At 39.3% G+C, this 72,089-nt stretch overlaps 1 protein-coding gene and 1 long non-coding RNA gene across 2 annotated transcripts; one reads left to right on the top strand and one right to left on the bottom strand.

Moving 5' to 3' along the window:
- Positions 1-15,578: 15,578 nt before the first annotated feature.
- LOC124236097 (uncharacterized) lies at positions 15,579-19,637 on the bottom strand. The gene is made up of 4 exons (XR_006887644.1): positions 19,553-19,637; positions 17,592-17,702; positions 16,482-16,819; positions 15,579-15,956 (listed from the first exon to the last, which is right to left on the bottom strand). It is a non-coding gene; the product is annotated as an uncharacterized LOC124236097 (long non-coding RNA).
- A 158-nt stretch (positions 19,638-19,795) lies between these two features.
- NIPA1 (NIPA magnesium transporter 1) lies at positions 19,796-70,147 on the top strand. Its single transcript, XM_046654777.1, has 5 exons — positions 19,796-19,958; positions 38,946-38,993; positions 39,964-40,054; positions 60,755-60,915; positions 64,415-70,147. Exons 1-5 carry the CDS (start codon positions 19,796-19,798, stop codon positions 64,924-64,926), a joined length of 975 nt encoding a protein of 324 aa, XP_046510733.1. The 3' UTR covers positions 64,927-70,147.
- Positions 70,148-72,089: the final 1,942 nt, after the last annotated feature.

Genomic DNA, 72,089 nt, shown 5'->3' with positions numbered 1-72,089 from the left:
TGGCTTATTTCGCTTAACATAATACCCTCAAGGTCTATCCATGGTGTTGTGAATGGGACAATTTTACCGTTTTTTATGGCTGAGTAGTATTCCATTGTATATATGTACACCATATCTTCTTTCTCCAATCATCTTTTGATGGGCACTTAGGTTGCTTCCACATCTTGGCTATTGTAAATGATGCTGCAATGAACATAGGGGTGCATGGGACTTTTGGAATTGCTGATTTCAAGTTCTTAGGATAGATACCCAGTAGTGGTGTGGCTGGGTCATATGGTATTTCTATTTTTAATTTTTTGAGAAATCTCCACACTGTTTTCCATAGTGGCTGCACCAATTTGCATTCCTGCCAACAGTGTATGAGGGTTCCTTTTTCTCCACAACCTCTCCAACATTTGTCACTTTTTGTTTTGGTTATTTTTGCCATTCTAACGGGTGTAAGGTGATAGTGTAGCTTTGATTTGCATTTCCCTGATGGTTAGTGGTGATGAACATCTTTTCATGTGTCTATTGGCCATCCATATATCTTCTTTGGAGAAATGTCTGTTCATGTCCCCTGCCCATTTTTTTATTGGGTTGTTTGATTTTTTTGTTGTTGAGCTGTGTGAGTTGTTTATATATTATGGAGATTAACCCTTTGTCAGATATATAACTTGTAAATATTTTTTCCCAATTAGTGGGTTGTTCTTTTGTTTCAATTCTGTTTTCCCTTGCCTTGAAGAAGATTTTTAGTCTGATGAAGTCCCATTTGTTTATTTTTTATATTGTTTCCCTTGTCTGAGAAGACATGGTGTCCGAAAAGATCCTTTTGATACTGATGTCAAAGAGTGTACTGCCTGTATTTTCTTCTAGAAGCCTTATGGTTTCAGGTCTAATCTTTGGGTCTATGATCCACTTTGAGTTTATTTTTGTGAATGGTGAAAAAGAATGGTCAATTTTCATTCTTTTACATGTGGCTGTTCAGTTTTCCCAGCACCATTTGTTGAAGAGACTTTCTTTTCTCCATTGTATGCCCTCAGCTCCTTTATTGAAGATTAGCTGTCCATAGATGTGTGGTTTTATTTCTGGGCTTTCAATTTTGTTCCATTGATCTGTGCACCTGTTTTTGTACCAGTACCATGCTGTTTTGATTACTGTAGCTTTGTAGTATGTTTTGAAGTCAGGGATTGTGATGCCTCCAGCTTTGCTCTTTTTTCTCAGGATTGCTTTAGCAATTCAGGGTCTTTTGTAGCCCCATCTGAATTTTAGGATTCTTTGTTCTATTTCTGTAAAGAATGTCATTGGGATTCTGATTGGGATAGCACTGAATCTGTAGATTGCTTTAGGTAGTATGGACATTTTAACTATGTTTATTCTTCCAATCCATGTACATGGAATGTCTTTCCATCTCTTTATGTCGTCATCAATTTCTTTCAGACAAGCCTTGTCGTTTTCGTTGTATAGGTCTTCCACTTTCTTGGTTAAATTTACCCAAGGTATTTTATTCCTTTTGTTGTGATTGTGAATGGGATTGTGTTCTTGAGTTCTTTTTCTGTTAGTTCGTTGTCAGAGTATAGAAATGCTACTGATTTATGTAAATTGATTTTATACCCTGCAACTTTGCTGTAGTTGTTGATTATTTCTAATAGTTTTCCATTGGATTCTTTGGGGTTTTCTACATATAAGATCATTTCAACTGCAAACAGCAAGAGTTTCACTTCTTCATTGCCTAGTTGGATCCCTTTTATTTCTTTTTCCTGCCGAATTGCTCTGGCCAAAACCTCCAGTACTATGTTGAATAAGAGTGGTTAGAGTGGACACCCTTGTCTTGTTCCTATTCTCAGAGGGATGGCTTTCAGTTTTTGCCCATTGAGTATGATGTTGGCTGTGGGTTTGTCATATATGGCCTTTATTATGTTGAGGTACTTTCCTTCTATACCCATTTTATTGAGAGTTTTATCATAAATTGCTGTTGGATCTTGTCAAATGCTTTCTCTGCATCTATTGAGATGATCATGTGGTTTTTGTTTCTCATTTTGTTAATGTAGTATATCATGTTGATTGACTTGCGGATGTTGAACCATCCCTGTGTCCCTGCTATAAATCCCACTTGATCATGGTGTATAATCTTTTTAATGTATTGCTCTATTTGGTTTCCCAAAATTTTGTTGAGGATTCTGGCATCTATTTTCATCAGTGATATTGGCCTGTAGTTTTCCTTCTTCGTGTTGTCCTTGTCTGGTTTGAGGATCAGGGTGATGTTGGCTTCACAGAATGTGTTAGGGAGTGCTCCATCTTACTCAATCTTTTGGAATAGTTTGAGAAATATAGGTATTAAATCTTCTTTGAATGTTTGGTAGAATTCTCCAGAGAAGCCGTCTGATCCTGGACTTTTATTTTTGGGGAGATTTTTGATTACTGCTTCAATTTCTTTACTAGTGATTGGTCTATTCAGATTCCCTATTTCTTCCTGCTTCAGTTTATGGAGGTTGTAAGAGTCTAAGAATTTATCCATTTCTTCTAGGTTGTCCAATTTGTTGGTATATAGTTTTTCATAGTATTCTCTTATGATCTTTTGTATTTCTGTGGTATCCGTTGTGATTTCTCCTCTCTCATTTCTAATTTTATTTATTTGAGTCTTCTCTCTTTTTTTCTTAGTGAGCCTGGCTAAGGGTTTGTCAATTTTATTTATTTTTTCAAAGAACCAACTCTTTGTTTCATTGATCCTTTCTACTCTTTTTTTTGTTTCAATTTCATTTATTTCTGCTCTAATTTTTATTATTTCCTTCCTTCTACTGACTTTGGGCTTTGTTTGTTCTTCTTTTTCTAATTCTGTTAGGTGTCGTTTGAGATTGCTTATCTAAGACTTTTCTTGTTTATTGAGGTGAGCCTGTATTGCAGTGAATTTCTCTCTTAGGACAGCTTTTGCTGCATCCCAAATGAGTTGGTATGGCGTGTTTTCATTTTCATTTGTCTCCAGGTAATATTTGATTTCTTCTTTAATTTTTTCAATGATCCATTGTTTATTCAGTAGCATATTGTTTAGTCTCCAAATTTTTGCCCCTTTCCCAGTTTTATTCTTGTAGTTGATTTCTAGTTTCATAGCGTTATGGTTGGAAAAGATGCTTGCTATTATTTCAACCCTCTTGAATTTGATGAGGCTTGCTTTGTTTCCCAAGATATGGTCTGTCCTTGAGAATGTTCCATGCGAACTTGAGAAGAATGTGTAACCTGCTGTTTTTGGATGGAGTGTTCTATATGTATCCATTAAGTCCATCTGGTCTAGTTTTTCATTTAATTCTATAATTTCCTTGTTGACTTTCTGTCTGGATGATCTATCCATTGGTGTTAGTGGGGTGTTTAGGTCCCCTACTATTATTGTATTGTTGTTGATGTCTCCTTTTAATTTTGTTAATAGTTGCTTTACATACTTTGGTGCTCCTGTGTTTGGTGTGTATATATTTATAAGTGTTATGTCTTCTTGGTGGAGTGTCCCTTTTATCATTATAAACTGCCCCTTTTTGTCTCTCTTTATCTGTTTTGCTTTGAAGTCTACTTTGTCTGATATAAGTATGGTAACACCAGCTTTCTTATGTTCATTATTAGCTTGGAGTATCATCTTCCATCCCTTCACTCTGAGTCTGTGTTTGTCTTTGGGGCTGAGGTGTGTTTCCTGGAGGCAGCATATTGTTGGGTCTTGTTCTGTAGCCCATCCTGCCACTCTGTGTCTTTTGATTGGAGAGTTCAATCCATTTACATTTAGAGTGATTATTGAAATGTGGGGGCCTAATGTTGCCATCTTATCGCTTGTTTCCAGTTCTCTTGCATTTCGTTTGTTTCTTGTCCCACGATTTTTGGACTACCAATTCAGGTAGGTAGTTTGCTATATTGGCTTTCTTCTTCTTTGTAATTTGTGTCTTTATTCTTGTTATTTGTGTAGTGGTTACCATGTGGTTTGTGTAAAACATTTCGTAGATGAGATAGTCCATTTTCTGATAGCCTCTTATTTCCTTAGATTAAGCCGTTCCATTGCTTTCCTCTTCCCCTTCTAGGTTGTTGTTGTCAGATTTTTTTTTCTTCCTTCTTATGTTGTGAGCTTGTGGTTAAAATGACAAGACTATATTTATTCTTGGTGTTTCCCTTCCTTTTATCTTTAGTGTTATGCTTAGCCTTTGCTAACCTGTGCTGATGGAGACCTGCAACTTTCTGATTTTGTCTTTCTACTTATCTCCTTTGCTGTGGGTTTTGTAACCATTTTCCTTTTTTTTTTTTTTTTCTTCCAGGTATGAGGGTCTTCCTGAGCATTTCTTGTAGGGGAGGTCCTGTGATGATGAACTCCCTTAACTTTTGCTTATGTGGGAAAGTTTTTATTTCTCCATCATATTTGAAGGATATTTTCGCTGGATAGAGTATTCTTGGCTGCAAGTTTTTGTCCTTCAGAGTTTTTGAATATATCATTCCACTCTCTTGTAGCCTGTAAGGCATCTGCTGACAACCTTATGGGGGTTCCTTTGTAGTTTATTTTCTTCTGCCTTGCTGCCCTTAGTATTTTCTCTTTGTCATTGACTTTTGCAAGCTTCACTACTATATCCCTTGGGGTTGGTCTTTTTACATTGATAAAGTTTGGAAATCTATTAGCTTCTGTCACATGGAATTCCATCTCTCTCCCCAGGTTTAGGAAGTTCTCAGTCATTATTTCTTTGAACAGGCTTTCTGCCCCCTTCTCCTTCTCTTCTCCCTCTGGGTTACCTATAATCCTTATGTTGCATTTCCTAATTGAGTCAGATATTTCTTGGAGAGTTTCTTCATTTCTTTTTAGTCTTAGTTCTCTCTCCTCCTCTATTTGCAGCATTTCTATATTCCTATGGTCCAAATTGCTAATTCTGTTTTCCATATTATCAACCCTACTGTTCAGAGAGTCCAGATTTTTCTTAATCTTCTCTATTGTGTTCTTCACCTGCAACATATCTGATGGGTTCTTCTTTATAGTATCAATCTCTGTTGTGACATAGATCCTATACTCATTGAGTTGTCTATCTGTATTCTCTTTTAACTCATTGAGTTTTTTAATGATGGCTATTTCGAATTCATTGTCATTTAGGTTATAGATTTCAGTGTCTTTGGGATTGTTTTCTGGGTACTTGTCATTTTCCTTCTGTTCTTGAGATTTAATATATTTTTTCATACTGCTTGATGGTGTGGATTTGTGCCTCTGCATATAGAGTTTAGTTACTGCTTCCACTTGCTTCTACTGGGGGGCGGGGGGGGGGGGGTTGGGGTTTGCAGCAGCTGTGTAATCTGTACTGACCAGGATCCCTATCAGCTGTTGCTGACCTGACCTGGGCCCCTCCTCATGATCACAGTGGCCCTGTGGGGTCTCTCATCAGCTGGGGGGACAATCGCAAGGGGGCCTTTGGGTTGCTGGTACCTGCTGTCACAGACTGCCTAGACATGCTCCCTCCTTAGGGTCTGCAGCAGTGTTATGGGCTTTCACAGCAGCCGGTATCAGGTTCACCAAGACTCACAGCTCTGCCACTGTCAGGACCTGCAAGATCTCACTTGTCCACTATGGGCTGCAGCAGAGCTATGGGTATCTACTGCAGTCTGTGGTTAGCTCACCCAGCTGTGCTATTTCTGCCCCAGGGCCTTCCAGCCTTGTGACTGCCAGGCAGAGCCTCTCCACTAACGCTGCACAGAGGCTTTCCCTGTGGCTGTTGTGGGACCATGGATTTTCCCCCTGGACCAAGGAGCAGTCTTGCTGGGGCTCCAACTTGCTACCACCCACTCACATGGTCTCTCTGGGTCTCATTTGCCCCCTCTGGGCCACAGCAGGAGTTTGTGTGTTAGAGGTGGCTGGGGGGTTGCTGCTGTGGGCTGAGCTTCTTTTGCCCAAGGGCCTCCCAGTGTTCTGAATGCTAGGTGAAGCCTCTCTGCTAATGCCGAGTAGAGGCTTTCCCTTTGGCTGCTGTGGGACCATGGATTTTCCCCCTGGACCATGGAGCAGTCTCACTGGAACTGCAACCTGCCACTGCCCACTCACATGGTCCCTCTGGGTAGGGATACCTTGTTTTAATAAATAAATATACCAAAGACCTATGAATTTCATAATTTCTGATAGAGTTGTCAAGAGGCTGGTCCCTCACACTAGGAGTCAGAGTCTCCCTCTCTCTCTTTCTCAGGAGGAGGCCCAAGGAGAAAAACCAGAGGAGACCAGCATGCCCAGAAGGAACTTTCTTCACCTCTTTTCTTCCTCCGTGGACTTGAGTGTATGAGATGCACAGCCTGCCAGAAGGAGAGATGCCTCACTGGGAAGGTTCTGACAGGCTTCCTTCCCTGACCCGGCTGAATTATGGTTTTTAGTACCAGAATTAGATGAACAAAATCAGTACATTACTGAGTGTTCCTCAGGAACGTACATACTACTTTGGATCTTTCCATTATTTTATCTCTGTTAAAAGTTAAATGCTGTGTTATAGTGAGTATTGGTGAAGATGTGGTGGTGCAGAACTGTCAAACAATGCTGGTGGGAGCATAGAGTGGTATAATCACATTGGAAAATTTTTTTGTGGTTTCTACTAAAGCTAAATATATGCCTACCCTCAGAAATTCCACTACTAGGTATGCAGACAAGAGAAACAAGTGCATATGTCCAAAAACAGACTTGTATAAGAATGTTCATAACCATTTTTATTCATAATAGCCTCCAAGTGGATACAACTTAAATGTACACCAACAAGAGAATAGATAAATTGTATTATATTCACTTAGTGGAATACTACACAGCAAAAAAAAAATAATAATAATGAGGTAGTGGAACATTCAAAAACATGGGTGAATCTCACAGACATTATGTTAAGTGAAAGAAACTAGATACAAGAGAGAACACACTGTATGATATAACTTATATGAAATTCAAGAAGGCAAAACTAAATGATAATGATTGAAGTCAGAATAGTGGTTTTCTTGGGGAAGGGTATAGATCAGGAAGGAACTTTCTGGGGTCCTAGAAACCCTCTATATCTTGATCTGGGTAGGAGGATGAGAGAGAGCGAAAGTGAGAGAGAGACCAAGCTGTACACTAAGAAAGATCACAGTTAGTAAAGGTAGAAAAACTGATTGAATTATAAAATTGCCATTTTACCATATTAAATTAATTTATTTATTCAGGCCGAGATCATCAACGGATGAAACAATTAATTGAAAGGATGATGGAGAAGTTTACAGTGGAGGGGTCAGGTTCTCACCACTTGAACCCACTAACCTTATCAGGCATTGAGTGCCTCCAGAATTGATGCAATAGAAATCACTAACACCATCTATCTCATATTTTTAATATTAAAAAGTAGAACTGGAATCTAATCAAACATCTAGAAGTAACATCCAGTTTATAGAATATGGAGGATAGAGGAAGTTGTTACATTATACCATGAAGAAACTAACAAATTGCATTAGTTATCTATTGCTGCATAACAAACTACTACAAACTTAGAGGCTTAAAAAATATTTATGATCTCAGTTTCTGTGGGTAACAAGTCAGCATAGCTTAGCTGGGTCCTCTGCTTAGTGTCCTATAAGGCTGTAATCAATATTTTAACTGAGGCTCTTTTTAACCTTTAAAAAACTCAACTACTTGGAATTTACCTGGCTATAAGTTATGATAAATGGGTCCAATTTAATTTTTTCTACATAGTTACCCAGTTGTCCACAGCTTATCTATTAATATTTTTCACCAGACAATAGTTTAGGAAGTTCTAATCCAGTTTAAAGTTTGGTAGTTTTGTGTATAAAATAAGAGTAAATAGTCTTTTCTGAGTGAGACTTGAGTTCCTCCTGCTTTTAAAATTAATAGAATCAATCTATTGGCTTTGTGATATCTAGTTTATCTACTCAAATATCTTTTTTGGGCATACTTCCTTGACTTTTGTTGATTTATGAATTCAGGAGGCTATTACTGCAAACATACAACATCAACAACAGCAGACAAAACAGAAGAAGAAAAGAAAGATATACAGACATAGATAAACAGGTAGACAGATAGACAGACAGATGGAGAAACCAGCCTGGAAGATAACATTACCCAAGGAACAAGAGAAAACTCCATGATGATAAGAATTTTACTCTAGGATGCTGTTCAGAAAAGAGTTAGAATAGCAGGCCTGAGACTACTGTCCTCAGAGAGGCCTGCTTGCAAAGTTTGCCCTTGGCTAGCATCTGGGAACTTAGATTTAGAGAGGCCTCTCACTACTCCATTATTATCTATTTCCTTAACTGATAAGAGTGGCTTGCTGTGCCTAAACTGTTCATGCAAACAATGTGGTTTATGCTGAACACTTGCTCTCCTTTAGGAAGTCTTGAATTTTGATGCAGGACTGACCACTGATAAAATCCCAGGATTCTGAGGCTCAGGCAAGCTTCCCTGACAGAAAGAATTCCACACATATTGTTCATTGCTGGAGGAATTAAACACATGCTTTGTGACTTCTTTGGAAGAGGACTCTTGGGAGCTCACTGCTGGTTTCCTCCAGATCTCGTCCCATGGACCTTTGCCCCTTGCTGATTTTGCTTTGCTTCCTTTCATTTCATTGTAAGAAGTCATAATTATGAGTATGACTATATGTTGAGTCCTGTGAGTCTTCCTAGTGAATCATCAAACCTCTAAGTGGTCTTGGGAACTCCTGACAGATGCTTAATAAGAACATAAAATCAATAAAGGAAGAACTCAAAGATTGGACAATAAGATACAGGATTGAATGAAAAAGAAAACTTCAGCACTAAGGAAACAGAACATCATCATTATTCTATTAGTGGTTATAGACATAGAGGATAAATATTGAGATAATTAAGAGGAAGATAAGAGATATAACATAAAAGAATATCCAACATAAGGATAATTATTGTTCTTAAAACAGAGAACTCATCTGATGAAACCTAAGAAAGGGGGGTAGTTTGGTAATATTTGAAAACACAGTAGTAGAAAATTGCCTTGAAAGGTGGTTCAAGATGGCAGCATAGGAAGATCCTCAGCTCACTTCCTCCCACGGACACAGCTACATATAAAACAATTGTTTCTGAAAAAGTCCTGAAAACTAGCAGAATGGCTCTTCCACAACAAGGATAAAAAGGCCATATTGAGATGAATAAGAGAAGCAGAGATGCAGTCTTGCCAAACTCTCACCCTTTGTGCAGTGACCAACAAGTGGGAGGGATATCACAAACATAGAGCTTCTTCCTGAGGAGTTAGGTGTTTGAGCTCCACATCAGGCACCCCAACCCTTAGGACCTGCTCTGGAAAGACAAGCCCCCAAAATGTCTGGCTTTGAAAACCAATGGGGCCTACAACCAGGAGATCCAAAGGGCTTTAGGAAACTGAGACTCTGCTATCAAAGGGTTTACATAGAGACTCACTTGCCGCAGGACTCAGTGCAAAGGCAGCAGTTTTGAAAGTACCTAGATCATATGTGAAGGAGATTCATTAACTAATCAAAGAGTCTGCTGAAGGAGCAGAGGTCTGTTGGAACTCTCTCTGGGGACTGAGGCATTGGAAGGTGCCATTTTTGGCACTCTTCTTCTACCTTGCTACTGCTGCATGCCCCTCACTGGTGTTCCACCACAGCCTTCCACCACCAAACTTGGTGGGTGGACTTACCCTGGCTCAGTGCTCTACCATGCCCCTGCCGCACCAAACCTAGTGGGTGCACATAGTGCACATAGGCGACTCCCTTTGAACACTTAGTGCTGGTGGCCAGGGGGGCTTGCATTTCTGGGCCCCACAAGACTGAAACAATTGGAGAGACAGTTTTTGGCAGGCCACCTCTCCCAGGGCACTGCACAGATAACAGACTGAAACACATTCTCAGTCTACCTGTGACCAGTCGTTCAAGACTGGGCGAGATAGCTGTTTCATCTAACACATAGAAACAAACACAGAGAGGCAAGCAAAATGAGGAAACAGAGGAATATGTTCCAAACTAAAAAGCAAGATAAAAATCACAGGAAAAAAACCTGAATGAAACAGAGATAAGTAATTTACCTGAAAAAGAGTTCAAAGTAATGGTCATAAAGATGCTTACCAATCTCAGAAGAAGAATGGATGAACACAGAGAGAATTTCAACAACAGACAGAATGTATAAGCAAGTACCAAAAAGAAGTCACAGAGCTGAAAGAATACAATAACTGAACTGAAAAATACACTAGAGGGGTTCAACAGCAGACTAGAGGAAGCAAAGATCTGTGACCTGGAATACAGGGCAGAGGAACTCAAACAAACAGAGCAGCAAAAAGAAAAAAAAGAAAAGAATTTAAAAATGTGAAAATAGATTAAATGACCTATGAGACAGCATCAAGCAAAACAACATACATGTTATAGGTGTCCCAGAAGGAGAAGAGAAAGAGAAAGGGACAGAAAACTTATTTGAAGAAATAATGGCTGAAAACTTTCCTAATCTTGAGAAGGAAACAGACATCCAGATCCAGGAAGCCCATAGATATCTAAACAAGATGAACTCAAAGAGATCCACACCAAAATACATTATAATTAAAATGTCAAAAGTTAAAGATAAAGAGAGAATCTTAAAAGCAGGAAGAGAAAACTAACTTGTTATGAACAAGGGAACTCCCATAAGTCTATAAGCAGATTTTTCAGAAGAAACTTTGCAGGCCAGAAGGGAGTGGCATGATATATTCAAAATGCTGAAAGCAAAAAACTTCCTGCCAAGAATACTCTACCTGGTGAGATTATCATTCAGAATCGAAGGAGAGATAAAGATTTTTCCAGACAAGCAAAAACTAAAGGAGTTCATCACCACTAAACCAGTCTTACAAAAAATGTTAAAAGGGCTTTTTTTTAAGATGAAAAGAAAGGGCACTAATTATTGACAAGAAAGCATAACAAATTAAAAATCTCACTGGTAAAGATAAATGTATAGTAAAGGTAGTGGATTAATCAATTATAAAGCTAATGTGAAGCCTAAAAGACATAAGTAGTAAAAATAACTATTATAACTACAACAATTGGTTAAGGGATATACAAAATAAAATGTGATATTAAAAACATGTAATGTGTAGGGGTAAAAATGTAGAGTTTTAGAATGTGTTCAAACTTAACTTGCTATCAGTTTAAAATAAACTGATATATATATATAGAATTTATATGCTGAAATATGCGAGCCTCATGATATCCACAAAGTAAAAATCTATAGTAGATACACAAAAGATAATGAGAATGAAATCTAAACATAACTCTAAAGAAAGTCATCAAATCACAAGAGAGAAAAGCAGAAGAAAGGACTAGAGAGGAAATATGAAATAGCCAGAAAACAATTAACAAAATGGCAGTAAGTACATACCTACCTACAATTACTTTAAATGTAAACGGACAAATTCTCCAATCAAAAGACATAGAATGGCTGAATGGATAAAAAAAACCAAGACCCATCTATATGCTGCCTACAAGAGACTCATTTCAGATGTAAGGACACACACAGACTAAAAGTGAAGGGATGGAAAAAGATGTCTTATGCAAATGGAAACCAAAACAAAGCTGGAGTAGCTATACTTATATCAGACAAAATAAGACTTTAAAACAAAGACTGTAATAAGAGACAAAGAAGGGCATTACATAATGATAAAGGGGTCAATCCAACAAGAAGATATAATATTAATAAAGATCTATGCACTCAGCATAGAGGTACCTGGGTATATAAAGCAAATATTAACAGACCTGAAGGGAGAAATAGAGAGAACTACAATAATAGTAAGGGATTTTAATACCCTACTTACATCAGTGGATAGATCATCTAGACAGAAAATCAATGAGGAAACATAGGCCTTAAACAACAAATCAGACCAGAGGGACTTGATACATATACAGAACATTCCATCCAAAATCAGCAGACTACACATTCTTCTCAGGTACACATGGAACATTCTACAGGATAGATTACATGTTAGGCCACAAAACAAGTCTCAATAAATTTAAGAAGATGGAAATTATATAAAGTATCTTTTCAGACCACAATGGTATGAAACCAGAAATCAATCACGAAAAGAAAACTGGAAAAACACAAATATGTGAAGACCAAACAACATGCTAGTGAACAACCAATGGGTCAATGAAGAGATCAAAGGGGAAATCAAATAATACCCTGAGAAAAATGAAAATGGAATTCCAAAATTCCAAAATTTATGGATGTAGCAAAAGCAGTTATAAGAGGGAAATTCATAGTGATACAGGCCCACCTCAAGAAACAAGAAAAATCTCAAATAAACAATTTAACTCTACACCAAAAGGAACTAGAAAAAGAAGAACAAACAAAGGTCGAAGTTAGTGGAAGGAAAGAAGTAATAAAGATCAGAGTGGAAATAAATGAAATGGAGACTTAAAAAAAAAGAAAAAAGGAAAGATCAATGAAAGGAAGAGCTGGTTCTTTGAAAAGAGAAACAAAATTGACAAACTTTTAGCCAGACTCACCAAGATAAAAAGTGAGAGGACTCAAAATCAGAAATGAAAGAGGAGATGTTACAATTGATACTACAAAAACACAAAAGATCATGAGACTACTATGAACAATTATATCCCAACAAATTGGACATCCTAGAAGAAATGAATAAATTCCTAGAAACATATAATCTTCTAAGACTGAACCAGAAAGAAATAGAAAATCTGAACAGACTGATCACTAGAGACTGAACCAGTAATAACAAACTTCCCAACAAACAAAAGTCCAGGACCAGATGGTTTCACTTCTACCAAACATTCAAAGAAGATTTAAAACCTATCCTTCTAAAACTCTTCCAAAAGGAGGGAATGCTTCCAGACTCATTTTATAAGGCCATCATTACTCTTGTATCAAAATCAAAGACACCACAAGAAAAGAAAATTACAGGCCAATATTCCTGGTGAACATAGATGCAAAATCCTGAACAAAATACTACCAAGCTAAATTCGACAACACATTAAAAGGGTCATACACCATGATCAAGTGGGATTTTTCTAGGGATGCAAGAATGGTTCAACATCTGCAAATCAATCAATGTGATACACCACATTAACAAAACGAAGGATAGAAATCATATGATCATGTCAACAGATGCAGAAAAAGCATTTGACAAAATTCAATTCCATTCATGATAAAAACTCTCAATGAAGTGGGTGTAGAGGGAATGGACCTCAACATAGGAGACCATATATGACAAACCTAGAGCTAACATCATACACAACCATGAAAAGTTGAAAGGTTTTCCTTTAGGATCAGGAACAAGACAAAGATGCCCACTCTCACCACTTTTACTCCACACAGTATTGCAAATCCTACCCAGAGCAATTAGGCAAGAAAAAGAAATAAAAGGCACCCAAAAAAGAAAGGAAGAAGTAAAATTGTCACTATTTGCAGATGACATGATACCATATATAGAAAACCCTAAATACTCTACCAAAAAACTGTTAGAACTAGCAAATATATTGAGTGAAGTTGCAAGATACAAAATCAATGTACAAAAATCAGTTGTGTTTCTCTACACTAAGAACAAACTATCATAAAGAGAAATTAAGAAAACAATCTCATTTACACCTGGACAAAAAAGAATAAAATACCTAGGAATAAATTTAACCAAGGAGGTGAAAGATCTATAAACTGAAAATTATAAGACATTGATGAAAGAAGTTGATGAAGACACAAATAAATGGAATGATATTCCATACTCATTGGTTTGAAGAATTAATATTGTTAACATGTCCACACTACCCAAAGCAATCTATATTCAATATATTCAATGCAATCCCTATCAAAACTCTAATGGCATTTTTCACAGAACTAGAACAAACAATCCTAAAATTTGTATGGAATCACAGAAGACCCCAAATAGCCAAAGCAATCTTGAGAAAGAAGAACAAAGCTGGAGCTATCATGCTCCCTGATTTCAAACTATACTACAAAGTTATAGTAATCAAAACAGCATGGTGCTGGCACAAAAACAGACACCTAGATCAATGGAACAGAATAGAGAGCCTAGAAATAAACCTACACATGTATGGACACTTAATTTACAAGAAAGGAGCCAAGAATATTCAATGGAAAAAGACCAGGCTCTTCAATAAATGGTACTGGGAAAACTGGACAGCCACATGCAAAAGACTGAAGGTAGACCATTATCTCACACCATACACAAAATTTAACTCAAAATGGATTAAATACTTGAATGTAAGACCTGAAACTATAAAATTCCTAGAAGAAAACATAAGCAGTAAGCTCTTTGACATAGGTCCTAGTAATTTTTTTTGGATCTGACTCAAAAGGCAAGGGAAACAAAAGCAAAACTAAACAAGTGGGCCTACATCAAACTAAAAAGTTTCTGCATAGTGAAGGAAACCATCTACAAAACAAAAAGACAACCTACTAAATAGGAGAAAATATTTGCAAATGATATATTTGATAAGGAGTTAATACCCAAAATTAATACAACTCAACAACAACGAAAACCAAACAATCCAATGAAAAAATGACCAGAGGATCTAAACAGACATTTTTTCAACAGGCACATGAAAAGATGCTCAACATCACTAATCATCACGGAAATGCAAATCAAAACCACAGTGAGGTATCACCTCACATGGATCAGAATGGCTATTATCAAAAAGACAAGAAATGACAAGTGTTGGAGAGGATGTGGAGAAAAGGGAACCCTCATGTACTGCTGGTGGGAATGTAAATTTATGCAGTCACTATGAAAAATAGTATGGAGATTCCTCAAAAAATTAAAAATAGAACCACCATATGATCCAGCTGTTCCACTTCTGGATATTTATCCAAAGAACGTGAAAATACTAATTCAAAAATATATTTGCACCCTATGTTCATTGCAGCATTATTCACAATAGCCAAGATATGGAAGCAACCTAAGTGTCCATCAATGGATGAATGGATAAAGAAAATGTATATATATAAAATAGAAAACTACTCAGCCATAAAAAAGAATGAAGTCTTGCCATTTGCAACAATGAGTGTATTATGCTAAGTGAAATGTCAGACACAAATATCATACTGATATCAAATATCATGAATTCACTTATATGTGGATTGTAAAAAAAAAAACGAACAAACAAAACAAAACAAAAACAAATTTATAGATATAGAGAACAGATTGGTGGTTACCAGAGAATGGATTGGGGAGTGGGTGAAATGGGTGAAGGGGGTCAACTGTATGGTGATGGATGGTAACTAGACTTTTGACAGCGATCACTGTGTAGTGTATACAAATATCAAATTATAATGCTGTACACCTGAAACTTATATCATGCTATATACCAATTTGACTTCAATTAAAAAAAAAGTAGGGGCTGGCCCCGTGGCCGAGTGGTTAAGTTCGCGTGCTCCGCTGCAGGCGGCCCAGTGTTTCGTTGGTTCAAATCCTGGGTGCTGACATGGCACTGCTCATCAAACCACGCTGAGGCAGCGTCCCACATGCCACAACCAGAAGGACCCACAACGAAGAATATACAACTATGTACTGGGGGGCTTTGGGAAGAACAAGGAAAAAAATAAAAAATCTTAAAAAAAAAAGTAAATCATCTGCAAACCCCCCCAAAAAAAGAAAAGAAAATTGCCCGAAAGAAGGAAAACAATCTACAAAGGAAAGGATATACCGTGTACCAGGAAAAATGACACTTGATGGATCAATACTGTGATATAACCTGACTGAGATATTGAGCTTCAAGGATAACCAATTCTGTGGGCACCAGGAAGAGGAAAGAGATGTGGAATAAAAGACAGCCTCCACTATTACCTATTTCCTTAAAAAATTGGAAGGAAATATAGCAAAATATTAGGATTAGATAGATTTGGAGGGATGAGTATATGGGTTTTTAAAAATGTTATTCTCTGCACTTTGATATACATTTTAAATATTTTATAATCAGGAAAAAAACCCAGATTCTTCAATCTTTCTTGATTTCTCATTTGCGTTTAAACTCTTCTTAAGCCTAGAAATAAAGAAATTAAAAAGAAATCAGGTTGGCTTCAGCGTTAAAAAAACAAACTACAAATACTTCAATTATGAATGTTTTCAAACACATAGATAAAAAATAGAGAATAGTATACTGTTTGCATATACTTTATACTCATCACTCAACTTAATCACATAGCAACTTTCTGCTGTTCTTTTTATTTTTTAATCTTGATGGGAAAGACAGTCACATGCATGCAGACTTTTGACCCTTGCTCAGTTGCATGAGAACGGGCCGTGGGCCTAGAACACTTTTTTACCAAGAAATAAAGAGCCTATACAGCCTGTGCTGGGCTATCGCCTTGTGTGGGAATATCATTCCCTGTTTCAGACTCAATGTGTGCTCCTTTGTTCTGTTTAAGCATGTGATCATATGGCACTGGGCCAACCCCATTACTATATCCATTCCTGGCAGGGAGGGAAAGGGGTCCTTTGCTTGCAGTACAAGAAGGGTGCATGCAGATTATTGCTCTGCATTAGCTGCAGGCTGGGACTTGCTTACCATGGGGGACCAATGCCCACTACTGAAGCTGATCTTGCTGTTTCTTCCCTATGTGAGTAAAGTGTTGTTCCATCCAGTGCCTACGTGAGTTGTGTCTCTCTTGGCAACCCTGGCATGTACAAACCAAGGAGTAGACATTCTGGGATTGCTGCTCTTGGTGGCAGGCATTCTTCAGCTATTTGCTATCCTCCATGCAGTAGGACTCCTCCCCTGGAGTTGGTAACAGGTGTCATTTGCTTGACAAATCCATTTCCATGCTCACTCACTTTTTCCTTGTGAAATTTTAAAAAACAAATCCCCAAAATAATCACTTCACTTTTAAATACTTCAGTAGTTGTCTGTAAAGATATTAATATAACCACAATTTCATTAGCATACCCAACAAAATTAACAATTGTTCCTTAACATTATTTATACCCTGTTTGTATTCAATTATTCCCGATTGTGGCCTCAGACTTTTAAATAACACTTAATGCCAGAAGACATCAGGACAATGCCTGCAATCTTTCAGGGAAAGAAAACATGGTCTGAAAAATTTAAACTTGTTCATTTTGTAGTTTGGGCAAACATCCCATAAGATAAAAGAACTCAAAGATTACAGCACTCATAGATATTTTTAAAATACACTTATAGATAAATTTCTAGTGAAGTGAAAGATGAATGGGAAAACTCGGCAAAAGGGTGATGTGAACAATGAACTCATATACATATTTAAGATCATACAAATATAGAATTACGAATACAGAGTAGTCTCTAAATGTTATATGTCTTGACAAAGTTAAAAAAAAATCACAAGGAGCTGGAAAGGGAGCTGACTTCCTCATTTCTTATTGGAGTCATTTGATACTGTCTAAAATTGAAACATGAAGTTAACAGAAACATAACTTCCACGTTTTAATCTTTTTCACTAACTTTAATTTTAAAGGCATCTTTTAGGAGCTAATATCTCTTGTGGTAAAATAGTATTTCTCTCAGCTTCAGTAGTTACATTAGTTTCATTTCAGTTTTTTAAATGTTAAATCCAACTAACATACAGTTTTACCTTTTAAATTAAAATACCATATGGGCTTCCCATTTGATCACCTTTGATCCCTTCACCCATATACTCACCAGGAAAAATGTCTGTAGTGGAGTTCTTAATGGCAGTAATAGTTATTTCAGGGTGATGAAATTTGGGGTGATATTTTATATGCCTTGGTTTTTACTGAATTTATTGAGTTTCTAAAAAAAAAATGAGCACACCTCTTTTTACTACAGGCACAAAAGTTATTATTTTTTATACCAGCATTATTAAAAAAGCAAATAATTATGATCATGTTGGCAGTGCTGTCGCTGCTGCTTTCACCTGCTTGCTTCTGCTGAGATTTACGATAGAAGTTATTGCTTATTTCAAGAAACATTGATGTTCAGAAGAATATTTAAAAAGAATAAGCAACTACTTCACACCTACTAGGGTGGCTATTAAAAAAAAATTGGAAAATAACAAGCATTGGTGAGAATGTGGAGAAACGGGAACCCTCATATATTGCTGGTGGGAATGTAAAATAGTGCAGCAGCTGTGGAAAAGTTTGGCAGTTTCTCAAAAAGCTAAACAGAGAATTACCATATGACTCAGCAATTTCACTCTTAGGTACCTATCCACAAGATTTTAAGTCAGGGACTCAAACTTATGCCAATGGTCACTGCAAAATCATTCACAATAGCCAAAAGATGTAAACAACCCAAGTGTCCATCAGCAGAGGAAAGGATGAACATACACGAATATCCATACATGTCACTCAGCCATAAAAAGGAATGAAGTTCTGACACATAGTACAACTTAGATGAACCTTGAAACCATTACGCTAAGTGAAACAAACCAGTCACAGAAGGACAAATATTGTACAATTCCACCTTTATGAGATATCTAGACTAGGCAAATTCTTAGAGACAGAAAGATTACAGGTTACCAGGGATTAGGGGGAAGGAGAATTGGGGAATGCCCGCTTAACCTACAGAGTTTCTGTCTGGGGTGATGGAAAAGTTTTGGAAATAGGTGGTAGTGAAGGTTTTACAACATTGTCAACATAATTAATGCCACTGAATTGTACATCTTAAAATGGCAAGTTTTATGTTATATGTTACCACAACAAAAAAAGATTATGCAATGAACTAGATTCATTCAGCATAAAAATGTTCATACAGAAATAGTATTTTATATTGCTTCACAAACTAACAATGCTATATATAGCTATAAGTTTATACTCTTTAATCCAATATTTTCAAAATTTATGAAGATGTTCATTATGGCATCATTTATGATAGGAAAAAACTGGTAGCAACCTAACAACCAATAACATCTGAATGGTTTAGACAAATCATGGTAAGTAACTTCATGGGAAATTAGACTGTCATTAAAACAATCATAATTATGTAGCAACATGGAAACTGATATATTAAATAAAAAGGATATTTTGTATATTGTAATTGGAAACACGTAAACGTATGCATACGTTAGGCGGGAAAACACCTAAAATGATAACAATTAGGCTAAGGTTGTGGGATGGAGTAATTTTTAAATGTTTCCTGTTTTCCATGCTTTCTGTAATTTTGATATATTTTACTAAAAATGAGTTAGGAAATTAGACGGTACGATCACGAGCTCACAGCTCCAGTGTGGTGGTGACTGACATCACCCCATTCCGGGGTCCCTTTGAGTTTCGACAGCCTACTCGCCCTGGTTTCAGGCCCACGTGCGGCTCCCCGCTGGCCTCAGACTAGAGGCTTTGGCGCGGACTGTGGTCCTAGCGAGAACCGCGTCCCGCCGACGCTCTTCTGGTCCCAAATACTGCATGAGACACACTAAGAAATTATTTGTTGTTTATCTAAGCTGCAAACTTAACTGGGCGTCCTGTATTTTCATTCGCTAAATCTGGGAAGCCTACCTCCTCACCCACATCGCCTCATCGCTTTCCTCCCACCGCTCTCTCCTCTCCACCGTCACTCTCCTCGGGGCCCTGGGGCCACCCTCCGCGTCCCGCCTCCTCTGAGACCAGACTCCATCCCCACTTGCCGAACCCAGGTCCCCCTACCGCATCCTCGCGGAAGAGCCCTGTTCTCTTCTCCGTCCCCGTCCCAGAACCTAGAATCTTCTCCACACCCTATCCCAGACACGGCCCGGCGGAACCAGGTCCCCGCCCCCCGATCCCGTTTGGCTCCACGGACCTCGGGTCCCCAGCCCCCACCCCGTTGCTGCCCCGCGGATCCCCGTCCCCGCCCCTCGACCCGGCGGGCGCGGCGCGCAGGCGCAGACAGGACGGGAGGGCGCGGGCAGAATGGGGACTGCAGCGGCGGCAGCGGCGGCGGCCGGGGAGGGGGCGCGCAGTCCGAGCCCTGCCGCTGTGTCGCTCGGCCTGGGCGTGGCCGTCGTGTCGAGCCTGGTGAACGGGTCCACGTTCGTGCTGCAGAAGAAGGGCATCGTGCGCGCCAAACGGCGAGGTAGGGCGGGGGGCTGTGCTCGGTGGGGGGAGGAGAGAGCAGCCGCTGGGTGGTGTGGAGGGGAGTGGCCTTGAGTTGCAGGGGGTGATCGGGTCGTCGCTCCGGGCCGGGCCGGGGGACAGAGTCGGGGCTTCTCGGAGGGACGGGCTGCACGTGCGCGAGGCCCTTGGCCCCCTGAAGCGCTGGCACGGACGCGGCCCTGCGCCCCAGAAGCGTCTCTGCCGCGGCCGTGTCTGGTCCTTAGGCAGCTCCAGAGGTGGCCCGGGAATCACCCGGTGCGCCCTGAGCGATTGTAGGTGGGGCCGCCCCTGTTTTTCTCCCTTCCCAGCGGCCAGAGAGGCCTTGTTCGGTTTTACAGGGTTTCTCCAGCCGACTGCTTTCCCCCTCCCAGACCCTCCTTCTTCCTCTGCAGCCGCGCAGCCCACCGCCTAGTTCTCTGCTTGGAGCCTGGCCGTCCCTGTCACCCTCATCCACCCGCTGCTAGGGAAACTTTCCTATTTACAGTATCCCCGACATGGTCAGAGCCCAGTGCCTACCCAGAGGAGCGACGGCCTCCCGCCTTTGCTGTGGCCCCGGTCTGGGTGCACTGGGGAGAACAAGACCTACTGGTTTTGCGCCCCCTGCAGTGGCCACGCCAGGACAGGAGAAAGAACTGTGCGCTGGGCGTTCCGGACGGGACAGGCGGCCGCGGGGGCGCTCTCTCTCAGGATGGAGCGAGACTTTTGGTCTGTGCTGTCCTGTGGCTTCTGTTCCTGGGCTCCTCGGTTGAGCCATCTCTGCTTTAGACTTGAACCATTGAGGTGTAAGTCATCTTCAGTGTGAAAAAAACGCAAGGCAGATTAAAAAAAAAATGGGCCAACTGAGTGTTTCCCGGGTAGATGTACCACCGAGCACCACTCCTTGGTAATGTGGAAAGTGAGAGATGTAAGAGTACTTCTCTTTGCCATTCTCCCTCTGTGCTCAGAGAGGCCTGGGTAGTTTACTGAACGCTAGATGTGGCATGGTTTGCAACTGAAAACAAAGGTTGTGTCCCAGAAGACTAAGAAAATTATGTGGTGATTAGTGTCTTCTCACAAGAATAGCGTTAAGAGCTCTCTGGGAAGGATGAGATTGCCAGGTCATGGGTTTGAGAATAAATACACTCATTTAATGGTTCAGATTCCAGAACGTGGGGCAAACTTCTGAGTCCCCTGGATCATGAGCCAGGAATGCCTTCAGGAAAGAAATAAAGAGGCCTACAATCTTGAGTGGAAATATGAGATCATGGATGTTTGTTTAAAGAATTCAACATTGAAGTGAAACCATTGCAGTCTGCACATAAAATCTAAATAAAACCAAGTCTGATTTCCCTAGGTCATAGATGTGTCTTTAAGGTAACAAAAACATCTGGCAGCTGGCACATTCTTCAGGGAGCGCCTGTCAGTTGGACTGGCTTCAGGGGTAGATAAAGTGTTTGCTGTGACTCAAAAATAAACAGTACTTGTGCCCTTGATAGGATGGGTGAGATGAGCATTTCACCTTTGTGGATATCCTCACAAAAACCCACAACCTCAGTCTGACCGTGAGAAAAGCATCCTACAAACCTGAATTGAGGGACAGCATGCAAAATACCTGACCAGTCTTCCTGTCAAGGTCATAAAGCCTGAGAGACTGTCACAGCCAGAAGGAACCTAAGCACACATGATAATAAGATATTAGGTAAAATCTAAGGAAACCTGAATATAGACTTGAGTTAATAAAAAAGAAACAATTATTGAGAAAACTAAATGTGTTGTTTTAGCTCAGTTTGTGTGTTCAATGGAATGAGTAAGAAAATAAAAAACACATCAGCCTAAAGAAAACCATGATTGATGCTGTTGTTTATATGTACACACTATGCCTTTAAATTAATAAAAATGAAAATGTGATATTTGCTGACTTCATACTTCTCCAATTACCACCCACAGCCACTGATTCAAGCTGGCTAGGTTACTCATGGTGGTGAAAGTTAGACGTATTGTTTTGTTTTGATAAATTTAGTTTTGATTTGTTCAACAGATATTCATGAAGCTCTTATGTGGCACACACTGTTGTAGGTATTGAGGATATGCAGTTTTAGAATCTGTTCCCCCTAAAACCTTTTGCCACTTCTGCTAACAAGCAGCAGAGTTGACCATTGTGAAATGACTGAAATGGAGGAGACAGGAGGAAAGAGAAGGTAGCTGAGAACTGGAGGGTCAAGTTCTTGTGTTAAGGGAGACCTGACGCTTACCCTGTGAAAAGCTCTGTCTCATCGAAAGTTTCAACTTTAAATGAATTGCCACACGGCAGCATTTCTCTCAAGTCTCAGCTTCAGGAAAGCCAAGTTCTGGTCACAGCCCTTCTTTTGGGAGGTTGAGGGGCAGTTTCCTCTCTTACCAGCTTTCACTCACTCTTGAAAGGGCCTTCCTGGGTAGGCCAGGAGCGCTCTCCACAACTTGGGCTCAGGGTGGACTGCCTGACTCCTTGGGTGCCTTTGAAGGACTCTGTGGATGGGAAAAGGCAGGGGGGTACCTGGGGCCACAGGTCATTTATAGTATGTCCAGTGTTAGAGCCCAGCAGGGCTTAGTTGACAGAAATAAGGTAATTGTTGGGTGTGAATGTGTTTATGGAAAGCCAGTTGCAACATTAGAGTTTGTCTGCTCATGGGTGAGGATGGCCAGGGAGCCTGTTTGTGTGTGGGGGTGGTCTTCTGCCTTGGAACAGGCTTTGTGGAGATAGTCTTAGCAAAGTCATGTGCTTAAATTTGCTGGAGGCTTTGGAGAATTGCATAGGTAAGTAACTCTATGTAGAATTCCCTACACGAGGATAAACCAGCCAATCTTTAAAATCTCTTTCATCAAAACTGGGAGATACACTTCATACCCATTAGGACTGCTATTGTTAAAAAAAAAGAACCAAAACCCCACAGAAAATAACAAGCATTGGTGAGCATGTGGAGAGTTTGAATCCCTTGTGCACTGTCACTGGGAATGTAAAATGGTATAGCTGCTATGAAAATAGTATGGCAGTTCTTCAAAAAATTAAACATAGAATTACCATATGATCCAGCAATTCCACTTCTGGATATACACCCAAAAGAAGGGAAAACAGGGACTTGAACAGATACTTGTACACCTGCATTCACACCAGCGTTATTCACAATAGACAAAAGATGGAAACAACCCAAATATCCATTGACAGATGAGTGGATAAACAAATTGTGATATACACATTCAAAGGAATATTATTTAGCCTTAAAAAGGAAGGGAATTCTGACATGTGCTGCAATATGGGTGAACCTTGAGGACGTTATGCTAAGTGAAATAAGCCAGTCAAAAATTCCACTCATATGAGGTACCTAGAATAGTCACATTCACAGAGACAGAAAGTAGAATAGTGGGTGCAGGGGCTGCTCGAAAGGAGGGTGTAGGGAGTTAGTGTTTAATGGGGACAGTTTCTTTTGGGGAAGGTGAAATAGTTCTAGAGATGGATGGTGGTGATGGTTGTACAACAGTGTGAATGTACTTAATGCCATAGAACTGTACACTTAAAAGTGGTTAAAATGGTAAATTTTATGTTAGGTATATTTTACTACAATAAAGAGATCCTTTTCAGATTTCATAGTCTCCTCCCTGAGAGGAACGCAGACTAGAGATGTAGTTACACTGTTAAGACACTTGGAAGGAAAGTTTGTTGTCTCATGAGAGTGGAAACTGGGATCCAAGCATCCCACCTACTGGTCCAAAACAATCATACTTTACATTTCTGAAGGGCCTGCCTGGCTGTGGGGTGTATGCATGCTTTCTCCTTGCCTCTCCTGCCATTCCCAGGCACATACCCAGAGAAGAGATGGACACACGTTGTCTTCACGTCTGCAGCCCTGTGGGTCTACAGTTAGTTCCTGCTGCTTCTGTGAACTCTCAGATGGCATTAGTTGCCATGTGTTTCCTTGGCGCCTGCCCTCAGTCTCCTCCTGCCCCCGAAACCTGTGGGATCATGGCCTGTACACTTGTCTGCATTCCCCTGGATCTCGTCTCTCCAGGGCAGGGCACATGTCCTGTCCACAGGGAGGCATATGGTGGACACTCAATAAAGCAATCTAACTGGCCACGAGTAACTGTAGAGTGAAGAGGGTAAAACTGAAACTTAGATTTTCTGAAAAGATTTCAGAGCTTTCTTCAGGTTACTCAGAGCTGCCCTTAGCTGTGGCCTCAGACTGCACAGTTACTTCTAGATCTATAAATCTGTAACCCTATCTGATCTCAGTTTAGCCCTGAGGGGAGATCATCGATAAGGAACACGGTGAGAATTAGGAGCATTTGGGTGGCTTGGCAGCCTGTACCTGGTTTACTTGATGCTATTTCGGTAAGAAGAGAAGATAAATGAGGCTGCTACTTACAGAAGACCCATGGTGTCCCAGACTCATGTATCTGTCATGGTTCCATGGGTTAACTGGACTCAGAAGGGCACCTTTCCATTGGGGGGTGTCTCAACCAGTTGCAGTCAGATGGCAGCTGGGCTGGAGTCATCTGAATGTTTGGCTGAACTGGCCATACAAGGTGATTTCTTCACCCACTTGTCTAGGGTAGCTGAAGCAGCTGGGACTTCCCGAGGCCCTTCTCTCTCTTATTCCCTCCCTCCTTGCTTCTCTCCATCTCTCCATACTGTCTGTTCACACGTGGCTACCTTGGGTTTCCCTACAGCATGGTGATCTGGGGGGAATCCTGAGACCCCCGTATATGGTGGGTAGTTTCCCCTAGACCAGACTTTCCAAGGACCCTGGTAGAAGCTGTGTGGATCCTTGTGACCTGGCTTTGGAAGTCTTACAGTGCCACTTCTGCCACATTCTGTTGGCTTCTTCGGAGCCAGTCCAGGTTCAGTGTGGGAGGGGACTGTATAAGGGCATGGATCCCAGGAGGTGTGATATAGTAGAGGAAGTTGAGGCATGCACCAAGATTTGAACCCAGCTTGGGCTGATTTTGAAGGTGATCCATCTCACCCTGCTTGCTGTGGGGAAGGTAAGGGGTAAGATAGACACATTCACCTACAGATAAGGCTTTTCTGATGAGGGACTTCACAATTAATTTGGAAAAAGCTGGTACTCTGATTCTGGGTTATTATAAGTGTAGATAATAACCAAAGACATTAAGGCAAATAAGAATTTCTTCTCATTTTCACTAATATAGTTCAATTCCTACATGAAGTAAATACCCCTTGGTCTTATTGAACTGCTGTTAGAGTATATTTTTCCCTCAAAAATATTTAAAGATATAGTATAAAACATAATATAATTTATATTTTCAGTCCTTTAATGAAGTCCTTAATGAGTAAACAATCCTTTTTTTTAAAAGAATTTTTAACCATGAGGGACTAGAAAAGACCACTTATCAAAAAAAATATGCTTGGGGCCACCGGGCTTGGTGGCGCAGCAGTTAAGTTCACATGTTCTGCTTTGGTGGAGTTTAGAGTTTAAAACTCTAAATAGAGTTTTAACAGTGATAATGTTTTTATAAACTGTATATGTATATATATATATATACGGGCAAATTGATTTCCAGAAATATCATACCTATTTGCATTCCCATCAGCCATGCTTCAGAGAGGCATGCTTATATTTAAGTGTAATGGAAATATAAACATGTATTCCAAATGTTTTTTTCCATTATTTTGGGTTCTCTCTGCTACAGTTCCTTTCTAGCAGTCATGACTGAGAGCTCATTATCATAGATTTTTCTGTTCACAGCAACAGAGCACACTAGCACGGGTATAAATACCTGACATCTACCTGTTGTGGAAGCAGGAATCGCCACCTTGGCTCTTCTACTCTCAGGGTGTGTGGGGGCAACCTTCACCTGTATGGGGGAGGAAGGAGAGAGAAGACTCTGTGGTTAAGATGAGGATGAAGAGAACACTCTTTAAGGACAGACACCATGCCTTGGCAGTCTTCATAAGTCTTTGGATCCACTAAGGACTGTATACATGAGTGGTTCTAGTAAATATTTGACAGATGGAGAGACTAAGGAAATAGAATACAACTGTTGCACTGAGCTTCTCTGGAGGGAGTAGGGTGAGGAAGGAGAATGTGTTTATATAGCCAGACTCTTATTTTCCCTTTGAAACACAGAATGTCGTTTCCCACAGAAACTGTGAGAAACTTTATCACAGCTTTGTTATTGCATTGTGGTCAGCATTGTATGGGTTAACCTTAGTTAAACTAAGAAGTTTAACTGTTTATAAACTATTTCTTTTTAAAAAGATATTGGGGTATAATTATGTAGGGTAAGCTACACAGATCTTAAGGGTACAGTTTGACGAGGTGTGACAAATAAATATACCTGTGTAACCAATGTCCCTGTAAAGAAATTGATTATTGCCATCACCTTGAAAGTTACTCGTGTCCTATTTCATTCTCTCCTCCCCACACCAGAGTGCCTACTCTTCTGATACCCATCTTCATAGAGTGAATTAACTTTGCCTGTTCTTGAACTGCATCTAAATAGAATCATACAGTAGTATTTTATGTCTTCTCTCTCTCTCTTGTTTTTTTGGCTGAGCATGGTTTGAAGATTCTTCATTCCTTATATTGCTGAGTAGTGTTTCATTGTTTGGATATACAACAATTTGCTTATCTGTTTTCCTGTTGAGGAATGTTTTGGTTGTTTACAAATTTTTGCTCTTTGAATAAAGGTGCAATGACAATTCTTATGTAATTTTTTTTTAAGGAAGATTAGCCCTGAGCTAACATCTGCCACCAATCTTCCTTTTTTTTTTTTCTTCTTAGGAAGACTGGCCCTGAGCTAACATCTATGCCCATTTTTCTCTACTTTATATGTGGGATGCCTACCGCAGCATGACTTGACAAATGGTGTGTAGGTCCATACCTGGGATCCAAACTGGTGAACCCCAGACTGCTGAAGCAGAATGTGCAAACTTAACCGCTGCACCACCGGGCTGGCCTCTCTTATGTAATTCTTTTTAAGACAATGTTTTCATTTCTTTTGGGTGAATACCTTGGAATAACAGTGCTGGATCATTGGAGTAATTATATATTTAAATTTTAAGAAACTGCTAAACGTTTTGCCACTGTAATTATATCATTTTACACTCCCGTTAGCAATATATGAGAATTTCAGGTGCTCCACATTGTTGTCAACATTTGGTGGTGTCATCTGTTTAATTTTGGCCATTTTGGTGAGTGTAGAGTGGTATGTCACTGTGATTTGTAATCTACATTTCCCTAATACCTGATGATATTGAGCATCCTTTGTTGAGTATATTGGCCATTTGTATATGCTCTTTTGTGAGGTATCTTTCCAAGAGTCTTACCTATATTTTATTGGGTTGTATCTTTTTATTATTGATTGTTAGTTTACACACACATACACACACACACACACACACACACACACACACATGTTCTGGTTACAAGACTTTTGTCAAACATAGGGATTACAGATCTTTTCTCTGTGGCTTGACTTTTCATTTTCTTAATGGTACCTTTTGAAGAGCAGAAAGGTTTAATTTTGCTTTAGTCTAACTTATCCTTTTTTTTCTTTGTGGTTGGTGCTTTTTGATTTCTGTCTCTTCACAGGTCACAGTGGTATCCTCCTGTGTTTTCCTCTTGGAGTTTTAAAGCTTTAACTTTTACCTTTAGATCTGTAAACCGTCTTGAGTTAAATTTATGTATGGCTGAGGCATGAGTCAGGGTTCCGTATTTTCCTACTGATACCCAGTTGGTCCAGCACCATGTAGAGGAGACTTCCCCACTGGGCTGCACTGCTGCTTCAGTCCATGAGCTGACTGCACATCTGTGGGTCTGTTTCTGAATGCTGTTCTGTTTCACTGCATATGTTTGTCCTTCTGCCAGTACCACACTGTCTTGATTATGTAGTTTTATAGTAAATCTTAAAATTAGATACTATAAGTCCTACAACTTTGTTCTTCTTTTTCAAGATTGCCAAACTATTTCTTTCGGAAAATAATTTCTACATATCTAATAACCAACATAGAAAAGAACTTCAAGTACTAATCCATTCATAAATTGGTGAATTCCAGTGCTCAAATTGATTCTAATTAATTCCCTTGTCTAGCTGTGTTGGTGTCAGGAAGGAAAATTCCTTGATTCTTAGTCATTTTTTAAGAACTCCGTAAAAACTATGTATTACACATTTTTTGAAGTCAAGGCATTAATTAATTAGTAAAGTACATAGTGATTCACTCTTGCTTTGCTGTTAGCAGCAACTTCTATTGTTGCTGTTAGGAGCACACATGAGTGGAAGCAATTTTTCTGTGGTATAATTGGAAGGTAAATAAACTAGATGACTGTATGTACTTGTGTGCTAGAAAGTCCTATTTTAAGGACATTTCTGATGCACATTTTAACTAAAAGTTTAGTTTGAATTAAGGTCTTAAAAGTCGTAAGTCCTTGGTTGGACAACAGCACCGCCAATTGGTGTTATCATCTTGACAAGTCTCTTTTGTATTTGCACAACACTTCTTTATCTTATAGTTCAGCTGTTATAAACAACTATTCAACTGAGAAGTTAGCATCCAAGGTTTCCAGTGTGAGAAAAAACCCCTAGAACTTGGCTATTGCTACCTCTAAAGCCCACATCTAGGAGTGGAGGAGAGGAGGTATGAGTGGAGTCAGACAGACAGAAGATCCTCAGTGTTCTACAATTCTGTGGCTCCCTGTTCTTGCTGAGGCCAAAGAACTTGAACAGTCCCAGGTGTCAGCTAGGAAGAGAAGGAGTGTGGGCATAGGCTTAAGCAAGTGCTTCCTGAGAGTATCAGGTGACTTTAGGGACAATGATGCTTGAAGGAGCAACTATGGAGAAACCAAGTCATTTTTAGGACATAAGAGAAAAATACCTATCTATGACAGGGACTGAGGGCTAATATGGAATGCAGGTGCCCAAGAGCTGGCTGCAGAAGGAGGAAGGAACCTGGTGCAGCCAGCTCAGTGAGCAGACTGGGCACAGGTGAATGGGCAAGCAGAGCCATGGACCTCCTTCAGGGTAGAACACGGGGGATGCTGCTGGACTGAGGCCCTCGAGGACTACCTGGAGGAGCTTCACTTTGGTCTATAGCTATCCAGCGGTGTGGGGCAGGTACCCAGGCAGAAAATCTGACTTACTTAATGTCCATGGAAACAGAAAAAATTTGCCTAATATTAGCTTAAAAGGTGAGGGTGACCTAAACATCTTTTGGATTTCAGCAAATACAAGCTCCTTCTGGGGAGTAGGAGTGGGAGGTCCTGAGACAGTGGAACTGACCTTTACCCTGACAAGAGGGAGACCAAAATGCTTGTCATTTCCCCATCCTTGAGTGCCTGATATCGCGGGTTCCTCCCCATCCTAGTAACACAGTCCATTTCAAACAACCAAAAGTATGTGCTGTATGGTGGTCAGTGGTGTTGGGAAAATTTTCCCAATGAAAGTGAAAGAGGAGGGCCCATGGGTCTCATTGTGCTGGCCACTGGCATCCTTGAACCAGCTCTCACTTCTAGAGGGTCACCCACATCCCAGCTGCTACTGTAGCAGTGATCCCATGACTTCATAAGCAGTCATGACCAAACTATATTCATCATAATAAAAGAAGTTGACCTTTCCCTGCCCCCAACATAGATCCCAACAGTAAAAATTGAGTGATTCCTTGACTTCAAAGTTCATAAAATCTTTTTTTATTGAGGTGACAATTTATAACATTATAGAAATTTCAGGTGTGCATCATTATACTTTGGCTTCTGTGCAGACTACATCATGTTCTCCACCAAAAGTCTAGTTGCCATCCATCACCATACACATGGGCCCCTTTTGCCCTCCCCTTCCGCCCTGTTAACCACCAATATGTTCTCTGTATCTATGTGTTTGTTTATCTTCCACATGTGAGTAAAATCGTATGGTATTTTTCTTACTCCATCTGACTTGTTTCACTTAGCATAATACCCTCAAGGTCCATCCATGCTGTTGTAAATGGCAAGATTTCATTTTTTTAATGGTTGAATAGTATTCCATTTTGTATTTATACCACTTCTTCTTTATCCATTGATGGGCACTTAGGTTGTTTCCAGGTCTTGGCTATTGTAAATAATGCTACAGTGAACATAGGGGTGCACATGTCTTTTTGAATTAGTATTTTCTTGTTCTTTGGATAAATACTCGGAAGTGGAACAGCTGGATCCTATGGTTCTATTTTTAATTTTTTGAGGAATCTCCATACTGTTTTCCATAGTGACTGCATCAATTTACCTTCCCACCAGCAGTATCTGAGGATTCCCTTTTCTCCACATCCTCTCCAACTTTTGTTATTTCTGGTCTTTTTGATAATAGTCATTCTGATGGATGTGAGGTTGTTGCCCACAGCTGCAAAGGGCAGGGAATGACAGGTACCGCCAAGGCTACTTGGTTGTTTAAGCAATCAAAGTTTATTGATAAAGGGAAACAGAACAAGGAGTGGGGATAAAGGGGAACAACAAATTGGTACTTACAACATCCACAGCACAATCAGCCGGGGAAGTCCCAATAGTTTGTGCAGCTGGTGGGAGTGCCGATTGTCCGGGCCTGAGGCAAAGCGTCCTGTCCTCAGTGAGACTTCCAATTGTTCTATGCCTGTGACTCCCTTTTATCCTATTATTAACTTAAAAGTAATTTTAAAAGTAGCTTAAAAGTTTCTCTGGGTTCCAACTCAGGGTTTCAGACATTTGGATACTTTGAGTTATTTCTTCTTGTTCCCACGGATGGGGTGCTTTTATCTTTTTTGTTTCCACGGATGACATGTTTCTAAAGTCCTGTCAGGTGCCTGTCAGAGTGGCCAGCCCAGACAAGGAACATGACGTAGGACATATTTTTTTGTAACTTGTGCCTTAGAGTCAAGGCTGAAGCGGCCATCTTTGGCCCCGAGCCCAGACACATTCCTTTGTGTGGGGTCCAGGCCCAGTGTCCTTGGAAGGTGGGGTGGGGGGGTCAGTGAACTCTGTACAGAGGTGATATCTCATTGTGGTTTTGGTTTGCATTTCCCTAATAATTAGTGATGTTGAACATCTTTTCATGTGCCTGTTGGCTGTCTGTATATCTTCTTTTGAAAAATGTCTATTAAGATTCTCTTACCATTTTTTAATCAGGTTGTTTATGTTTCTGTTGTTGAGTTCTTTATATATTTTGCATATTAACCCCTCATCGGAAAAGTGATTTGCAAATATCTTCTCCCAATTGGTAGGTTGTCTTTTCATTTCATTGATGATTTTCTTTGCCGTGCAGAGGCTTTTTAGTTTGATGTAGTCTCATTTGTTTATTTTTTCTTTTGTTTCCTTTGCCTGAGCAGACATATCCAAAAAGATACTGCTAAGACAGGTGTCAAAGAGCATACTGGCTGTTTTCTTCTAGAAGTTTTATGGTTACAGATCTTACATTCAAGTCTAATACATTTTGAGTTAACTTTTGAGTATGGGGTAATATAGTGGTCTAGTTTCATTCTTTTGCACGTGGCTGGCCAGTTACTGCAACACCATTTTTTGAAGAGACTTTTCTTTCCCCATTGAATATTCTTGGCTTCTTTGTCATAAGTTAATTGTGTATGTTTGTATAGGTTTATTTCTGAGCTCTCTGTTCTGTTCCATTGATCTTGTGTCTGTCTTTCTGTCAGTACCATGCTGTTTTGATTACTGTAGCTTTGTAGTATACTTTGAAACAGGGAGTGTGATACCTCCAGCTTTGTTCTTTTATCTCAGGATTGCTTTAGCTATTTGGGGTCTTTTGTTGTTCTGTATGAATTTTAGGATTCTTTGTTCTATTTCTGTGAAAAATGTTGTTGGGATTTTGATAGAGATTGCTTTGAATCTGTAGATTGCTTTAGATGGACATTTAACTACATTAATATGGGTAATATGAACATTTTAACTATGTCATTCTTCCAGTCCATGAGCACAGAATATCCTTCCATTTCTTTATGTCTTCAATTCGTTTCAGCAATGTCTTATAGTTTTCAATGTACAGGTCTTTATCTTCTTGGTTAAATTTATTCCTAGGTATTTTATTCTTTTTGTTGTGATTGTAAATGGGATTATTTTCTTGATTTCTCTTTCTGCTAGTTTGTTGTTAGTGTACATAAATGCAACTGATTTCTGTATGTTAATTTTGTACTCGGTAACTTTACTATATTTGTTAATTATTTCTAATAATTTCTTGGTGAATTCTTTAGGGTTTTCTATATATAGAACCTTGTCATCTGCAAATAGTGACAGTTTTTACTTTTTTCTTTCCAATTTGGATCCCTTTTATTTCTTTTTCTTGCCTAATTGCTCTGGCTAGGACTTCCAATACTATGTTGAATAAGAGTGGTGAGAGTGGGCATCCTTGTCTTATTCCAGTTCTCAGAGGGATAGTTTCCAGTTTTTCACCATTGAGTATAATGTTAGCTGTGTGTTTGTCATGTATGGCCCTTATAATGTTAAGGTTCTTTCCTTCTATCTCCATTTATTGAGTTTTTATCACAAATGGGTGCTGTATCTTGTGAAATGCTTTCTCTAATCTATTGAGATTATTGTGTGATTTTTATTCTTTATTTTGTTAATGTGGTATATCACACTGATTGATTTGTGGGTGTTGAACTAGCCCTGCATCGGTGGAATAAATTCCACTTGATTGTGGTGTATGATCCTTTTAATGTATTGAATTTGATTTGCTAATATTTTGTTGAGGATTTTTAAACCTATGTTTATCAATGATATTGGTGAAAATCAGTAAATTTAATTTTTTTGTGTTGTCCTTGTCTGGTCTTGGTATCAGGGTAATATTGGCCTTGTACAATGAGTTAGGAAGCATCCCCTTACCTTCAATTTTTTGCAAGAGTTCGAGAAGGATTATTTGAATGTTTGGTAGATTCACTGGAGAAGCTGTATGGTCCTGGACTTTTGTTTCTTGGGAAGTTTTTGAATATTGTTTCAGTCTTTTTACTGGAGATTGATCTATTCAGATTCTCTATTTCTTCTTTATTCAGTTTTGGGAGGTTGTGTGATTCTAAGATTTTACCCATTTTTTCTAGGTTATCCAATTACTTGGTGTATAGCTTTTCATTGTGTCCTCTCTGTGGTATTATAATTTCTCCTACAGAACTTCATTTAATATTAATTGTAAAGCAGTTCTGTTCTCAAGGATTTCTGTACATATTTATTTATCTGGGAATGTCTTTATTTTGTCTTCATATTTGAAAAATAATTTTGCTGGATAAGATTCTTGGTTGACAGTATTTTTCTTTTCAGCACTTTGAATATGTTATCTCATTGCCTTCTGGCTTCCACTGTTTTGCTGAGAAGTCCATTATTAATCTTATTGGGATTCTCTTGCATGTTATCTGTCATTTTTCTCTTTTTTCTTTAAAAATTTTCTCTGTCTTTGAGCATTTTTATCAGCATGTGACTTGGGTGTGGATCTCTTTCTGTTTGTCCTGTTTGAGTTTGTTGAGCTTCTTAGGTATGTAGATTTTCATCACATTTGGTAAGTTTCAACCATTTTTTCCTTGAATATTTTCTCTGCTACTTTCTCTCTTTTTTCTTCTTCTGGGAGTAACATTATGACTATGTTGATGTGCTTAATGGTGTCCCACATTTCTTTGAGGCTCTGTTCATTTTTCTTTATGCTTTTTCCTTCAGTCTTCTTCAGAATGTGTAATCTTTATCAGTCTGTTTTCAAGTTCACTGATTCTTTATTTGGCCAGGAAATTCAGATCTGCTGTTGATTTTTTTTTCACTCCAGTTATTGTATTTTTCAACTCTAGAATTTCCATTTGGCTTTTTAAAAAATCATTTCTATCTCTTTTTTGATATTTTCTATTGAATGATAAGTTGTCATCATACCTTCCTTTACTTCTTTAAGCATGGTTTCCTTTAGTTATTTGAATATATATATATATATATATATTTTTTTTTAAAGATTTTATTTTTTCCTTTTTCTCCCCAAAGCCCCCCGGTACATAGTTGTATATTCTTTGTTGTGGGTCCTTCTAGTTGTGGCATGTGGGATGCTGCCTCAGCGTGGTTTGATGAGCAGTGTCATGTCCACGCCCAGGATTCGAACCAACGAAACACTGGGCCGCCTGCAGCGGAGCGCGCGAACTTAACCGCTCGGCCACAGGGCCAGCCCCTATTTGAATATATTTTTAATGGCTGATTTGACACTTTTGTTAAATCTGACATGTAGACCCTCTCACAGGCAGTTTTTGTTGCCTGCATTTTCTCTATTTGTGTGGTATATGTATTGTAGATTACACTTTCCTGTTTCTTTGCATGTCTCGTAGTTTTTTTTATTTCTTGTTTTTATTATTACCTGACCATGCTATCCCCATGCTCCTTTTCCCTGAACTTTTACACCCAACACAGTAGAAACCAACACCACTCAAGCCCTTAATTATAGTCCATCTTGTATTGTTTGGTTCTGTTTCATGTGTAATAAAAAGGAAGAAGAACATTTGATCTGTAATCATAACATCAGTAAGCAATAGCTTATTTATAAACATAAGATATTCCTCATTCCCAACATGCAGAATAAGCAGAAGAACTTTCCCTGCTTCTTATTGGTACCACTTAACCCCTAAGAGAGCCAGGAGGGAAAAGAAGAGGACAAACCATCAGAAACACGAAGACACAGAAATCTCTGCAGAATGACCCTGGTACCCATCTTCTTGGTACATTTGAAATTTTGAAAGAGATGGTTTTCATATCAAGAAGCACTGCCTGGAGGGTGGCCTGATTAGAGGTGAGGGCCTCAGCCAGCATCTGCTCCTCCTGAAGTTGAATATAGGAGATTCCAGATGGCAGTCACATCACTGTAGGGTGGGCTGCAGACATTGTGAAGGCTCTAGGCACTCCTGCCCTGGGCCTTCTGGTTTATGACTCAGAATGCTACAGGTTCATGAATCAGTCAGTTCATACCTCAAGATGATAGGGGCTTCACAGGGCTTAACATTTTCAGGCCTCTGTACCTTCAGCTATTTTTTTTTTTATTGTGGTAAAATACACATGACATAAAATTTACCATTTTAACCATTTTTAATTGTATAGTTCAGTAGTGTTAAGTACATTCACATTGTTCTGTAAACATCATCACTGTCCATCTCCAGAACTTTTTCATAATCCCATTCTGAAACACTGTACCCATTTAACAGTAACTCCCCGTTCCCACCCCCGCCTGTGGTAACCACTCTTCTGCATTCTGTCTCTATGAATGTGACTACTCTAGATATTAGTGCATTCATAAAATGTTTGTCCTTTTTGACTGGCTTATTACACTTAGTATATTATCTCCAAGGTTCATCTATTTTGTAGCTTGTATCAGAATTTCCTTCCTTTTTAAGGCTGAATAGTAGTCCATCTTGTACTATTTACTGCCTTTCCTGTGTAAGAAAAAGGAGTAAGTCCATTGTATTTTGTTTATGTATTTGTTTATCCATTCATCCGTTGATAGACATTTCGGTTGTTTCTGCCTTTTGGCTATTGTGAAAAATGCTGCTGTGAACATGGGTGTACAAATATATGTTCAAGACCCTACTTTCAGTTCTTTTGGGTATATACTCAGAAGTGGAATTCCTGGATCATATGGTGATCTTATATTTAACTTTGAGGAACTGCCATTCTGTTTTCCATAGTGGTTGCACCTTTTTCTATTCTTACCAGCAGTGCACAAGTGTTCCAATTTCTCCACATCCTCACCAACACGTTGTTTTCTGTTGTTGTTTTTTAATAGTAGCCATCCTAATGGTGTGAAGTGATATGTCATCATGGTTTTGATTTGCGCTTCCCCAATGATTAGTGGTGTTGAGCATCTCTTATGTGTTTATTGGCCATTTGTATCTCTTCTTTGGTGAAATGTCTGTTCAAGTCTTTTGCCCATTTTTGAACTCAGCTATTTGTGTTTTTTGTTGTTGTTGTTGTCTCATGATTTTTTGTCGATATCTGGACAGTTTAGGTAATGTGCTCTGGATACTGATCCCCCCTCCCCATGTTGTTGTTTGCCTGTTGATTTGTTTAGTGACTTGGCTGGAGTATTTTGGTAAAGTCTATTTTCCCTGCAGTATGAAGCCTATGATGTCACACCTCAGAGGGTGCAGCCTTGGGTATGTGCACTTTTACCTGGAATGATAGTGGTTTTAGCTGGGCTTACTTTGTCTCTTTTCTGATTTTTCTCTTGCCTGCCTTTTTGGGTATCACACCCAGCTGTTAGGCTCTACAAATTGCTGGCGGGTTGCTCTATTGTTTTTGACAATGCTCTGGTGCATAAATTGCATCACAGTCTTATCTGGTTAAATTCAGGCAGGTGTATTTGTTGAGAGCAGTTACTCGGAGTGGGTGGTAGCCTCTGATCTCCTCTACTTGCCTTGCCAGGTATGGGACTTGCACCCCACCTTCAGGCTTGGCACAGGATGATCAGGGCTTTCTGTGCCTGGGGTAGAGCCTCCACCTTCTGGGTAGGGGCTGGGTGGTGGAAGGGTACCCCCAAACTCTTGGATGCACTAACCAGATATTTAGCCTCTTCTAAGGGGATGAGGGGATGAGAAATGCTGGAGGCCTGCTCTTCCTCGTGATTGAGAGCTAAGGGGACAGGGAAACCCATCTTCTTGGTCACACTAGCCTGTAGCACAGCTTCTGTTAAGCTGAACTGCAGGTGGGGGAGAGAGTGAGTTGGTCTTAGTTTATGTGCTAAAGACTCTCACTGCTCTTACTGAGATTTAGATTTTCTTGAATAGATGTTTCATTTGCTGTATGCTCTTAGGACACTTTCCAGAGACTTAAAACTTTTTTTTTTAATCCTTTGTTCACCAGTTAGGTTGTTTCTCAGGGGAACTCGTCCATGGGGCTCCTCACACCGGCATTCTGGAGGTGAACTTCATGACCTTTCGTTCTTAAATATCCAGTGTGCATCTTTTGGGTATAGAGACGTTCTCTTAAATAGACATGGTGTGAGTAGCACTTCAGGAAATTCAACATGGATTGTGTATTAATAGCTGACAACTGTTCTGCAGTGCTCAGTGGGGGGGCATTCTTAGGCTCAGCTATACTTTCTGACTCTAGGATACCATGGGCCACATTAGCATCAGACACACTCAGAAGGACACAGGACAGGAGTCATAGCCAGTGTCAGGCCCTCTCCTGCTGGAGGCTGGCAGCAAGGGCAGAGCATGGCTTGGGACTGGATGCAGAGCTGCAGCAGGGGGTGCCACATCTGCCCTGACTTACAAGCCTTGTGCCCCCTCAGTATAAAGTCACAGAGGCAGAGCTCCCAGGCCCCACAGGAGATGTGTCTGTTCCCAGAGGCATTGCCCTCAGGGGAGCCCAAATGATGGGATCTCTGCCAAGTGTTCACAGGCCCCCAGTCAGGTGCCATTAGCCCATCAGAGGTCATTTTTACCTAACTGCTGTCACCTGGCCACATGGCTGTCTGTTTCCTAGAGCCAGAAAGTGAACCATAAGTCGTTCTCATGCAGAAAGGGAGGGAATTTTGTTAGTCTTTTATCTACAACAGTCTGTATGCACATTTTGCCAATTACTCCAATACTGTCCTTTATTATTTATATTACCTTTTCTCCCATCTAGCGTCATGTGTTGTGTTTGGTCACCAGGTCTCCTTAGTTCCCTTTCATCTACCGCAGTTCTATAGCCTTTCTTTGTCTTTCATGACCTTGCCGTTTTTGAAGAGTGCAGGCCTGCTAACTCATAGACTGTTTAATGGTTTCCTCATGATTAGACTGAAGGGATGCACTTTGGCAGGAACACTGCAGATGTGGTGTTGGGTCCTTCTCAGTGCATTTTCTGGGAGGCATATGATGTTGGTTTGTCCCATTGCTGATGATGTTACCTTTGACAACTTGGTTAAGGTGATGTCTGTCAGGGTCTGTAGAGTAATATAAAGGTAACTTTTTCTCTTTAGGATTAATAAAAAACTGGTGGAAGTGATTCATGGGGACCATGTGACAATTCTGTTCCTCAGCAAACTTTCATCCATTTGTTTTAGTATCCCTTGATGATTCTTGCCTAAATTGGTTTTTATTTTGATGTTGCCAAATGGTAATATTCTAATACAAGCATTCCTCCTACTCTGTCATTACTTACTGCCCCCATTTCATTTCTTTTAAGTATTTATTCAATACCTGTAGCTCTGCTCCTCCATGAAGCAGGCTGGCTTCCTGTGTTCATTATACCAAATTACTGAGAATTAAAACTTCCAATTAGAATTAAGTACTTTAATCTGAAGTGAAAAAACCTCTCAGACCAGGAGCATTTTGACGTATCTGAAGAACAAACATGTATCTCCAAGGTTGGGAGACCCTCTCTCTGCAGTTGCCTATCACACAGACAGGAGTAGGGTGCGATGTGATGGGCGGCCTGGGTAGCTGCTGTCCTCTCTGCCTGCCCCTGCACAGGGACAGATGAGCGTAACCAAGGAGAAGACAAGGGAAAGCAGTGTCAAAGCACTGAGTTAGTGTAGGGGTCTGCTTTTCACCATATTTCAGATGGTTGCCGAAAAAGCCGTATCATAAAGGTTCTAAATTATGAAAATTGAGTAACCTGTTTAAGCAGCAAGCTATTGAATCCTGTGCTGGTAAAATTATCATACAAATGGGTTACAATGAATGCATGAGAGAATTGGACTTTGAGGACCAAATCTCCTTTGAAATCAACATGTAACACCTCATTCCAAAGAATATTTGTGTCACTGGGTGACATCTTGAGCCAAAAAACCCCAACTTATAAAGATTTCATTTGTTTGTTTGGGTCAGCTAGTGTTGGTGGCAAAAAAAATCTTTACTTTGCCACTTTTAGTGGTTTCTCATGCTGTTATTTATAGACTGAAGATTCTTTGCAGGGTGAATAAACAGTGTGGCGTTCATTATTTCTTTTCAATTTTAGTTTTTATGTAAAAATTCGTCTTTTAAGTGTGTAGCTTGTAAACCTCTTGCTTTGTACTTTCCTGACGGTTGTATCTCACTCTTTTGTAGGTACCTCCTATTTAACAGACATTGTGTGGTGGGCAGGCACAATTGCAAGTAAGTACTCTGTGTGGTGAAGAGCTGGGTCTTTCTTAAGATCAGTCATTTGTCTGGCAGGGCTGCAGGGGGTGGGATGAGCTTGTCTCTATTCTTTGGAATGAGGCCCTGGAGGGTAGGAGGCAGTGGTGGGAGGACACAGAGGTTCCTTTGCCTGCAATTAGCCCTGAATTTAGTCCAGGTCAGACTGTTCTGGGCCCGAAGAAATTAAACAGCTCCTGCTTACTCATCTATAGTTGGGCCGTTGACATTTGGTGAAATTCCATGTTTTTGCTCAACACAATTCGTTTCACGAGGGAGAGTTTCTTCACTCAGCTTTAAGTACTAGATTAGAAGTCATGTACTATAATATAAAAATAAATAATAAAAGTAGAATTCAGAACTTTAAATATATAAATAAAAATCGTATTAGACATTTCAGAAATATTATGAGGTCTATTTGTCACACACTGTCTTTTGGGCAAGAAATTCTCTAGCAGACGTTGATTCCTTTCATCTTTAAGCTCTAGCTCATTGCACCCCAGGCGCAGTCCTGTGCAGGCAGTAGTGTTTCCATTTGGTGTGCCAATAGCATGTCACTGGGGTCCAGCGGCCTACACTGGAGTAGGGCCCACGCAACTTGAAGGGACACGAGAAGCTCTGCAAGATTTATCTTAAAGTAGGAGGTGTTAAGGAGAGAGTGGAAGTATACCCTGTGTTGCACCCACCGTCAGTCACTGCCGGTTAAGTTGGGAATTTCCACAGAGGGAAATATCTGCCCCAGACTAATTGGGCCATTGACTCTATGGGGCCTGCTCTCCTCTGCTGTCAGGACCCTTAAACATGCAAATGATGCTGCACATTTCCATCCCCACAAGTAATGGAAAAGAAGTAGCCCTTTCAGAGCAGAGCCTTGCAAAATTCAACTCTGTGCTCATGCTTGAAGAGAGCTATGTGATTGCAAGTGATATCCTTGTGATTCTCTTGACAGTGGCTCTTGGCCAGATTGGAAACTTCCTGGCTTACACAGCGGTCCCCACGGTCCTGGTGACTCCCCTGGGTGCCCTTGGAGTGCCGTTTGGGTGAGAGCTGGGGTTCTGTGTTTTGTTTTTTAATGTGTAGTTTAGATATAAGAAAACTTTTCATTTTAAATGTTTCTGTTAAAATAATAAAAGTAAAATAGTGGGGCTGGCCCCGTGGCCGAGTAGTAAAGTTCGCGCGCTCCGCTGCAGGCGGCCCAGTGTTTCGTTGGTTCGAATCCTGGGCGCGGACATGGCACTGCTCATCAAACCACGCTGAGGCAGCGTCCCACATACCACAACTAGAGGAACCCACAACAAAGAATATACAACTATGTACCGGGGGCTTTGGGGAGAAAAAGGAAAAAAAATAAAAAATCTTTAAAAAAAAAAAAAAAAAGTAAAATATAACTGAAGGTATGTCTTCAGTATTATACTCTATGTGGTTTAATTTTATCCCTTCAAATTTAGTTGTATGAATTATTAACCCTTCTCTTAGACATTGGCTTTACCATATTTCAAATCCTAACTTATTTATGGATATCAATGAATGTGATGGTATCACTCTCCTGGTCTTTGCCCTAGAAGACTTCCCAGCACCTTGGCAAGTGATTCAGAGAGATTATTAAGCAAAATAGTCAGTTAGTGTTTTATTTGGATGCCTAGGATCCGCTGCTGGATGCTAGGCAGTTCCCCCACCCCACCCCAGGAAGTTAGGAAATTATAGAGGTTGGGACGAATGACACATGGGCACCAGTGGGTGCTAAATAGGATTTATGACTCAAAACAGTCAACAGCAAATGGATCACCCAAGGAGAAGGGCACTGGTTTGGTCCAGCGGGGCTTTGGGTTTTTATTGTACTTAAGAGGTGCGCCAGGTAGAGGTTCCCACATTCAGGCTGTGGCTTGTATGTTTTGAAATTTCAGCACCAAGGGACTGAGAATGCCAGGGCCCAAGGGTAGTGAGCAGGCTTTCTTATCATGTTGCCCAGATGTGGGGCAAAGGGGAAAAGGGAGGAGTAAAGGCTGCCAGCCACCATAAATGGAGTCTTTCTTTTTATTACACTTGGCTTACCTACAGAAATGATTTTATGAGACATTGTTAAACGGCTTAACACATATCCTCTTGTGAACGTATTTATATTGTTTTACCTTTGAAAAAAATCTCTAATAAACAGAGAGAGGATAAAAGAGAAATAAAATCCAAGTTTCTAACTTACTGATACACTGGTATTCTGCTGTATTTCAGACAGACCCCTTAATCCTTGCAGAGAAGTGTGTCTATGATGGATGGATTTAATTATGTGCCTTAAAGTCATTTAGGCTTTAAGGTTTTTAGGCCTGAAAAGCACACATATGTATTTCACATGTGAACCGTTGAACATGTGTTTGTAGTACATTGTTCTTATCAAAACATAAGCCTAATACCACATGTATCTTGATGTCATTTTGCATTTTGTACGGCCCTGAAAAGCTTGGATTGCATGACTGGTACTCACATCAGGGAATCACTACTGCAGCTTTCCAGAGCCCAGCCTCACTCCCCAGCATGTTCCCGTGAAAAATTTTCAGGCAAACAAACAACCCAGCCCTGTGATCTTTGGACGTTGTACATTTAATGTGCATGTATTAAAATGCCTTGCCTCGTAAATTTCCAAAAAACTATTCTCATGGACTTTGATAATTAAGTTTCCTCACCAGAAATGTTCACTGCTCCAAGTCTTCAGGAGATGTTACTTACCCAAAAAACCACGTGAGATGATATTATGGATAAAAAGACTGCTTTTGACTAAAGATCCCAGTAAAAGATTTTTTAAAAAGAAGAAAAATAGGGGCTGGCCTGGTGCTGTAGTGGTTAAGTTTGCATGCTCCACTTTGGCAGCACGAGGTTCACCAGTTCGGATCCCAGGCACGGACCTAGCACTGCTTATCAAGCCATGCTGTGGCAGGCGTCCCAATATAAAATATCGGAAGATAGGCACAGATGTTAGCTCGGGGCCAATCTTCCTCAGCAAAAAGAGGAGGATTCGTGGCGGATGTTAGGCCAGGGCTAATCTTCCTCAAAAAGAAAAATAAAATTAATTTGGAAAAATTAAAGTTATCAAAATGTTCATATATATCTTTGTACATATGTATATATACTTTTAAAGAAGCTCTCTTCTTGATAATGGGGTGAGAAATGGAAATGAAAAGGATGTGGTGCTGGAAAAAAGTGTCTATCAGTGAAATAGAATAGAGAGCCCCAAAATAGGTCCACTTTTCTCTACAATGGTTTAATGTATGATAAAGTAATCATCACAACATAGTACTTTTTTTTTTTTTCAAGTCAGCAACACTTTAATAAAATGAGCAGAACCCATTATAACAACAGCTCTTTATTACATGGATTCAAATACACAGCAGACCAATCATTTTCCCTGAAATTTAACAATCACATTCAATAAAGCCTGTTAGTGCGTTCCTCAACACTCTAAGGGGCTTCCTTCAAATTAATTCCCTTTACAAAGCCTGCACAGAGAAGAGGTTAAGCACCAGTAAGACAGACTGTTGCCAGCAGTAGGTTACAACATAGTACTTTTAAAAGAGGTTTTAAAAAACTTTTAAGTTGGAATTAATTTCCAAATTACAGAAAAGTTACAAGATTAAGAATAATCAGAACAACATCCATATATCCCTCACTCAGACACACCAATTGTTGACATTTTATTCCATTTGCTCCATCATTTGCTTTCTCTATATGAGGGTTTTTCAACTTTAACACTATTGACATTTGCAGCCGGGTAATTCCTTGTTGTAGGGAACTGACCTGTGCATTATAGGGTGCTTAGCAGCATCCCTGGCCGTGACCTACCAGATGCCAGTAGCACTCCCCCCACAAAATGTCTCCAGACTTCAGCAAATGTCCACTGGGGGCAAATCTCCCCCAGTTGAAAACCACTGTTCTATATCAATATGGTGTTTGTTTTGGTTTTTGTTTTCTGGATTTTTTTTGATCTATTTGAGAATAGTTGTATATATATCATGAGCGTTTATTCTTAAACACGTTGACTTGTATTTCCTAACACTAGAGATAGTCTCTTCATAACAACAGTACAATTATCAATTTTGATAAATTTAATGTTATAATACCTATATGTAATCTGCCTTGCTTATTCCAGTTTTGTTTATTGACCCATTATACCATTATCCTTTATACCATTATTTTTCCTTCTAGTCTAAGATTCACTCTAGTATTGGGAGCTGCTAGTTTAGTTGTCATGTAGTTTAAAAGAGAAGGCCTTTTTTTTTTTTTAAATAAATAGTGTTGGGTAAGCAATTTGTAGGAACATCAATTTAAATCCTAATCATAGCACAATCAAAATATGATCTAAGCAAATTAAGCATTGTATACAGGATACCTATCAAGTGTGAAAATGCAAACAAATACAACGTTGAATGGTCTGTTGATACTACATTCAGTGCAGGATTTGTGTGATGACGTGATGTGTTCAAGTATTTTGTTTCACTCAGCAATGCAGATTCAATGTGCTGCATAAGGCTGCAGTGAATCCAGTGCATTAACTGGCATCTCCTCCATACCTGCCCAAGCACCTGTGGTATGTTGCTACAAATGATTTGTGTCTCTGATTTTCACTGCACAAACCTGCATCACCAGCATAACCCAGAGTAAGTCATGTTAAGTCATGTAGAGATTTAATCTTTAAAAAAAAGGAGAGAAAAATGTGTAGCTATGTTCCCAGAGTTTATGGCGCATGTATAATCTTTTAATGTGTTTTCAGATCTTAGAAGGATAAGAAGATTCTAAAGTGTGAAGCAATAAAAATGAAAAGGTTAATTTTCTACAATAAAAAAACAAAATGGGATAGAAAAAAGATTTCAATCAAATATTACAATAATTAAAGCTATGATATAAAGACTTCTTAAATTGATCAGAATAATATGAAAATCTCAATAGATAAAATGACAAAGGGCAAAGAGTGCCATTTCATAAGTAGAAAAATACATTTATTCCACTAATGTTAAACTTCATTTTCCATAAAATGCACATTAGCAACCAGATATAATAAATACATGTAAGCACAAAAAGGAGGATGAGGAAATAGAACTATATAGGAGTAACATTGTATCTCTTTGCAGTTAAGTTAGTGTCAATTTGAAATGTATTATGATAAGCCTTAGATAAACCACAAAAATGTATAGTGAAAAAAGTTATAAAAGGAATTAAAATGTTACTCTGTAAAGATTCTCTTAATGCAAAAGAAAGCAATAAGCAAGGAATAGGGAACAAAAAAAGATGTGAAACGTAGAAAACAAAAAGTAAAATGGCAGACATAATCTAACCATATCAATAAAAACATTAAATGTCAATAGATTAGACAATCCAATCAAAAGGCAAAGATCTTCAGGCAGGATAGACAAGCAAGATCCAACTATATACTGTCTACATGTGATATACTTTAGCTTCACGGATACAAACAGATTGAATGTAAAAGGAAGGACAAAGGATATACTATGCAAATAGTAACCATAAGAAAGTTGGAGAGGCTATACATCAGACAAAATAGGCTGTGAAACAAAAAATGTTACTAGAGATAAAGAAGGACATTTTATAATGACAAAAGCTTCAATCCATCAGGAAGAAATGACAGTTATAAACAAATATGGGCCTAAACATAGAGCTTCAAAATAGATGAAAGAAAACCTGACAGAAGAGAGAAATAGACAATTTGACAACAATAGTTACAGCCTTCCAATACCCTACTTTCAATAATGGATAGAACACCTAGGCAAAAGATCAAGAAGGAAATAGACGACTTGAATGATGCTATAAACCAACTAGACAGAACAGACATCTGTAGAATGCTCCAGTCAACAACAGAAGAATTCACATTCTTTCCAGGTGTACATGGAACATCCTCCAGGATAGACCATGTGCTAGTCAATAAAAAAAAAAAAATCAATAAATTTGAAAGGATTGAAATCATGTGAACTACTTCCTGTGACCACAATGGGATGAATATAGAAAGAAAATCAATGAAATTTGTGAAATTCACAAATATGAGGAAATTAAGCAACTTACTACTAAATGAGCAATGGGTCTAGGAAGAAATCACAAGGGAAATTAGAAAATACTTTGAGATGAATAAAAATGAACAAACAGCGTACCAAAACTCATAGGATTCAGCTAAAGAAGTACCCAGAAGGAAATTTATATCTATAAATGTATACATTTAAAAAAAGAAAGGAAAGATCTCAAATCAACAACTTAACCTTCCATCTTAAAACACTGGAAAAAGAAGGCAAACTAAACCCAAAGCAAGTAGAAGGAGTGAAATTATAAAAATTAGAGTGTAAATAAGTGAAATAGAGAGTATAAAAACAATAGAGAGAATCAACAAAACCAAAAGATCATCCTTTGAAAAGATCAACAAAATTGATAAGCCTTTAGCTAGACTGACAAAGCATAAAAAGAGAGAAGACTGAAAATACTAAAGTCAGAAATGAAAGAGAAGATATTACTACCAACTGTACAGAAATGAAAAGAATTAGAAGCAAATAAAATGAACAACTGTATGCCAACAAGTAAGATAATCTAGATGAAATGGACACATCCCTAGAAAGACACAAATTACCAAAATGGTTTCAAGAAGAAATAGAAAATCTGAAAAGACCTATAACAAGTAAAGAGATTGAGTTAGTACTCAAAAAATTTCCTTCAAGGAAAAGCCTGGGTACGGCTGGTTTCACTGATGAAGTCTACCAAACATTTAAAGAATTAATAGCAGTTCTTCATAGAAGTCTTCCAAAAAATAGGAGAGGAGGGAATCCTTCTCAATTCACTCTGTGAGGTCAGTATTACCCTGGTAACAAAACCAAACAGCACAAGAAAAACAAAAACTAATTTTCTTATGAATATAGATGGAGAAATCATCAACAAAATACTAGCTAACTGAATCCAGCAAAACCTGAAAAGGATTATACACTATGGCCAAATGCTGTTTATCTCAGGAATGCAAGGTAGATTTAAAATCAAAACTAAACTAATATAATTACACCACACCAATAGAATAAAGGATAAACACCACATCTCAATAGACACAGAAAAATCATTTTATGACATTCACCACTCCTAGGCCAGCCCCAGTGGCCTAGTGGTTTAGTTCAGCAGACTCTGTTTCGGTGGCCTGGGTTCACTGAACATCTGGGACAAGATGTCCACTTTTGCCACTTCTGTTCCGCATTTTACTGGAGGTTGTAGCCAAGGCAATTAGGCAAGCAAATGAATTAAAAAGCATCCAGATTGGAAAGGAAGAAGTCAAACTATCTCTATTAGCAGAGGAATGATCTTGTATATAGAAAATCCTGAGGAATCCACTAAGAAACTATTAGAATTAATAATGAGTACTGCAAGGTTGCTGGATACAAGATCAATATACAAAAATCAATTGTATATATATGAAGTAGCAGTGAGCAAGCCAAAAATGAAATTAGGGAAACAGTTCCATATACAGTTCCATATACAGTAGCATCAAAATGAGTGAAATATTTAGGAATAAATTTAACAAAAGAAGTGCAAAACTCATACTCTGAAAACTGTAAAAAGATTCTTGAAAGAAATTAAAGAAGAACTAAATAAATGGTCTACTTTCATAGATAAGAAGAATTAATGTTATTAAGTTGGCAATACTCCTTTAAATTCAGTTACAGATGTAGTGCAGTCTCTGTCAAAATCCCAGCTGATTTATTTGCAGAAATTCACAAGCTGAACCTAAAATTAATACAGAACTGGAAGGGACCCAGGATAGCCAACACAATCTTGATAAATAAGAACAAAGTTGGAGAATTCACACTTCCTGATTTCAAAACTGTTTTTTCTGAGGAAGATTACCGCTGAGCTAACATCTGCTGCCAATCCTCCTCTTTTTTCTGAGGAAGACTGGCCCTGAGCTAACATCCGTGCCCATCTTCCTCTACTTTATATGTGGGATGCCTGCCACAGCATGGCTTAACGAGTGGTGCATAAGTCCACACCTGGGATCTGAACCAGTGAACCCTGGGCCATCAAAGTGGAACGTGCGAACTTAACCACTGTGCCACCGGGCCAGCCCCCTGATTTCAAAACTTTTTATAAAGCTACAGTGATCAAAATAGTGTGGTAATAAGAGAAGGATAGACATGTACATCAATAGAATAAAATTGAGATTCCAGAAATAAACTGTAACATTTATAGTCAATTGATTTTTTCCAGTGCTTCAAAGACAATTTAATGGAGAAAGAATTGTCATTTCAACAAATAGTGCCAAGCCAACTAGATGTTCACATACAAATAAATGAAGTTATTCCCCCTCACACCGTATACAAAAATTAACTCAAAATGGATCAAAGATGTAAGTTTAAAAGCTAAAACTATAAAACTCTTAGAAGACAACATAGGTGTAAATCTTTGTGACCTTGGATTAGTCAATGGTTTGTTTCTTAGATATGATACCCAAAGCACAAGCAACAAAAGGAAAGTAGATAAATTGGAGATCATCAAAATTAAAAACCTTTGTGCTTCAAAACATGCCATCAAGAAAATGAAAAGTCAGGAGAAAAGGTGACATCACCAAAATGGTGATGTAGGAGAAACCAGCCTCCATCACCCCACAAAAATCAGCAATTAGACAGCTATCCATGAGCAAAACAACTCTGAGAGAGCTCTGGAGTCCACTTAAGAAACTTATTAACGCTATGGAACAAAAATACTGAGAATAACTGCATCATTTTGACTGTGTTTTCTCATCCTCTAAGCTGGCATTGCTCAGCGCCATGAAGGAACTTCCAGATGGAAGGAGTTCCCCTCACCAGGAAAGGAAGAGTGGAGTAAGTGAACAGGTTCCCCAGCCTTTCAGGGCACCACACGAAGGTCCCACTTCCCTTTCACCCACCCAGACTGGCAAAACCGAGATGTAATGGTTAGAAACAATGAAGAAAAGCAGGGGATAGCAGTGGCAGCCACACAGCAGGAGCGATTGTGGTTTCCAATGACTTTATCTGCAAAAACCCCAGCAGATTTCACCACTGAAAGTAATAGCTAGCACAGCTGTCATCAACCCCCTGGAGATTTCATCACCTTTTGCCTCACAGGTATGCATGTTCACTGATGCAGGCCACAGGCCGCCTGAGTTCTTCCTTCCTCTCTCCAACACCCCTGCCCTCACTGGAGCCCGGGAACCACACTGGTAGCCAGCTCAGGCGTCTGGGGCTATGTGAGTGCAAGACACCAGCCTATATCCCTACAGCTGACCCCCACCAACACACTGCAGGCCAGATACCCATCGTGGACCTCCAGTGCAGTGCACATGCCTTGCAGGGAAAGGGAGGTGTGGAATGTGCAGCCACAGGAGAGCACTCTGATAGCCACTCCACAGCTACTTCTTGGCCCTGTTTTCTGCCACTGGCCTGCACCACTATATTCATCTGCAGCTAGCCACTCAAGCTGTGTACCTGTATGGCCCCAGACCAACCCCCATCACCAGCCTCCACTTCACTGTGCATACCTGGGGGCAGAGTGTGCAGCCACAATAGAGTACACAACAGCCAGGGACCCCAGAGCTGCCAATGAGCCCATAGTTGGCCCCATCTTTTGCTGCCTGCCTTGACTTCCACCACTCTGTGTCTGTCTGCAAGTGGACCATGCAACTATATAGGCATCTGCAGATGGCCCCTGAAGCTGAGTGTTTGCAGACAGCTGGCTCTGGCCACCACGTCTGCCTATCTTGGTCCCTAGCTGCAGGACCTGGAGGTGCTGCTGAGGACCCCACAGCCCCTGCCGCTACTATGGACCCTCAACAGTGCTTGCCAAGGAATGCACAATTGTTGATGCTGTGGACCCTAGCAGCCTGAGCCAAAGAGACATTATGCCCCACTGGACCTGGTGCCACCCTATGCCCCCTCTCTTGGTGCTCTGTACCACTAGACCCAGGGTCACAGCACACTCCAGCATGCTCCCACAGTAGGTGAAAGTCTTCCCTTACTGACATCAGTCTATAAAGTCTAGAAGAGGTGACAGCTTCTTCACATGTACAGACGTCTACACAAGGCTACAGGGATCATGAAGAATCAGGGAAACAGGACTCTACCAAAGGAATACAGTAAACCTCCAGTACCTGGCTCCAAAGAAATGTAGATCCAGGAATTTCCCAACAGGAAATTCAAAATAATTATTCTAAAGATGCTCAGAGAGCTACAAAAGAAAACAGATATCAGGAAAATACAAGAACAAAATGAGAAGTTCAATGAAGAGATAGAAAACATTAATAAAAAAAACCACCAAATTTTGGAGCTGAAGAATACAGTGATTGAACTGAAGAATTCAATAGAGAGCTTCAATAACAGACTTGACCAAGCAGAAGAAAGTATCAGTGAGCTCGAAGACAGATTAATTGAAATTATCCAGTGTGAGGATCAAAAAGAAAAAAGAATGAAAAGGAATGAAGAAACCCTATGGAACTTATGTGACACCATTAAGAAAACTAATGTACGCATCATTGGAGTCCCAGAAGGAGAAGAGAGAGGGAAAGGAGTAGAAAGCTTATTTAAAAATATAATGGCTGAGAACTTTCCAAACCTGGGAAGAGATTCGGACATCCAAGTTCATGAAGCTAATAGGTCACGCCAAGATTTCAATCCAAAATTACCAGCTCCAAGACACATTATAATAAGAGTGTCTAAAATCAAAGACAGAATTTTAAAAGTGGCAAGAGAAAAAAACTTTTTCATACAAGGAAGCCCCCATAAGGTTATTAGTGGATTTCTGAGGAGAGACCTTGCAGGCCAGCAGAGAATGGGTTGATATATTTAAAGTGATGAAAGAAAGAAATTGCCAACCATGAATGCTATACCCAGCAAAGATGTCCTTCAGAAATGAAGGTGAGGAAAACACTTTCCCTAACAAACAAAAGCTGAGGGAGTTCATCACCACTGGACCTACCTACAAGAAATGCCAAAAGGAGTTTTTCAAGCTAAAATGAAAGGATGCTAATTAGTAACATGAAAATATACAACACACTGGTATAGCTCAGTATATAGTCAGTTTCAGAATACTCTAATACTGTAATGTGGTGTGTTAACTACCTAACTGTAGTATAAAGGTTAAAGGATAAAAGTATTAAAAAGAGCCATAGCTACAATAATTTGTTAATGGATACACAATATAAAAAGATGTAAATTGTGGTATCATAAATATAAAAGGGGGGCAGTAAAAGGGTAGAGGTTCTATACGCAATAGAAGTTAAATTGTCGTCAGTGTAATATAAACTGTTGTATCTCTAAGATGTTTTATGTAAGCCTCATGGTAACCAGAAAACGAAACCTGCAGTAGATTCACAAAAGAAAAAGATAAGGGAATCAAAGCATACCACTGGAAAATCATCAGTTCACGAAGGAAAGCAGCCAGAACAGAAGAAAGGAAGAAGGGAACTACAAAACAGCCAGAAGACAATTAACAGGACGTTATTAGAAAGTCCTTTCCTATCAATAGTTACTCTAAATGTTAATGAATTGAATTCTCCAATCAAAAGACATAGCATAGCTGGATGGATTGAAAAAACAAGACCCAACTATGTACTCCCTATAAGAGACTCAATTCAGCTTAAAGGACACACGTAGGCTCAAAGTGAAGGTATGGAAAAAGATATTCCATGCAAACAGAAACCAAGAGAGAGCACGGGTAGCTGTATTTATGTCAGACAAAAGTAGACTTTAACCCCAAAAGAGTAACAAAAGACAAAGAAGGTCATTATATAATGATAAAGGGGTCAGTTCATCAAGAAGATATAACAATTGCAAATATAGACAAACCCAACATTGGAGCACCTAAATACTAACACATCTAAAGGGAGAAACAGACAGCAATACAATAATAGTAGGGGCCTTCAGTACCCCACTTTTAACAATGGATAGATCATCCAGACAGAAAATCAATGAACAAACATTGAAGTTGAACACACTTTAGACAAAATGGACCAAACAGACATAGCCAGAACATTCCATCCAACAGCAGCAGAGTACACATTTTTCTCAAATGCACAGGGAACATTTTCGAGGAAAAATGATATGATAGGCCACAAAACAAGTCTTAGCAGATTTAAGAAGATTGAATTCATACTGGGTATCTTTTCTGACCACAGTGGTATGAAACTGCAAATCAGTAACAGGAGGAAAGCTGGAAAATTCACAAATATGTGGATGTTAAACAACACACTCCTGAACAAACAGTGTGTCAAAGAAGAAATCAAATGGGATATAAAAAAATATCTTGAAACAAATGACAAGGTAAGCAGAAGATACCAAAACCTGTGGAATGCTGCAAAAGCAGATCTAAGAGGGAAGTTTATAGCAATAAATGCCTCCATTAAGAAAAAAAGAAAGATCTGGGATAAGCAAGCTAATTTTGCACCTCAAGGAACTAGAAAAAGAAGAACAAATGGAGCCCAATCTAGGCACAAGAAAGTAAATTAACAAAGATCAGAACAGAAATAAATTAATAAGGTACATAAAGACAATAGAAAAGATTAACAAATCTAAGAGCAAGTTTTTGCAAAGATAAACAAAGTTGAGAAACTTTTAGCTAGCCTAAGAAAAAAAGAGAGAAGACTCCAATAAAATTAGAAATGAAAGAGGAGACATTACAACTGAACCACAGAAATAGAAAGGATTATAAGAGACTACTATGAATAATTATACACCAATGAATTGGATAACATAGAAGAAATGGATAAATTCCTAGAAACATACAACCTACCAAGACTGAACCATAAAGAAATAAAAAATCTGAACAGACTAACTACTAGTAAGGAAATCAAATCAGTAATTAAAAACCTCACAACAAAGAAACGTCCAGGAACAGATGGCTTCACAGGCGAATTCTATCAAACATTAAAGAAGAATTAATACTAATCCCTCTTAAACTCTTCCAAAGAATTGAAGAGGGGGAACACTTCCAAACTCATTTTATAAGGCCAGCATTACTCTGATACCAAAACCAGACAAGGACACTACAAAAAAGGAAATTACCGACCAATATCCCTGATGAACATAGATGCAAAAATCATCAACAAAATATTAGCAAATCAAATTCAACAATATATTAAGAGGATCATACCCTAGGATCAAGTGGGATTTATACCAGGGATGCAAGGATGTTTCAACATCCACAAATCAGTCACTGTGATACACCACATTAACAAAATGAAAGATGAAAATCATTTCATCATCTGAATAGATGTAGAAAGGTCATTTGACAAAATTCAATATCCATTCATGATAACAATTCTCAACAAAGTGGGGACAGAGGGAACATACCTCAACATAGTAAAGCCAATATGACAAGCTCACAGCTAACTCGATGGTGAAAAGCTGAAGGCTTTTCCTCTAAGATCAAGAACAAGACAAGGATGCCCACTCTTACCACTTTCATTCAACTTAGTACTGGAACTATTTAGAGTGAGGCAAGAACAATAAATAAAAGGCATCCAAATGGGAAAGGAAGGATTAAAATGGTCTTTATTTGTAGATGACATGGTATTATATATGAAAAACCCTAAAGACTCTGCCAAAAAAATGTTAGAACAAATGAATTCAGTAAAGTTGCAAGATACAAATCAACATACAAAAATCAGTTGCATTTCTATACACTAAGAACAAACTATCAGAAAGAGAAACTAAGAAAACAATCCCATTTACAATTACATCAGAAAGAATAAAATACCTAGGAGTAAATTTAACCAGGGAGGTAAAATGATATATACACTGAAAACTGTAAGACATTGATGAAAGAAATTGACAAAGACAAATAAATGGAATGATATTCCATGCTCATGGGTTGGAAGACTTAATATTGTTACAATACCATACTACCCAAACCCATCTATAGATTCAATGCAATCCTTACCCAAATTCCAATGGCATTTTCCACAGAGATGAACAAACAATTCTAAAATTTATATGGGACCACAGAAGACCCTGAGTAGCCAAAGCGATCTTGAGAAAGAATAACAACCTGGAGCATCGCACTTCCTGACTTCAAACTATATTATAGTCCTCTGTTCCTTAATGATGGTTTTGAGAAATGTGTTGTTAGATGATTTTGACATTGTGCGAACATCGTAGACTATACTGAGATAAACCTAGATGGTATAACCTACTACACACCTAGGCTACATGGTGCTAATCTTATGGGACCACTATCATATATGTGGTCCATCACTGAATGAAGTGTCATTACATGATGCGTGACTGTACAGCCTATAGTAATCAAAACAGTATGGTATTAGCATAAAAACAGACACATAGATCAATGGAACAGAATAGAGAACCCAGAAATAAACCCATGCATATATGGTCAACTAATTTACGACAAAGGAGCCAAGAATACACAATGGGGAAAGTACAGTCTCTTCAATAAATAGTGTTGGGAAAACTGGACAGCCACCTGCAAAGGAAGGAAACTGAACTCCTATCTTACACCACACCCAAAAATCAACTCTAAATGGATTAAAGACTTGAACATAATATCTGAAATCATAAAACCCCTAGAAGAAAACATAGGGGATAAGCTCCTTGATATTGGTCCTGGCAATGATTTCTTGGATTTGACACCAAAAACAAAGGTAACTAAAGCAAAAATAAACAACTGAGACTACGTCAAACTAAAAAGCTTCTGCATAGCAATGGAAACTGTCAACAGAATGAGAAGGTTTACAGAATGGTAGAAAATATTTGCAAATCATAGATCTGATAAGGGATTAATATCCAAATTATATAAAGAACTCATACAACTTAGCAAAAAAATAGTCTGGATAAAAAATGGGTAGAGGATCTTAATAGACATTTTTTCAAAGAAGACATATGAATGGTGAACAAGTACATGAAAAGATGCTCAACATCACTAATTATCAGGGAAATGCATATCAAAACCACAATGAGATATCACCTCATACCTGTTAGAATGACTGTCATAAAAAAGAAAAAAACCCAAGAGACACGTGTTGGTGAGGGTGTTGAGAAAAGGGAACCATCATGCATTGTTTGTGGGAATGTAAATTGGTCAACAAATTAAAAATAGAACTACTGTATGACCCAGGATCCCACTGATGTGTATACATCCAAAGGAAATGAAAGCAGGATCTTGAAGAGATATCTATATCCCCATGTTCACTGCAGCATTCTTCACAATAGCCAAGATATGGAAACAACCTAAGTGTCTATCAATGGATGAATGAATAAAGAATATATGGGGTAGATACACAATGGAATATTACTCAGCCATGAGAAAGAAGGAAATCCTGCAGTTTGCAACAACATGGATGAACCTTGAGGGCATTATGCTTAATGAAATAAGTCATGGAGAAAGACAAACACTGTATGCTGTTACTTAATATGTGGAATCTAAAAAAGCTGAACCCATAGAAACAGAGAGTAGGATAGTGGTTACCAGGTGCTGGGGTTTGGGGGAATGAGGAGATGTTGGTAAAGGGTATGAACTTCTAGTCATAAGTTGAATAAGTTCTGGGGATCTACTATACAGCATGGTGATTATAGTTAATAATACTGTACTACATACACGACAGTTGCTAAGGAGTAGATCTTAACTATTCTCACCACAAAGAAGAAATGGTAATTATGTGATGTGATAGAGGTGTTAGCTAACACTATGGTGACAATGATTTTGCAACGTATATGTGTATCAAATCAACACATTGTATACCTTAAATGTACACAATGTTATAGGTCAATTATATCTCAGTAAAGCTGGAAAAAAGGTGCAAAGTCAACTGAAAGAGTAGAAAAAATTTCCAATTATATATCTGATAACAGATTTGTATTTAGACTATATAAAAACTCATACAACCATCAATAAAAGGACAAATAACCTAATTAAAAATGAGCAAAGGATCTCAGTAGACATTTCGCCAAAGAAGATATACAAGTGGCCAATTAACATAAGAAATAATGCAGATAATTAGCCATCAGGGAAATGCAAATCAAAACCACAATGAGATAGCACCTTGTACCCACTTGGATGGCTATAGTCAAAAAGAATGACATTAACAAGTATTGGCAAGGATTTGGAGTAAATGGAACCCTCATATACTGCTGGTGAGGATGCAAAATGGTGCAGCTGCTTAGGAAAATAGTCTGACATTTCCTCAAACAGTTAAACATAGAGTTCCCATATGATCTGGCAAACCCACTGCTAGGTACATACCCAACAGAACTGAAGACATATGCCCATACAAGGATTTGTGCATGAATGTCTATAGTAGCGTTATTCATGAGACAAAAAGCAGAAACAATCCAAATGTCTATCAACTGATGAAGGACATAGAATAAATGGTATATCCATCCAATGGAATACTATTAGAAAAGAAAACAAGTGAAATAGTCATATACATTACAGTATAGATGAACCTTGAAAACATTATTTTATGTGAGAAAAGTCATTCACAAAGGACTATATATTGTATAATTCAATTATATGAAATGTCCAGAATAGGCAGATATATATAGAAAGTAGACTCATGGTTGCTTTGGGTTGGGGGCTTGAGGGAGATTGGCAAGTGATGGCTAAGGGTGATACATCAGTTTCTTTTGGTATAATAAAAATGTTCTAAAATTGATTGTGGTGATAGATGCACAATTCTGTGAACATACTAAAAGCCAACGAATGTGCACTTTAAATGGGTGAATTTTATGGTATGTGAATTGTATCTCCCTAAAGCTGTAAAAAGAAAAGAAAGAAAATAGAATGGGTGTCCATTTCAAATTAGTACAACCTATCAGAAGGCAGAGTGGCAGTGGGTATCCAGAATCATCTAAGTGTTCTTGATCTTAAAGCCAGAGTCCTACTCTGGAAAATTTAATCTTAGAAAATGATTAGGAAAAAAAATATTTATTATAGCTGTGTGCACCAATCTAAATGTCAAACAATGTTGAATAGTCAAAGAAAAGTACAGTTTTATAGCATATTTGGGCAGTTTAATAAATGAAAGAAAACCACATTTATTGAGCTCCACATGCCTGGAACTCTACTAAGTATTCTCTCATATGAAATAACAGTAAACTTCCTGGATGGGCAGGTGGATAAAGGGGAACAAACCCAGCATGACGCAGCCCACTGCGAGTGCAGGGAAGACGAGTCGGTCTGCATGGAGCTGAGGAGAGTGTTAGAATGAATGGAAGTGTTTGGTAGAGTAGGGGGATTTTTGTCGTTTTCTATTTCAAATTACCTTTTATGTTGTAGTGTTGTTTATAATAAAATTTGGGCAAATAAGGCTAAGATGGTGTTTCAGCATTTGATATTCATTCAATATGACACAAGATGCTGTCTGGAAGAGGAAAGATAGAAATCCTTTGAAAGACTTTTCCTTCACTTTTTCTTTAACTTCTAATAATATGTCCACTAAGTATTTATTAATGCTGTGGTTTGTAACAGGGTTGTAGCTACCACTGTCTTGGAAATGCGGCATCAATTTCTTCAGATTTGTTTTAGAAAGTACCGTTTGAATCAGTATGTACATAGATTCATTCCTTGCCCCAAGTAAATGTGTAAGTGGAAAGTGAACATACTCTAAAATACCCTTTATATCACTCATGGATAATGTATTTATACACACTTTTTTTTTTTTTTTTGGTGAAGAAGATTCTCACTAAGCTAACATCTGTGCCAGTCTTCCTCTATTTTTTGTATGTGGGATGTCACCACAGTATGGGTTAAAGCGCGGTGCATAGGTCCGTGCCCAGATCTGAATCCACAAACCCCAGGCTGCCAAAGCAGAGTGTGTGAACTCAGCCACTACGTCACCGAGCCAGCTCCTATATGCACTCTTAAGTAAAAAAAAAAAAAAGTCTGACTTTTCTTTTACCAATAAAATTAGCACTCACTTTTCCACTATAAAATATCACAACTTTGGCAAATAAACTGTCATGATAAGTTGCTCTCTTAAAAAGTTGATATGATTTTATGTAACAGTACTTGACATATAATAAAATATCTAGTCAATCTAGTAAATCCCTGAGTTTTCCTAAACCAAATTCCTACCTCCACAGCATTTTTTCTTCTTTTGGTGAATCTTTCCATGGTATGTGATTCCTTCTCATAACCTAAATTTCCTCCAAACGGCCACCCCCACTGGAGTGTGGGCTCTCTCCTGCCCTCTGGCCACAGCACACATTTTTTTCCATTTTTTTCAAATTGTGGTAAAATACACATAACATAAAATTTACTGTCGTAACCGTTTGTAAGTGGTTTCAAATACATTCATAATATCGCGCAACCATCACCACCATCCATCGCCATTGCTCTTTTTATCTTGTAAAAGTGAAACTCCATATCCATTAAACATTAGCTCCTCATTCACCTCTCCCCACCTCCTGCAACCACCACTCTACTTTCTGTCTCTATGAATTTGACTCCTTTAGGGACCTCATGTGAGTGGAATCATACAGTATTTGTCTTTTATGACTTGTGTGTTTCACTTAGCATAATGTCTTCCAGGTTCATCCATGTTTCAGTATGTGTCAGAATTTTCTTCCTTTTTTAAGGCTGATAATATCCTATTATATGTATATATCATGTTTTTCTTATCCATTCATCCATCAATGGGCACTTGAGTTGCTGCCACATTTTAGCTATTGCGAATAATGCTGCTATAAACATGGGTGTAAAATATCTCCTCAAGACCCTGCTATCAATTCTACAGCACACTTTTGTTTGTTTCCTATTACTGTAAGTTTGAGACAGTTTATTGACTCTCTCTCAGCATGAAGTTTCTTTCCCCCTCTTTCTATTGCCTTTTCTTGGTCACACTCCTCTCCACTCCCTCCTCTCACACTACCCCATTCCCCAACCCTCACCACTGGGGACTCTGCTCCTCTGTGTTGTTGTGTCCTGATGCCAACATGGAGCTTGTGCTTCCACCTCAGACCAGCTATCCAGGTAGCTGAGTGATCAGGTCTTGCTAACCATTTAACTCAAGGAGTGGCAGACTTTTTCCGTCAAGGGCCAGATGGTAAATATTTTAGGCTTTGTGGACCATGTGGCCCCTGTTGCAACTGCTCAACTCTACCATTGTAGTGGACAGTAGCCACGGACCAGACCAAACATGGAGACAAGGCTGCAATCCCATAAGATGTTATTTACAAAAACAGATGGAGGGCTGGATTGGGCCTGAGGCCATGGTTTGTTGACTCCTGATTTAAGTCAAAGAGCTTTCAGCTGCCTTTCATTTAATCTAGGCTCAAAAGTCAATAGGCTCTAGTTACTGCAGCCTGGGAAGAGGGAGAGAAGAAAGGCTTTGAGCTGGACAGTTGGTGATTTCCTGCTAGGGGAGGCCCGTTAGACAGATGCTCTGCCCCAATTCCATCCACCTTGGGGTTGTCCATTCCAGGCGACAGAGCAGAGGCAAGGACTAGTTCTCCATGAGGAACAGACTCAAAGATAAGCAGCTGCCCAGATCCCTTCTTACTGTGTCCTTAAATGACACAGTACTGTAAGGATAATGTTTCTAGCTTCTCTAAACTTGGTGCTTTAACATCTGCCCTACATGCATATGCCAGAGACGCCTTGTTCTGGACAATCCAGTAATGTTCCTGAGTCACCTTGCCTTGGTCTCCTGCCTCCTTCATCACTCCCAGCCCCTCCTTAGGAGGAGTTTTTCCCCAGCTAGGGCGTGGGGGGAATGCTTTTCAAATGTAAACCAACCAGTCCAGAGTCCACAACACAAGCACCTCCTTTATTGGACTCACACTCCTGGTCACTATCCACCTGCCCTAATCTCCCCAGGGCCAGGTACCAGACAACTAGGGACAGCCCCTATGCCCCAGAGTCCTGAAGTTATTCAAACTAGCCAATCCTAAACCTGCTTACCCTGCCTCACCCATTCCTTCCCACAGAAAACACCATAAAGACTCTTGCTCATGTTTTCCCCTTGCTCCCTCTGCCTCATGACTGGCCCTGGTGCTTCCCTGTGTGGCCCTGCATGATGTGTTACATGGTGTGCATGGTGTGTATGGTGTGTCGTGACCCCTCATCTTGGAAACTGAGAGTAATAAACTATCAGTTGTTTCTTGGTCTATTGGCCTTACTATACCTCAGATTTTCTATTACGACACTCTACTTTACAGATAGTTTCTATTCATACATTCTGTTTTATAGTACTATTGTATGGTACTGTTGAATTTGTACTCTAGTATTTTACTGTGGAATAAGAGATGAGCTGGCCTCATGGTCCAGGCTTATTTCTGCCTCTCTGCTTCCATGCGTGGCAGCCCCTTCTCTCCTTAGCACAGCCCACCCATCATCCTAGGCTGGTCCCAGGCCCACCTCTTTCTCTGAGAGCCCCTCAGTCCTTTGGTTTCCACCTCTCTGCACAGCTACATGGAGCCCCTCAATTTAACACCAGGTGTATATTCTTGTATCGTTTCTTGGTTCTTTCAGTGGTGTTGCTTATTTCCCCACCTACACTGCTGGAGTCTCCTTGAGGACCAGGCTGTCTAGGGACAGAGACACAAAATGGTATTAAGGGAAAAGAACGGATCTTTGGTCTTATGGGTATGTCATTGCCATAGTTTCACCTCTTATTAGCTTTGTGGCCTTGAGTCAATGCTAATTCTTTCTGAGGCTCAGTTTCTTTATCTGCAAAATGAAGATTAAACAGGAAATAATCCAGTATATATCTGGGCGTGATGTGCCCTCCTCATGGATGTTCATGTTCCCTGAGTGCCCTTGGCATAGATACCAGCAAAGTGACAGTGACCAGTCCCATGATTTACTAAAAGCTCAGGTTTTCCAATTCAAATTGTATACTGATGTTATACAGGGAAATAAGAGAAGAAACATATCGCCAGCCTTAAGATTATAGATATTTTGTGAGGAACACTTTTCTTTTTTTTTGCATGAAAAAAGTAACGTGACCACATTGTAAAAGTTTTGGCTATTAGAGAAGAGAAAATAATCCATCACCCATACTCCTACCATAATGCAATTACTGTTAGCATTTTGATTTTGTCTTGTTTGTGTATTTTCTCACTTAATTTATATTGTGTTTTTATTATGGGGGCCAGCCCAGCGGTGTAGTGATTAAGTTCACGTGTTCTACTTTGGTGGCCCAGGGTTTGCAGGTTTGGTTCCCGGGCATGGACCTAGCACCACTCGTCAAGCCACAACTCTGGTGGCATCCCACATAAAATAAAGGAAAGACTGGCACAGATGTTAGCTCAGTGACAGTCTCCCTCAAGCAAAAAGAGGAAGATTGGCAACAGGTGTTAGCTCAGGGCCAATCTTCCTCACAAAAAAAACCACTTCCAAGGTGTGTTTTTATTATGAATTACTTGTAATTATTTTAACAGTTTTCATATCCTACTTTCTCACTTAGTTTTTTTTCATTATTTGCCTTTATAAATAAGGATGCAATATTTTTATTTTTAGTCAATCATAAAACTTATTTTTTTATTCTGATATATTTTGTATCTACTGAAATAATATGTAGCAGTGTGAGTTGAGTCATTAACATGTACTTGCTATGCATGAAATTGGTATGAAAATCATGTGTGTTGAAATAACAACTTCAATAAATTCATATTCTTTTCTGCCCTTAAAACTAAATTAAAAATAAAACATGGCTATAAGGAAAATGTGACTTTTCTAAAGTAACTGCAATTAGTAGAAACAGTTCAGATAATATGATTTAAACTTTAATGATTTCTGTTCTTTAATTAAAGGTCCATTTTAGCCTCTTATCTTCTGAAGGAAAAGCTCAACATCTTGGGCAAGCTGGGGTGTCTGCTAAGCTGTGCAGGTTCTGTTGTGCTGATTATCCACTCCCCGAAGTCCGAGAGTGTGACCACTCAGGCCGAGCTGGAGGAGAAGCTAACCAACCCAGGTGACTCCTGGCAGCTCTGCGGAAGAGTTGCGCATCTCCAGGACTGTCCTTCTGGTAGCCCGCAGTCTGTCCTCACAGCCTCTCAATTCTAAGACAAGTGCATGTGTCTGTGGGCTGTGCCTGGCAGCCCGCATTGTTGCGCTCTCCTGCTGCCTCAGGCATGGGAGGAGGTCTAGTGTCACCACGTTCTGGACCCGTACCAGCTCCTGCCCTTCCTCCCCCGGGGGCTGTCTCCTCTGGCCTTCCGTGCACTACCCTCCTGCCTTGGGCATGCAGCTGGGGACCCCTCTGCTTCCTTTCTGGACCTCTGGGGCCTTGTGCATGGGTGCCGTTAGCATCCAAGTCTACTAAAGCACCCCTCTCCACAGTGGTCTCATCCAGGCCTCACTCCTATGGACTTCCTACCTCCCACCGCTCCCAACCCCCACCTCCCATAGCCCCCAGCCCACCTCCTTCCTGCCTTCTTGCTGTCCCTGGTCACTGGTGCCCCTCCTGCTGGGGTCTGCTCTGAGCAGTGCTCCCCTCAAGACCACTGTTTGTCCGGGCTTCTGCACTCCCTCTGATGGGAAGCTCTCTGAGGCAAGAGCTAGTTTGATCTATCTTTAGATGTTCCATAGAGGTCTCTCTATATTTTTCCTATATATTTTTGACTTATAATACTTTATTTGTTTGACAAATGCAATAAAAAACAACAGTTACCATAATTATACAGGCCTATAGATTCTTGTAAATTACTTTCAGGGGACTATTGTATGTTATTTACCAACAATTTTAGACAGGTGCCAGCCCAAAACTGCATCCATACCAGTATCCCAATCGGATATCTTTAGGCGACTCAAAATGGACCACTCTTGTAGCTCTCAATTGGCAGTGTTGACAGCAGCGGAAACATCTGTAAAATTTGAAAAGGGATTCATAGTGAGATCAGCTAAGACTGTATCTCCCTGTAGTTTGTTATCCCCAAACTTAGCATTGTGATACTCATCTCCTCCTGTAAAAGCCAAAATATTTCCAATACTGTGAGAAATGAGAGTACAAAAAACATGAAAAGAGGATCAGAAAACTAGGTTTGTGTGTCCTGAAGTTTTTATTTCATGTAATTTTCAGAACATTCTATCCAAATACTTCTTACTTTTTGATAAATGTCAATGATAATACTATATTTAGGTCCTGATGTGTACAAAAATTGTGTCTAATTTGAATACTACCATAAAACTTTGGCATGAAATTATACTGGTAGCAAAAAGATTTTTTTTAACATGAGAAACCTTTTTTTGTTTAACCTGGAATATAAAATGGTACTATTCTGGCCAGTTAATTTATTAAATTATAGTTATTTCAAATTTTTTTTCTTATTTTTTTTTCTAAAAGTAAAACACCAGAATGAATTTTTCTCAAATAATTGCCTCAGAAGAAATTTAAAATAAGTGCTTATTTATGTTTCTGAAACTGCTGATATGTGAGCTCTAATACTCAAAGAGAGGAAAGAAAGGAAAAGTTACAAGGAAAGTTCTTGGGAGAGAAAAATGTAAAGCCTGCATTCTCAGTGGGGGTGATGTCACTTCAGAGGGCGAAACCAGTCCTTGGGAGTGAAAAAATATCATACTCTTTTAATGTATAAAGCACAGGTATAGATATAGTACATAAAGAGATATATAGTGTATCTGTGAAATTAAAATTTCATAGGGATAGGCGATTAGGGGAAGAAGTATAAAAAGGATCCTTAGGGGCATGATAATGAAGAGAAAGGGTTGAGAAACACTGATGTAAATCAAGTGTCACAAAGCTGGGAGGCATCTAGCGGCTCCTTTCTCTAAAGATAAAAATAAAAAATTAAGGTTGATGACATGAAAATAGAGAGATTTTCCTGGGTGTGGGTTTTTTTTTCCTAGCTGCCCAATTCTCACATGTGGCTGTTGAGGCTCATTGTCCACAGTCCTCTTGTTGTCACTCCTGTCCCCTCTCTGCTCTCATGGCCACTGCCCACTTTTTCTTCCTGTCCCTCTGCACTGCCTGCCTTTGACTGCAGCCCTCATTGCCCCCTCCCCGAGCTATCTTGATGCCTGGGACCCTTCTGAAATGCTTCTTCCAAGCTAGAAAGCCATTTGCAGCACCTCTTCCCATGGGAGAAAGCCCAAACCACTCCACTCTTAGGCCCAGCTGCTTTTCCTGTAACAAAGCCTGTACACTTGCATTCAAGCTGCTTCCAATTTTCTTCCACACACACCCACACTTGGCAGTTGTTTGTGTTTGCATATGTTGCTCTTTCTGCCTGCCACTGCCGTTAGTTCAGTTTGTAGGTCAGGCTCCCAGGCAGCTTTCAACTGTCTTTCCAGCATCTCTTCTCTGTAGTATCTTCCTGAATCTTCTCCTAGAGCAGGGCTCCATAATTCCTTATTCTCACCTTTAGGGAAGAGGGGACTCCCATTGCCTGCTTACTGGTGTGCATGTCCACACTTACTAGTGTGCATGTCCAGGCTGTTAGGCTCAGCTCTTAGCAATCCCTTTACCATCTGGGAATGAAATTCATGGAAAATACAACCTCCTCGTACACATAATTTCAAAGCAAAGTTTCAATGTAATGCCTTAACTGTAACATGAAGGAGAAATAGCAGGATGGTACTTTATAATAAAATAGAATGCTCAGGTGCAACTATAGGAGAAGACATATTGAAGCCAGCAGACCCCACACCATGTGTGGAGTTGCTGAGAATCTGGCAGCTGCAAATACAGACTGACTGATGAGAGGGTGTCATGCTGTTGACTCAGACACTCAGGACATCTTGCCATCAGCAATGGGATCTTCTGAAATGGAGAATAACTCTTGATGAAGTTCTAAAAAATTCAGTGTATATTAAATCCATGCAAATATTGCTTTGTTTCATACACAGAGCAGATTCTAGGCTCTGATTATGATAAGCATACTTTTCACTTACAAGTCCAGGAAGACATTCAGAAGTTGTGAGGAGAAGAGGATGACTGTTGATTATGTGGAATTGACTACACATCCCAAGGCCCCTGGCCACTACCTAGTGTATGCATCCCCCGTCACTGCAACAGCCACAGATACTCCCACAACTTTCCCACGTATTTCTTAAGACCCCTGCCCACCCCCAACCCCCAGCAGGAACACTGTCTGCCTAGGGTGTGTTGAATTGAGTAAGAAAATCTATCTTGTGAATGACTTCTTTTTAACCTCAAAGCATCTACATTGATCTTTGTTGTTATAAGAATATTACTGATAGAGAGAGGACTTATTTATTGACATGTAAACACTTAGGAGCCATGAGTCTTACAATGATAAAAATGATGATGGGAATAATTTTTGTGGAATGAACTCAGTAAATCTGGTAAGCTCTGCCAGGAGCAGTATAGTGTGCCCATCTACCTGGTGGAACGCCACCGTCACCACGATAATGGCAGGGGCAAGTAGGGGTGTAGATGGGGGATGCTGCCTCTGCTCTGCCTTCTGGGTCACCATGTGCCATCTCTTTTCCAGTGTTTGTGGGCTATCTGTGCATCGTGCTCCTCATGCTACTGCTGCTTATCTTCTGGATCGCGCCAGCCCATGGGCCCACCAACATCATGGTCTATATCAGCATCTGCTCCTTGCTAGGGAGTTTCACTGTGCCTTCCACCAAGGGCATCGGGCTGGCAGCCCAAGACATCTTCCACAACAACCCGTCCAGTCAACGGGCCCTCTGCCTGTGCCTGGTGCTCCTGGCCGTGCTCGGCTGCAGCATCATCGTCCAGTTCAGGTACATCAACAAGGCACTTGAGTGCTTCGACTCCTCCGTGTTTGGGGCCATTTACTATGTTGTGTTCACCACACTGGTCCTGCTGGCCTCCGCCATTCTCTTCCGGGAGTGGAGCAACGTGGGCCTGGTGGACTTCTTGGGGATGGCCTGTGGGTTCACCACTGTCTCTGTTGGGATTGTCCTTATACAGGTGTTCAAAGAGTTCAATTTCAATCTTGGGGAGATGAACAAATCTAATATGAAAACAGACTAGAAGGTAACAGGGGGTTGGGTGGCTCAAGGAACAGGAAATGGATGTGGTTTCTGGTCCTAATTTGATGTGAAGTAGTAGAGTCCCTAAATTGCTGGCATTAGAGTTGCCTGTGTATTAATGGGTGGTCTGGTGGACAGTGGGGAGCATTGTCCAGCGCCAGGGTGGGGCCCAGTCCTCTGTATTCTGAGGTTGCTAGATGATTGCCTGGGCGTTTTCTCTGTCTGATGAGAGGAATCTCATGCTCATTGCCATTAACCTGGAAGCTTTCATGAATACTCTTTCCTTTTAAAACATTTTAACATTTGAATAGGAAATAAAGATGAGCTCTTTCTGATTAGTCTTTGCAGGGGAGCAGATAGTCTTATTTAGATAACTTTGGGAATGGGAGAAATTGTTGTCCTGAGATCCAACTCTGTACAGTAAATGTGTCTGTAGTTGTATTATTTTTCATTAAGCATGTATAACATTCAGGTACCTCATCCAAATAAGAGGTGTATACATGTAATTGTTTTTAATCCTCTAATGAGCTAACTCTCCCACACGCCACTCCAAGACATTTTAATTGCAAACAGAGAAGAGTGAATGGATATGATGTAGTGTTCCATTTACAGGATGACTTTCAATAGCTCAAATCAATTTCAGTGCCTTTATCACTTGAACTATTCACTTAATTTAACTATTACTGTGTGTATGTTCTCTTAGATTAGAATAATGCCACCTCCTTGATTATATGTTAATATTTCACTATTCAAAATATAAATGTGTAAAGGAGTTAGAAATAACAGTATATTCATTTGTTGGAAGAGAGTCAAGACTGAAGACATATTAGAGCAAGTTGACCCTTTTAGCATGTAGTTATTGTTCAGTTAAAGACATCTGACTTCAGTAGCATGAGGTATTTTATTTGCATTCAATCTCTGTAACTGGGATCCAATATTGGATATATCCATGTTCTCTTTCAGTAAGCCTTTTGACTACTCAGAGGAAATAAATTATTTAACTTGATAAAAAGGCTGTTAGATGAGGGGGTAGCTGTTCAACAGCACATATATTGAATTCCCTGTAATACAAGAACAAGTTAAAGGGCACAGTTAAGCTTAGGCTAGTTTCTACAAATTGGCACACACATAGTGAGTTTTCAAAAGAATTTCTAGCAAAAATAAAAACAACTTAGCCAACCTCCCTGTTGTTTGAGGTGGCAGAGCACCCTATAATTTCTCACGAAACCTCTCATTGAACTTCTGAAATGCAAAATAGCCATTAATTATGCCAGTATTTGGATCAAAGAGATCATTTGTCTGTCTATAGTAACCTTCCTTGTGTATTAAATGGGAACAAAGCACAAAGTGATGCAAATATTTCATCAAGATATCATGTACTTCATGTGTAATGTTTTATCTAAATAGGAAACTGTGCCAACTTGAAAGATGGGATTGGCTAAAGTAGATTGAGTGACGTAGAACATGAAATTTAATAATATCCAATTAAGGTTAGTCACTAAGGAAAAAATGTGTTTTTCCAGGCAAAAAGAACGTTTGTAAAGATCCAAGAGAGAGTTCCCTAAAGTGTTGAACAAAGGGGCTAAATAAAAATAGGATAGTTTAACATAGAACAAAGGATACCTTTATGAGTTAAGAGTGCATGTGGTAATCATGGGTTGTCAGTGATTTGTGAACTAAGAGAAGCAACAAGATTATTTTAAAGTTTTTCAAAAATCATATGTTAACTGATGGTTAATAAATGCTCAAAAAGTCCATTACTCTTTTTATCAGCTCTTGAAAGTTTGTTTTTTTTATCATCAGTATTTTTAGGAATGCAGGCCTTAATTTATTGAAGTGAACTTTCTGAAAATATAGTATAGCAATGTCAATATACTTTTAGGCATGAAACAGTCTCCTAGGTAAGGAGTTTGAGATATTCAAAGAATACTTGTGGCCATAGGAGTCTAATGAGAAAGTTCATGTATCATACGGAAATTATCATGTTTATTTTGTTAGAATTTACATGTGAAGCTTAGTTTAAGTGCATCTGTTGGTGTTCCCTATTACAGTTAATCTACGGTTATACCGTGGATTCTCAGAGGTGATATTTCCTGGATGATCTTCCTATGATTTTTTAGAGGAAAACAACATCTCTAAGTATAGCTTGTCTCCACTTGAAGGTCCCAGAACAGTTAGCCTGTCCCAGGTTTATATCTGTTCACAGATGACTTTGGCAGGGTGTTCCTTTCCGTGGAACGAAGTTCATATCATTCCTTGTATTTCAAGAGTGTGACTCTAGCCTCAAAGTAATTGACGTGACCAGCAGTCTAATAGCCTGATTTTCAAGTTTGACTTAGAGTATATAATTTCTGATTTAATAGTATTTATTTTACAAATTCATGTTTTCATAATTTGTGTGGAATTGCAAAGAAAAAAATAGTAAAAAGTTAGAAGTGAGAGTTTTAGGGGAGAGCCCCCAGAGTGGGGATGGGTCTTGTATTGGTGTTTCCAAAAGTAAATACATGTGACACATTTCATTATAGTATTCTTTGGGTTCTATTTCTGATAAAACTAGGAAAAATATGCCCAATGTCTACTTGTTTTCAAGCCTCCTCTAAAATCATATGTTTCTGATCACAATTTGCACATCTATTCTGGATACTTAAATAGGCCATTTCTGTCCTCTCCTACTTGGACAATGCCTTGTTTTCTCATCTGAATCTTTGCATTTAAAAAGACTGCTTCCTTTTCTGCTCTTTGTGCAAGTGTAGGGCCTGTTAAGAATTATAATCCAAACCCAGCACTGAGACCACTCTGGGTGTTTTGCTGTTGTGCAGAACCATTCCATCTCTGTGGAGAAGGTTCTGGAGAGGAAGGGCAGTCTGCTTTCTGCCACACATTGGGCCAGAACTGCCCACAGCTGGGACTTCAGGGAGGAATCATCACTCAGATGTCATTTCGGTCTTTTCACGTTAGAATGTTAGTGAAATATACTTCGCTGCTCTTGGTTCAGCAATAAGAAATATTCTTTCAATTCCTACTTTTGAAACCAATTTGTCATATTCACTTTCATTTCCAGAAGTCCATTCCAGCAGTAGTAGCTTGGTTTTTGTTCTTTTTCTCTGGGTTTTGTGTCTGGTAGAAGAGAGTGCTATTAAAATGTATAGTCACCTCTCATCTTTCTTCTTCCTTGACAGCTCATCTCTTTGTAAATACTGTACTCACTTCTAGAGGCCAGTTCCTAGACATCTGTAAAGTGCTTGAAATGCAGTGTCTCCAGGTATGGACAAGCATTTCAGTCCATGGAGACCAAGGTGTTAATGAGCACAGGCCACTGCTGTGCTGCCTAATTCTTTTTGGGAGATGTTACCTCTCTTTTCCAAGCTGCACAACTAATCTAGAAGAGTGGAGAAAGTGCTCCGATGGTCTACAGAGCTACGCCCATTGCTATTCTCTGATGCCTACTTGATCCTGACTTAGGCTGATTGAGTAGGAGCCTTGAAAGAGAAGAACTCTTCAGTTTAGATGTCTTCACAACTGTCTAATTGGCTCTAAGGGTCAGAAGGAGTTGTCCTTCTTACTGTGTCTAATATCAAGAAAGTAGTTTACCCATCAAGCAGGATTAGATGGAATCTTGGTGTTCTGCCTTCTCAGGGACCAAAAATGTAACATTAACTCCTTAGCAATGACCTTCCTCCCAAGGACATGTCCGTGTTATTTTTTGTATGTTTTACTTATATTCATAGCTAGAGGTCTGTTAATTTGAATTGGAAAGAAAAAAGAATCAGTTTGCACACCAGTCACACCATAAACCAGTTTATCATATAAAATACCTCAATTTTCTGTATTCCTCACTTCCGCCTCACAGTTGTACTGGTGATGAATTTTAAAGGTCTATCCTTATAGGCGATTTTTCACACCTGGCCAGATTCTTATACCTCTATCATATACTTGAAAAGATTAAGAATTATAGGAATGGAAATGAGAATTTGGCCCAATATCACTACTCGTTTATTTTCATACACATTTCTCAAATGCTATTACTGCAACAAAAGAATTATATTTTAAGAAAATGTAACTTTATGTTACATCAAAAAAAATGTTGATGAGTAAAAAAGTTGATACTTAGTAGAACAATGATCATGTAAATAAACATCTATTTCAAATGTACCCAATGTGATAAAAAGCATAGTCTAGGGCCCAGAGCATGAGCTGGGGAGAAGGGTTTATTTGTTCTTTTCTCTATTTTTTCTTGAATTGTGCAACTATAGGTGAGTCACTTAACCTTTCTGTGCCTCAGTTTCTCTACCTCTAAAGGGGTGGGATGGTTCTCCAAATTGACTGTTTTAGAGCGCTCACACTTTTACTGTGTGTTGTAGCCTCAGGTGAGAGCGTCCTGTGCAGGACTGCTCTGGAGTGAGCAGTAGAAACTCAGCTCAACTGGGCGTCCTGTCTGCTCAGGACTCTGCGACAGACACACAGCTTCAAGCACTGAGTAAGCAAAGGAAGCACTGGGTGTAAAGTTTGCATGATTCCATGAAGCTTTAATTTTCCTTTTTTTGTTTTAAAAGGAAGGGTTTTATATATTCTATTATAAAATATAGAAACTAAACAGGGATTTAACAAAGCTGCACTGAAAGAACACATTCTGATGGTGTGATGAGCTTCTCTGACATTCTGGATAGGTTTCTGTTCTGCAAAAGATTCAGTGACCGGTGAACCAGGTTGATTCTGTTGTGTTGAATTTGTGATGAATGATGCTGAACTTCCTGCTTCCAAGCAACTCAACCTTAACCATGAACTACCAGGTAAATGTCAGGAGCTCCTAAACCACTAGTGCCAAAGGGTCACGTTGAAAAGTTTAGAGTGTATCTTTTGTCAGAATATAATTTGCCCCACACCCCTATGTCAGTGTTTTTGCACCTTGGGAAAATTTAAGGGTACTGTTTTTCAGTAGCATCTCTGAGTGTTTTTGCCTTTTTAAACGATACCTGTTACTTTCTTGTAAAATGGAATATAATCATGAAAGAGAGGAGGAAGACTAGATAAAAAATGTAAAATGTTGATTGGTTGCATAAAAGTTTTTTCATGTAAATGTATCAGGGGAGCTTCCAATTAGCATACATACACATATCTGTCAATGGCTAAGATTTGCTTATATTTTGCTTTATAGAAGTAGTCATAGCATGTTGTAATTGCCTTATGTAAATAAAAATGGCTATTTATTAAGTTTTCCAATAATATTTATTCATCTGTATGTGTTTTAAAATAAAATAACTTATTTCTAGCTGAACACTTGTTTTTTTACCCTTTACTTGAAATGTTTGTGTAGTCTCAGGTTCTATATCATCCTAATTCTTCAATCAAATGTTTCCCCTTTTCTTTGTAGAAATGAATAGCCCAGGTCTCCATCACGATGTAGAAAATGTCCACCTGTGCATATCTTGGGGCACAAATCCATGATATGTGAAGGAATTCACCATCCAGTGATTACTTTCTGATAAAATGAAATGATGGTATTAAAGAAAACCAGCTATATTTTAATATGTTAATAGCTTTTACATGTTTTTGAGGTAAATAACATAACATTTTATTATATTTTAAGCACATAGAAAATTAGAGAATCCTAACACATTTTAATATACCAAGTGTCATCAGAAATGTTGTCATTAATCTTTATTAGTGTCCTATGTCATTTTATTAAATGAAAACAATATTTTATTTGAGCAAAAATATTTTTTCTTAGGCTCAACAGGATTTACTTACTCACATTTTGATTAAAGTATATCTATACAGAAATCAGGAACAAACATTTTAAGAAACCACCAAATGTTCCTATGGATAACTCTTTCCACACAAGTTTTTGGGGTTGTGAAATATTTAAATGCTAAATTCTACAAAAACTTACCCTGATTGGGTACTATTATAAAACTGTTAGTTCTGGCTGCCAGCTGAGCACAGTGGTTGTTGAACCCAGGCTCCACTCCCAGTTCTGAGAAGTCTGTAGAATCAGGCAAGCTTCTCGCCCTCCAGGAGCTCATGACCTAGTTCCTCTCTTGCTGAGTCATGTCCCTGTCTGATGACCTTCAGGCATGACATTGTGGGCATATTTATTGTAATGTTAATCACACTTGTACACTATATTTTGAACCTCATGTGGTAGTTTGAAAACGCTGAGGCAAAGTCAAGAAACAAATAGAAATTAAAAGATACCTGTATTTATATCAGCAGTTCAGAGAAGAGAGGAATTCCAGTTGAGGAAATTTGGGAGTTGGGATTAGAATTGCACCATGGCAAGCAGGATAGGAGAGATGCCAATAAAGTAACAAACACAATAAATCCATATAAAATAACTGTGATAATGGGCTGGAAGATGGAAGAAAAGTCAAACTAGATTGTCAGTCTATAAAATGAAATCTTTTTATTTGGGGTGAAGATGTTTGGGAAACCTCAGTGTCCTCCTTCCCCTTATTTGGTGTACGTATTCACTGTATTGGATTGCTGTTGCTGCTGTAACAAATTATCACAAACTCTGTAGCTTACAACACAAATTTATTATCTTACAGTTCTGGAAGTCAGAAGTCCAACACAAGTTTAACTGGGCTAAAATCAAGGTGTCAGCAGGATTACATTCCTCCTGGAGACTCTAGGGGACAATCTGTTCTCTCTCTTTTTCAGCTTCTAGAGGCCTTGCACATTCTTTGGGTTGTTCTCCTTTCACCATCTTCACAGCCAGGAGTATTGTATCTCTCTGACCCTTCTTCCACTGTCATGTCTCATTCTCTGACTCTGACACTCCTACCTGCCTATTTTGGACCCACTTGGATAATCCAGGATCATTTCCCCATCTCCAGATCCTTAACTTAATCACACCTGCAAAATCCTTTTTGCCTGTAAGGTAATACAGTCACAGGTTCTGAGGATTAGGACTGTGGACATCTTTTCTGGGGTCGGGGGGCACTGTTCTGCCTACCACATCCACTCACCATTTCATCAAGTGAGGCAATTATTAAAACCCAACTCCTGGCTTTTTTTTTTTTTAAAGATTTTATTTTTTTCCTTTTTTCTCCCCAAAGCCCCCCGTTACATAGTTGTATATTCTTCATTGTGGGTCCTTCTAGTTGTGGCATGTGGGACGCTGACTCAGCCTGGTTTGATGAGCAGTGCCATGTCCGCGCCCAG

Source organism: Equus quagga, chromosome 2, assembly GCF_021613505.1.
Source record: "Equus quagga isolate Etosha38 chromosome 2, UCLA_HA_Equagga_1.0, whole genome shotgun sequence".
Classification (NCBI taxonomy): Eukaryota; Metazoa; Chordata; class Mammalia; order Perissodactyla; family Equidae; genus Equus; species Equus quagga.
Note: the sequence above shows the minus strand (reverse complement) of the source record. Positions and strands in the feature narration are given on the sequence as shown.

Coding starts and splice junctions, on each gene's coding strand:
- NIPA1 (XM_046654777.1), top strand. CDS start 19,796: ATGGGGACTGCAGCGGCGGCAGCGGCGGCGGCCGGGGAGGGGGCGCGC. Junction 19,959..38,945: donor CGTGCGCGCCAAACGGCGAG/GTAGGGCGGGGG, acceptor ACTCTTTTGTAG/GTACCTCCTATTTAACAGAC. Junction 40,055..60,754: donor GCCCTTGGAGTGCCGTTTGG/GTGAGAGCTGGG, acceptor CTTTAATTAAAG/GTCCATTTTAGCCTCTTATC.